Source organism: Miscanthus floridulus, chromosome 14 (genome assembly GCF_019320115.1).
Source record: "Miscanthus floridulus cultivar M001 chromosome 14, ASM1932011v1, whole genome shotgun sequence".
NCBI classification, from domain to species: Eukaryota; Viridiplantae; Streptophyta; class Magnoliopsida; order Poales; family Poaceae; genus Miscanthus; species Miscanthus floridulus.
In genome coordinates, this window is record NC_089593.1 from 68343929 (window position 1) to 68408823 (window position 64895).

Sequence of the window (64895 nt, forward strand, 5' to 3'; positions counted from 1 at the left end):
TCTGCGAATTTGGGCTCCCGCGCGGTGGGCCGCAGCTGGTTTCCGCTTCTGAATTTTGATTCCTGCGGACAGAAGGGGACTAACCAAGGCCCGAACCGGCAAAAACAGCCGCAGCGGCGGCGTGGGTGCGTGGCTTTGCTGAGCAGCGCGGGCAGTGAGCTGCTCAGCTGTACTAGCTTGTTCAATTGGTCAGAATCTTTGTGGTGACACATGTTATAGTTCAACCGGTCATGGTTTCTATGTACTTATTCATCGGACGTGTGCAGTTACATACATATAGTTGTCTGTGTTTATACCGATCTTTAAAAAACAACACGAACTAATGCAACTGTTTGGGCTCCGATTCTATGAACGAAGAGCTGAACCATGACCGGCAAAACCATGACTGGCACCGCAGCCGATGGAAATGAGCAACGCAACCGCAAAACCATGACCGGCAGAGCCGAACGACAAACGATGAAACGAGCCGCACCGCTGGGCACCGCAGCCGCGTGGAGTCGGCAGCATGAGTTCTCCGCCGTCCCGCACGTCGTGTTTTACAGAAACTCAAACACGCTCAATCATACAATGCTACTGATAGGCACATACAAGAGAAACTAATTACAAGGGAGCTCGGCCGCGCTCCGGTGAGGCAGCGCGTGCGGGGAAGCCTTGGGCGAGCTTCGGTGAGGCAGCGCGGGGAAGGCTCGGCTGCCCTCCGGTGAGGCAGCACACGCGGGGAAGGCTCGGGCGAGCTCCGGTGAGACAGCACGGTGAAGGCTCGACGTGCTCCGATGAGCACGAGCGAGGTGGGGGCCGGGGACGAGGATGGCGCACGCTCCAACGAGGACGAGCGAGGCGCGCTAGCCGGCTGGAGAAGAAGCGCGCTGGCCGGCCGGAGAAGAGGCACGCTGACGAGGCAAGGCTAGGGTGGTCGCCTGGGAGCGGCGGCACTGCTGGATCGATGTGGTGGAGAAGATGAGGCGACGACGTGGCGGAGACAGAGAGGAAGAGAACTAGGGTGTGGTTTATAAAGGGATACCTTTAGTCGCGGTTGGAGATACCAACCAGGACTAAAGAATATTTAGTCCCGGTCTATTATTAGAACCGGGACTAAAGGTCTGAGCTTTAGTCCTGGGTGTACCCACGACCCGGGAGTAAAGGGCATTTAGGCGGGCCGCGAAAACTGTAGCTCTACCTTTAGTCCCGGGTGGTTGATCCACCCGGGAGTAAAGGGGGATCTGTCCCGGCTAGTGGATACACCCGGGACTAAAGCTCCACCTTTAGTCCCGGGTGGTTGATCCACCCGGGAGTAAAGGGGGAGCTGCAGTTGGCTTTCTCCAATTACCATAAGTTTTTTCTTTTTTTATATATTTCTTTTATATAAATATGCAGAGAGTTATTAATTCCCTAATAAATAAAATATTATCCAAAAAATTATAAAAAAATTCTTGGACTTGGTTTCGCATTATTATACGCAACAAAAATTTGTAAACCAAACTCTTTTGTTTTACTGTATAAATATTTAATATAGTGTAAATAATAATTACAATTTACACCATGCAAAAATATACTACTTAATTAAAATTATTAAAACTATTGTTATTTGACAGGAAATTAGTTTTCACATCTTATTAACGTTCATCATTTGGTTTTTCATCACACATTATCCACGGGAAATCCATCGTCTAGCAGAAAATTCATTTAAACCGTAGAAAATATGAAAACACAACAATAAAATCTAAAGTCACAATTATTACATAATAGGTCCAATACATCACTATATATATATCAAGCGGGCACAGTAGTGAACTTCTTCTTAACATATATCCCTTGGTTATGATCGCGCCGTAACCATGGAGTGTCCTCATCATTTAGCTGGATGCTTGGGTCTTTGTTCACTGTGAAGGGTGGAATTCAGTCATCTTTTTCATAATCTTCTGATATGTCTGACTTGTCTTCAATTCCAACGATATTGCTTTTCCCTGAAAGAACTATGTGGCGCTTTGGCTCATTGATTGGGTCGTTGTTGTTTTTCCCTCTTTTCGGTTTTGTAGCCATGTCCTTGACATAGAACACCTGATTCACATCCTTGGCAAGGACGAACGGTTCGTCTTTGTACCCAATATTGTTGAGGTCCATGGTTGTCATTCCATACTGGTTGTCGACTGCTACCCCGCCTCCAGTCGCCTTTACCCATTGACACTTGAACAAAGGTACCTTAAAAGTTGGTGCATAGTTTAGTTCTCATATCTCCTCTATGCGGCCATAATATGTTTGCTTATTTCCATTAGGGTCGGTGGCATCTATGCGGACACCACTGTTTTGGTTGGTGCTCCTTTTATCTTGGGCTACTGTGTAAAATGTATTCCCATTTATCTCGTACCCTTTGTATGTGAGGATATACCACGATGGCTGCCTAGCCAACAAATAAAGTTGCTCATCAATACTCTCATCATCCTGACATTCTTTTCGCAACCAGTCACTGAAAGTTTCCATGTGCTGATGCGTAATCCAAGCTTCAGACTTCTCTTGAAACTTGGATCGGAGCAACTCTTTATGTGTCTTGATATACGGATCCACCAAAGAGAAGTTTTGTAGAACTGTGTAGTGTGCTTTATTAAAATAATTGTCCTACATACCAATATATGGTTTCTTCACTAGTGTCCCCTTTCCACTTAGTCTCCCCTCGTGTCGCAATTCAGGAACACCAATCGGGTCAAGGTCGGAAATAAAGTCAACACAAAACTCAATGACCTCCTTTGTTCCATAGCCCTTGGCGATGCTTCCTTCTGGTCAAGCATGGTTGTGAACATATTTCTTTAGGACTCTCATGAACCTCTCAAAGGGGAACATGTTGTGCAGGAATACAGGACCGAGAATGCTAATCTCCTTGACCAGATGAACTAGGAGGTGTGTCATGATATTAAAGAAGGAAGGAGGGAACACCAACTCAAAGTTGACAAGGCATTGAACCACATCATTCTGTAGTTTAGCTAGATCCATTGGATCGATTGCCTTCTGAGAAAATGCATTTAGGAATGCACATAGCTTCACGGTGGCTAGACGTACATTTGGAGGTAGAATTCCTCTTAATGCAACGGGAAGCAATTATGTCATGAGCACGTGGCAATCATGGGACTTTAAGTTTATGAATTTCTTCTCTGGCATATTTATTATACCCTTTATATTCGAGAAGAATCTAGATGGTACCTTGATGCTTGCTAGGCATTCAAACATGCTTTCCTTCTCTTCTTTGCTAAGAGTGTAGCTGGCAGGACTTAAGTAATGGCATCCATCATCTGTCTTCTCTGGATGCAGGTTGTCTCGTTCTTTCAAACACCGCAGGTCCTGTCGTGCTTCAAGTGTGTCCTTAGGCTTCCCATACACACCCATGAAGCCTAGCAGGTTCACATAAAGATTCTTCGTTAGGTGCATCACGTCGATCATGCTACGGACCTCTAGGACTTACCAATAGGGTAGCTCCCAAAATATGGACTTCTTTTTCCACATGGGTGCGTGACCGTCGGCGTCGTTCGGAACAGGTTCGCTGCCATATGCCTTTCCAGATACTACTTTCACATCCTTGACCATATTGAGTACATCCTCACCAGTTCGGTTGCCCGACTTAGTCTGGTGGTCTGCCTTACCTTTAAAATGCTTGCCTTTCTTTCTTAGGGGGTGATTCGCAGGAAGAAATCGATGATGGCTAAGGTACACGACCTTTCGACATTTTTTTAAGAATATACCTTTAATGTCATCGAAACAGTGTGTGCACGCATTATATCCCTTGTTTGATTGTCCTGAAAGATTACTTAGAGCAGGCCAATCATTGATTGTTATAAACAACAATGCTCGCAGGTCAAAGTGCTCCTATTTGTGCTCATCCCACACATGTACACCTGGTCTATTCCACAAAAGTAGAAGTTCTTCAACTAGTGGCCTTAGGTACACATCGATGTCGTTGCCAGGTTGCCATGGGCCTTGGATGAGCACTGGCATCATAATAAACTTACGCTTCATGCATAACCAGGGAGGAAGGTTGTAGATACATAGAGTAACAGGCCAAGTGCTATGACTACTGCTCTGCTCCCCAAAAGGATTCATACCATCCATACTTAAAGCAAACCTTAAGTTTCTTGCGTCATTTGCAAACTCTGAGAATTCTCTATCGATTGCTCTCCACTAGGACCCATCAGCAGGGTGTCTCAACATATTATCTACCTTACGGTCTTCTTTATGCCATCGCAATAACTTTGCATGGTCTTTGTTTTTGAACAGACGTTTCAAGCGTGATATTATAGGAGCATACCACATAATCTTGGCAGGGATTTTCTTCGTGGGACGTTCGCCATCAATATCACCAGGGTCATCTCGCCTGATCTTATATCACGATGCATGACTTACCGGGTATGCATCTAACTTCTCATACTCCTCGCCATGGTAGAGGATGCAGTCATTAGGACATGCATGTATCTTCTGGATTTCTAATCCCAAAGTGCAGACTACCTGTTTTGCTTCGTACATAGTGGCGGGCAATTCGTTATCCTTCGGAAGTATCTTCTTTTGGATTTTCAGTAACTCCCCAAATCCCTTGTCAGATACACCATTCTTTGCCTTCCATTGCAGCAATTCAAGTGTGGTACCCAACTTTTTCTGCCCGCATCACAAGTTGGGTATAGCAATTTCTTGTGATCCTCTAGCATGCGCTCGAACTTGATCTTCTCCTTTTCACTTTCGCATTCTCTTTGTGCGTCACGAATGGCCTGACCAAGATCATCAGCGGGCTCATCTTCTGCCCCGACCTCTTCTTCAGCTTCCCCCATTGCAGTATCATTGAAGGCCCCATATTCAGCAATAATGTCATCATCGTCCTATTGTTCTTCTTCACCTTCTTTCATTACAACCCCGGTTTCTTCGTGCTTCGTCCAACAAATATAGTTTGGCATGAAACCCGACTTCAACAAGTGTGAATGAAGACTCCTTGAGCTAGCATATTCCTTCAAATTCTTACATATGGCACATGGGCAGCACATGAAACCATCGCGTTTCTTTGCCTCGGCCACACGTAAGAAAGAATGCACGCCCTCAATGAACTCTTGAGAGCGGCGATCAGCATTGTACATTCAATGCCGGCTCATCTGCATTACATGACATACATACCATATTAAAACCTAGAACATAATTAGTTAATTATACGACATGCATGCCACCACACAAGGTATTAATTTATGAAAGTCTCGCTACAATGTAGACAATCCCAACTACCACTAAAAAAACTAAAACTAAAATGCACTTCAGCAGCATAAGGATTTTGCGATCAATCTTAACTAAAACAGACAGATTATGCGTTTGTTCAATATCTATGGGCTTCTTCCGCAGGATCACTGCCTTATCAGCCACCGTAGCCGCCTGTGCAAGAGAATTTTGCACGTGTTCAATATACTCTTCCTCCCAGTACCAGCCTGAACATCCAGTGCCATCCCACTGAAATTAAAACAAAAAATTAGAACTTTAATCACAATCATCATAAAAATAAGTATAAATTAACCATAATCATCAAATGCGACAAAATAACTCACATTGCGATCCGGACACTTGTAGAAGATACGGCCCTTGTTGGGACACTCCTTCCTCACCCGGTACTCCATCATAATCTTCTCCTCACCCTTGCCGCATGCAATGAGAGGGAGGTCCGGCATCAGTTGCTTTTGAACCCGATAAGAGGCCGAGGACCCGGAAGCAGTTGCCATCTACTCTCTATACTTATTTTTAATATAATATAAATTTATCATTTTATAAACAAATAAAATTAAAAAAACTCTAAAATTATCTATATCTCTAACGCATGAAGTGGGCTATGCATGCTAGAAATGAAAGCTCAATACTAGTTTTGAATAACTACTTTAACCTTCCTTCATCCAAATATGCAAACTTTAAAATGATTTTGAGCTTAAATGGCTTACAAATAAAAAAAATCTACCATAAAAAAAACCACATATATCTAGTCCACAAAATGAAATAAGCTACTGATGAAACAAGAGAGTATAAAGTTGGTAACCTTTAGAACCGAAGAATTGATGGAGGAATGGAAGAAATCTTGTGATCACCGGTGACGAGGAAGAATAGAGGCCGGCGATGAAGCAAGAACATTGAGCTCGAAGTGGCTCGGGCTCGGGAAGGAATAAGGGGTATATAGGAGGGGACCTGTAGTCCCGGTTGTAGACACAAACCGGGACTAAATGTCCCTTTCTAGTCCCGAACGGAGCCTCCAGCCGGGAGTAGACTTTTACTCCCGGTTGGAGGTACAAACCGGGAATAAAAGTGAACCTTTAGTCCCGGTTTGTAGCTCCAACCGGGACTAAAGGTCCCCTGCAGCAAAAGCCTGCCGCAGTAGCCGTTGGGCAAGGACCTTTAGTCCTGGTTGGAGCTACAAACCGAGACTAAAGGTCTCTCTATTCCCGGGCGCGAAAAATACCGGAACTAAAGCCAAATTTCGAGGTGGGATCAAAGGTCGTTTCTCTACTAGTGCTAGTTGGACCAAACTAGCTAATAGCAACTATATTAAATCTATTAGTTATGATCTACTAGTTAGTACAAAAACTATATTAGTTATGATCTACTAGCTGGCTAATGGATCCAACTAGGACCTAAGTAAGTTCGGCTTTAGCTTTCACACAAACGGATCATACATGCAAGATTTATAGGTTTAGCATACAACAGTGTGCATCTAACTGTCCATATGCTCATCTCAAAGGGAGAGAAAAAAATAAAGCAAGAACAATATCCACACGTACGCTCCAGCTGACAAGGCATGCTTACTTCTGAAATATTTTTATTATGATAAAGAATTATCTGTCGCCGGGAAGCCCTAGAATCTAGTGTGTGGAAAAGGCAGGCTGCAGGCTCTCTGTATAAAATATATGTATACAAAAGGATGGATTCGCTTGAGAGACCAATCCCAACTACCTCCCAGCATCATGTCCCAAAATTTCTTAATAACGCATCCAAAAAAATACCAAAAAAAAACAAACAAAATTGCAACGCTCCTCCTGCAGAAATGTACACGAGGTGAGACAAATCACCCGTTTTGGACACTAACCCGTGTGGGCCCGCCAGGCGGCCACAAATCCAGAAAGCAGAGCCATCTGAAAGCGAGCAGGGACATAATACAGACACAGCGTGGTATCTGCTCAGGAATCATGAGGCTAATCTATAGCATCTTGCCACACCACACAAAAACCCCATCACAAAATTCAGAAGCTTTATTATCTCAGCAACAGTTTTACATGTATACAGTTGCAGTCTAGTATTAAAGTTCAAACCTTGTGAAAATGAGCTGAATCATTTTAACCGAAAAATGGTGAAATACCGTGCCTTGCAGTAGGTATCCAAAATGTCCATTTGCATCATATAGGAGTATATATATTTCCATGCTCGTGAACTAGGGCAAGCTGTCTGCACAAGTCGCTGTCATACAACATCCACAAGTTTTATTAATAGTGGGGGCATGCATGAGATATATATAATCATATATAGATAAACAGATATATATATATATATATATATATATATATATATATATATATATATATATATATATATATATATATATATATATATATGTCATATATGTACAGTACATATATATGAGGTCACATGACAGGGGCTGAGGGTGCAAAAATGGTGGGCATGCAGCGAGCAAAATGCATGATTCAAGGGCAGTGTTTTGGACTAGCGAGCAGTGCCAGTTCTACACGCATATATCGTCCAAGATGCGGATTCATTCAGTGCCCACCCGATTGCTGCCATATATTCCAATACAAAATACGCTGAGGGAAGGTGCCAAGATTTGGCCAGAGCTCAGCTCACCGAGATCAAGGAGCCATGGATGGACCACCGCCCGGCGTTTGGTGATCGATTCAGGCAACAAGACGAGCGGGAATTCGCGCCTGAAAACGAAGGGTGCATGACATGAGGTTCATCAGGAGTTCTGAGACCTGACCTGAATCCTTTGCTTTGGCCGACGAACCCTGCAAAAACTAGAAACAATGAACAATTCAGAGGAGATGCATCAATTTGAATGCTTTGCAGTCAATTGAGACCATGAAGAATGAGGTGGTGTTTAAATCTACGGACAAAAGTTTAGGGATATCACGTCGGATGTTACATCGGGATGTTATATGAGAGTGTTTGGATAGTAATAATAAAACAAATTATAAAAGTCCTCAGTAATCTACGAGACGAATTTATTAAGCCTAATTAATCCTTCATTAGTACATGTTACTGTAGCACCACATTGTCAAATTATGGACTAATTAGGCTTAAAAAATTCGTCTCGCAAATTAGTCGCAATTTAATACTATAGGCCCCGTTCGCTTCGCTGAAAAAACAAGCCGAAACACTGTTCTGGCTGATTTGTTGTGGGAGAAAAATACTGTTTCAGCTGAAAAAACAAGCTGAAAAGTACGGATTATAAGAGAAACGAACAGGGTGCATGTATCTAAATATCCGTTGGATAAGGAGTAACCTTTGAGCGAAAAACTAAAAGAGCCCTCAATAGTATTTCATGCCGCAGCGCTGATCCACTCACTGTGACCGACGGTCCTGCATGTGGAACCAGCACCCAGCACGCTGCATTAAAGATTGTACAAGGCACCCTGCACAACAATGTCGCCAGTGACGGACAATTGTACATGAATGGTACAAACCTGCCACCGCTATTTGAATTCGATTTCATCGACACGCATTTATGGATCGCAAGCAAGCAGGTATGTGTCACGAATCGAGCAACCCAGGAAACATCTTGTCAAGTTTGCTACAGGGCCCTGCATAGCCCAGCCCTGAATTCAGGCTCCCCAGCCCCCACAGGGCCACACGAGAGAGAGAGAGAGAGGCGGGCAGCCGGCCATGTATGCATCCTACTATTCAGAAAACAAATCAAGGGTCAAGCCACAAGTGTTGACTCACGAGAACCTCATCAGTCTTCCAAATCACTTGTATTAGGCAAACCTAATGCAGATGGAACGATAATAGCAGCAACTAGCAGAGGTCTTCAATGTCAAGGTCACAAGGCGGGCCCTCAGCTTCTTGCCCCCACCCCCATATTTCAATGACAGCAGGGGGCTGTGTCAATCACTAGGGGACACAATGGGCCTTTGCTTGTTACAATGAAGTAAGCTAAAGTGGGCACTGTGTGGATGGAGGTCATGTCCACTAATAAACACACTAAAGTCACACAGTGCCTAAACTCTACAAGTGCCAAACTTGAACATGCTACTTGTAGCATTTGCTTAGATTAGCCTTTTGAGTCACCAAAACACCAATGATCATATAGTACGAACTGTTCGGGCCTTGTTTAGATTGCAAGTTTTTTCACTCTCTCTCCATCCCATCAAATCTTTGGACATATGCATGGAGTATTAAATATAGATAAAAAAATAACTAATTACACAGTTTGATTGTAAATTACGAGACGAATCTTTTGAGCCTAGTTAGGCCATGATTGGACAATAATTGTCAAATACAAACGAAAGTGCTATAGTGTCAAATACTGATTCCTAACCCAATCCAGTAGAAGGAGCAATATCTGGTAGCCCTATAGTTTACCTTTTATTTCCAGGCCTATTTGGGGCCGGTCAGTCTTGCTGGTTGCTGCCCAGACCCCGGAGACAAAACAATTGTTGATGATGCTATTGATGCTGGTACACGCAGTACCACTGCACTGCAATGTCACGGACAACAATACCTCAAGGATGGGTTGATTGGATAGCTCAGGACAGAGTGCCTGCCAGCCACCCATGCTGCATAGATCCAGAGATTTTAAAGCACGAGTTCAAAAGAAATTTGAATGGCAATTGCAACACAATGACCTCTTAAGCTGGTGAAAAGCAATACTAGAAACCAAAGCAAGCAGCATCCCTCAGAGATTTATGGACCATTTTCGTGGACTCTTAATCAGAGTATGAGGATAAACAATGCGAATATCGATTAAGAGTCCACGAAAAAAAGGACGTACCCCGTGCAGAGAGCTCCCGCTCTGTGCGGGGTCTGGGGAAGGGTGTCAGTGGCAAGCCTTACCCTCGCCTGTGCAATTCGAGTCGCGGTCTTCTCGTATTGCACAGGCGAGGGTAAGGCTTGCCACTGACACCTTTCCCCAGATCCCGCACAGAGCGGGAGCTCTCTGCATTGGGTACGCCTTTTTTTTTTCGTGGACTCTTAATCGATATTCGCATTGTTTATCCTCATACTCTGATGACTGAACAACGAAGAACATTTGAAAGTTTTGTCAAACTCTGCCAGAATCCATCAACATCAGCCATCAACCGGGTAGTCGGTTTTATAAATCCTGTTCCAACCCTTGGGGGGGCTTTGTATGCATTTGTGTTGCCATCATTGATGAAAAGCTGGATAAGCCCTTGCACGTTGGCTACGATTACTGGTCAGGCTTTATGCCAACCCAATCAGATTAAAGTGGTTAACCAAAAGGTCTAACCTTTACAAGCTTTAACCTAATTACTTATATGATACAGGTTCCCAATGTTTGACCAGTGTATGGGCTCAGCAACACTGAGCAGTGCACATGGACGCAAGCACGCATGCGATGCATTTAACAAGAAAGGCTCCAATACACTTGTAACGTGGTAGCTACTAGCCATTAGATGAGACAATGCACTAGAATGCAGGGGAAAAGACAGCCAAAGGTCTAGTATAAAATGACTTACTGCACTCACAGGGATGAAATATAAGTTACATGATTATACAGTGAAATGCAAGTTGATAAGATAGTTGCACAAAGCAAAATGCAAGGGACCACTTATCTGCAGTGTCATTACCACTTCATTTCCTGCAACTGCATAGGTATTATACATTTGTATGTGATATGCCATGTGCATATGCTTTGCATTGGGAATAGGATGTGCATCCCTTCAGGCCTACAAGGGACAAAGATGCAGCACTAGTCTGTACATCCCACAATGCCAAAAGTATCCTTCGAATCGTGTATAGATGGGGCTAATCGATTATAACCAAAGTACATACAGAATTTATTGAGAAAATGAATTGTTCAAATCACTGGATAAATTCAGCTTGTTACAATGTTTGCCTTGCAGAATAGCTGGCACAGCACGAGAGATGAGACCAATTGATATGAGATCACATGTAAGTGGGAAACATTCAGCTCTCCAACCTGCGCTGTCTTTATAAAATCAGTGGAAACTTGCTGGCAAGTGATGGTTTGCCTCATCACTATACAGATCCCAGATGAGTTTGAGAATATCAGGAGCTCAATAGAGCAGTGCCATACTAGTAACACTGGTTTCATCAAGGGAAAAAAAAAGAAACACTGCTATCTATAAGTTTGGCATATGCCTGTGTGAGGACCAATTAGAATTGGTATGTCTTCTTATACAACAAACGAAACATGTCAGTATAAACAAGCATTCGGACATTCCATACGAATTAAACATTATGCCTCCAACAAATTATGTCATGAAATCAGAGATTAATGTCAGTTTTCATCATCTTCATCCAGCAGGTAGTCCGCTATCTGATCTCTGAAATAAACACTTTACCGAATCAGTGCACTTGAAAGAATGAACAGGACATGATATTAGTAAATGAATAGAGAGCCCACAACAACAACAACAAAGCCTTTTAGTCCCAAGCAAGTTAGGGTAGGCTAGAATTCAAACCCAACATGAGCCCCTAGTCACGGTTCAGGCACGTCGATAGCTGCTTTCCAAGCACTCCTATCTAAACAAAGATCTTTAAGTATATCCCAACCCTTTAAATCTCTTTTTATTGCCTCCCCAATGTCAGCTTCGGTGAATAGAGAGCCCAACATACAGAATCCCCCATGTCAGCTTCAGTGAATAGAGAGCCCAACATACAGAAATACACCCAACATGTTTGCCTTAGTAAATCACTGATAACATGCACTAAAAATACCCAGACAATGAGGCAGCACGTAAAGAAAGATGTGTCAGCCTCACCTTACTGAGCTATGGCTGGCAGATGCAGTGTCCACTTTCTCAGTCCAAAACTTCGGTAGTAGTGAAAAGAAATGTCCATGCATATCTGTAGCTGCTGGGAGAATCTGGAAATGGCAGCTTTGACAACAATGAGCAGTATACAGATCAATTTTCTTCTGAGCCTTGTGCTTTGTGTTTTCCAAATTCTGGAGTTCTGATTCACTGAACGGGCTTCCACATATCAGGCAAAGAATCTCAGAGAAAGTAGACTCGTTGGCATCAATGTTCTGAAACTTGGGACGAAGCCGTGACGGCAGGAAATCATGGTAACCGTTTGCTGAGAACTTGTTAAAAGAGAATGGTTTAAGCTTTTGTGCAGTTCTTAAAATGGTATGCTCTCGGGAAGGGTTCTCTTCCTGTAAATAGAAACGAGAAAATGTTTAAAACTATGGCTTGTGCTGCCCCACAAGATATTCATAAAAGTAGTCATCAAACAAGAGTACAGCTTCAGCTCAATTACAGAATAGCTAAAATTTTAGGTCTGCAAGAAAGTGACATCCAAAGAACAAGAGGCCCTACCCTTAGCCGTGAAACAAAGGATGCAACTAAGCCATTGATGCCGCTGCAAGGCCTATTGAGAAGTTCCTGTGTCTTCAAACTGACCAGAGAACCCATTATTTATAATAAAAACCACTGCAAGAACAACAGACAACTAGGCTAATAAGCGAGCGTTTATCTTACCTATAAAGCTCACAGAGCAAGTTAAGCTCTTGGGCCAGGCAATCATGAAGTGGAAGAACCACAGGCACTTCCCACCGTGTATCAACATACTGGACATCAGCTGGTAAAGCGTAGCCTTGCCCCTGGGAAAATTAGTATTCCATTATGCTCTCAGAGCTCTCTGATGTTCTTTTCAAGAACGATCAAACATCACCAGATCAGCTATATACCTTCACGGTTGCAGATAGCACATGGCATGCTATTCCAGAAGCACACGTTCCCAGCATGATCTTGGTGTAGCCATTTTCCAGTGCAATCTGAGCAAAATATCAGACATGAAATGGTAAGTTCGACCTATATAAAGATAAAAACATGTGAAAGCATAGACAAGCACTGAAGGGAAGCACCTTCTGCAGTGAAAGCATGCGCAGGCACCGAATAAAGTCGTCCCTACCCGTCTCATCATTGATCACGCCGACCAGCTCCTTCAGCCTGGCCGCCTTGTCATCTGATCCAGACGAGATCACGTCCTCAAGAGGGGCGACGTGCAATTGCTTATCTCCTGGTGATAAACTCGACAAGATCAACTTGATATCTTCGATCGCCGTGTCAATTTCGTGTCCCGGCTTCACTGAAAGGACGCTCTCGTCGACGAATGCGACACCAAGGCTGAAGGCTGGCAGGGCCTGGGAGTTGCTCGTCTCCCAGCTTTGGATCGCCTTGGACTGCATCTCGTGTATGAATTGCAGAGCCACCCTATGTTTGTGCGGCAACACTTACACTCAGTGGATCATAACAAAACAATTCAAGTGAAGCAACATAAAAACAGCCAAACTGATTATCCTGCAACCCATGATTTTGTAAATTGTAATATAGCTCGAACCCAACGCTATATATGTTGGCCGTGTCCATTGATCCCTTTTCTTTTCGAGATGTTATGTATTGATCTTTCGTCACTGTGCACAGTTTACCCAAATTAGCCGCCCAAATTACCCGATAGAGAGAAGGCCTAGAAATAAGGAAGGGAAAAAATAGGGAGAACTGGGTACCTGTTGTGCATTGATCTCTCGTCACTGTGCACGGTTTTTCCCAAATTACCCGGTGGAGAGAAGGCATAGAAATAAATAATGAAGGGGAAGAAATAGGGATAACTGGGGACCTGGAGGCGGGACCGCCGGAGAAGGCGAGGAGGACGGCGTCTGTGGGGCGCACCATGGCGTTGCTCGTGACGGCGAGCTTGAACTTGCCGAAGAGGTGTGCCCGGAAGCAATCGGCGCACATGCCGACGCCCCCGGCCACCGCGACGGCCGCGCCGCCGCCGTCGCACTTGCCGCACGTGGCGGCGGCAGCGGAGATCGAAAGGCGTCCCATGCTGTCCGCCGGAGCATCCCCCTCGCCGCCTGCGGAGGAGGAGCACTGCGGCCCGCAGCCGGCGCCGCCGCAGGCTGAGGAGGCGGCTGCCATGGCGGGCGCGAGGAGAGGGAGACGTGGGTCTACTAGGGGTTTGGGGAATTGGGAATTTGGAACTGGAATTCCCTTCTCGCCTCACGTGCGTCCGTGCGTGTGCGAAACGTTTGTTGGGCTTCGTTTCGGGCCCATCTGGAGCTGGGATGGCCTAATAAGGGCCAAAGTAAGCCCACACTCATAGAAAAAAGTCTATTCTACCTCCCAGAATTATTAGCATAGCGTGATTTTTCTCCTTATAGACTCTAAATTTGGATTTTTACCTCTTTAAAACTGTTCAAATTGCTTCCCTGCCCTGGTTTGGCGTGGTTTTATCTTTTTCAGTTAATTTTTTTATAAATACTTGATAAAGTTTTTAAGTCAAAAAATATCTTTAAGCATTTAAAAATTCTAAAAACAATTGTGTAGATACATTAGGAGACGTCAAATCCCAATAAAATATTTAGAGATCATGAGTATATCTTTATATGCTTCAAAAATATATATTCAGCTTCAGTAAAATGGAAAAATAACGGAAAAAATTCTGGTTTTAGAGTTTAAGGAGTAAAATCAGACTACGACAATAGTTTAGGGAGGTCTAATAGACTTGGTCCATGATGATATGGTACTCAATTTCTAGGAAAAAGTCTATTATACTTCACTAAGCTATAATTGTAATCCGATTTTCCTTCTTGAACTCCAAATCAAACATCTTATCCCCTGAACTCTTGAGACTATTCAAATTAACCCAATGCTCTGGTTTGGAGTGGTTTTGTGTTTTTTAGTTAAAATTTTTGATAAATACTTGATAAGGTTTTAAAACCACAAAAATTTCTTAACGCTTTTAAACTGGAAAAAAATGGAAATAGATTGGGATATGGCAAATCCAAATGAAATATTTAAAGCTCATGAAAATATCTCTAAATGCTTCAAAAAAATATTTAGCTCTAGAAAAACAGAAAAAGTATCCAGGAAATATAGAAAATTCCCAAAACATTTTAATCGGTGTATCTCTAAATGAGATTAAACTAGCACGAATGCAACATACGTTAATGTTGAATGCATCCACGCTATGCATTTGTGTGGCTGCGTAATATGTTTTATATGCGATAGTTCAGCGAGGTAGAATGGATTTTTTTCTAATTTCTATGGTCCAAGCCCGTATCCCATCATGATGATTCATGGCCAATGAATTGTTGATAAATTGGGTGGAAATTTAGTATACAAAATCAAAGATGCATCTCGTATTGTCAAGTTCAACAAATTTTTAGAGTTCCAACAAGGTCAACAAATGCATATCCTTTTTATCTATCGTATGTATGATATGAGGACAAAAACAGACGGATCCACAGCATGGATGGGGCTATGTGGGCTCAAGCCCTCCAACCATACCCACTAGAGAGGGAGAACCTGTTGTTACGCTTCCTGTAGCCGCGCTTGGGCTTGCCTTTCCTCCATCTCGTGCCTTCACTTCTCCAGCCGGTTTCCCTCCATCGGCATCACCAGTGCTCACAGCCTCCCTCGCCCACTCCAACCGGAGCGAGCCGGCTTAGCACAGATTCAAGGTCATCGGTCACCCGGCCGGCTCTTCTTTTCCTCGTCATCAGACGCTCCCGTCCGAATCTCATCTGCATGCATGCAAAAGAGTAGCAATTAATTCAAATGTTAGTGGAAATCATAGTCATGGATCAAATCTGCGCAAGAGTAAAAAAGGCTGGTGCCAAACAGCAGCAGCAATGCGACTTGGAACAAGCCATTTCTGTGCATGCATGATTTGGATAGGCTAGCTGTTGGCTGTCATCTTCAGACTAGCTAATTGTATTCTATCATCTGTGCAGTTACAATATATAATCCGAGTTTATATAGTAGAATATGTAGTAATATCTTGGGATGACGACTTGGATCAGGATTTATATGAGCAATCTGCTTCAAACAACATCTACAGACGTACTGAGGATAGATATTTGTCAATGGTCAGGCAAAGGCAGTGAATCAAAGCAGCGCACACATGACTGAAGGATTCTTTTGTTATCTGGTCAGATTCTCAGACAGTGAGCATGTCAAGTTAAACTGAAACTCGGAATAAAGCAGAACATGCACATAGGCACAATTCACAATTTACAGTGCTGATTAAATTAATGCCGAGCATGCATGCAGACGACACACAGAGAGCATCGAGTCAACTGCTCCTCACCGCTATGAAGAATCAGTGAGCTTGTTCCTCATGTCAGATGTTTATCAGTAGCAAGGTCAATACTGAGTTTCTCTGACAAGCGAAAGAACTCGATCAATTTTCTTTTCTGAACTGCTCCTGCTTATCTACAGCTGGCATGCATGTTTCAGGTTACTCTCCTAATTCAACAAAGCTACCATTTCCTGAAGCACAAGTTAGTAGTTCCCAAGAAAATTAAGATTGTACATGCAGTAACTGTTTCACACGTATCTTTGAACAGCAACTTCATAAGTAAACAAGTACTCTGAATATCTATCTGAGCTCTATATGTTAGACAGAATGCAAGATTCGATCAGTATCTATTGTCATCAGCAAGTTTGACGATATTTATGGTCTACTGAACATGTGTCATGTAGCTGTTAGTGTTGATCTCTCCAGCTCGGTCCAACGGTCGAGTTGGACCTTGACCTCGCGCCCTGATCGGAGGCGCTCAACCCTACATGGTTGGTGGACCCCGTCGCACTGCGCTATAAAGAGAGGTGGGGGCCGCGGCTCTCAGTACGAGGTTCACCGTGAGCCGCCACACCCACCAACAAACCCAATCCGATCTAGTGAGGGGCGCAACCAGCGACGAGAAGCTCCACTGCCATCTTCACCGCCGCCTCTGCGCCACCACTGCACTGCGACTGACCTCAACACCGTCACCGCGACACCGCTGCCCCGGACCGCATCACCTTCGCCATGGCTACGTCGAGCTCTTTCTCCAAGCCCGCGGATGGTCAGTGACATCTCACCTCTCTTCCTCTCTCTCTGTCTCTAGATCATGTTCTAGGAAGTTTTTATCCCGTATGTAAGGTTGTACTCGCTAGATCTATGTCTAGGTGATCCACTATGCCTATCATTGGTATCAGAGACAGGTTGAGGCGTAGATCTAGGATTTGGGGTAGAATTAAGAAGGAGGTGATTCGATTTGATTTGATTCGGATGAAACCCTAACCCTAAAGAACATGGACGGATCAGGAGAGGGACTCACCAGGGCTCCTCCACCGCCGTCGCATTGCCGTCGCGCAGGAAGAAAGCCCCGCTGCCACGCGGGAGAACGAGCTGAGCCACGTGCCGTCGGGCAAAGAGTGCCGCCGCAGTGGCTCGAGCTCAGGGCACCGACGCAAGGCCGCTCGATTGCAGCGCGCTCACCCTTGGGAACGTGCGCGCCGGCGAGGGGGCCTGCGGCGGCGCCGCTATCTCTCCTCCGGCCGCCATGGACGGCCACCGCTGATGCTCTCCTCACTCGGTGCGGCGCTGAGAAGGAAGCAAGAGGAGGGAGAAAGCAAATGCTCTAGGGTTCGGGAGGAGCGATCGGGAATCGGGGTTTTGTCCCCGCGACATCACCGGGCGGTCGTCGAATCCAGATTACAGCCTGGGCGGGGAAGAACTTTCCTGGCCTAGGCCCAGGTTGCGGCGTAGGCACCGGGAGCTCGGCGTGCGCGGCTGGGCCACGGGCCAAAATCGTCGCCTGGCCGCTGAACAATATGAGAAAGTTTAGTCTAATCTATTTTTAGAAGCACATTTTGAATGATTTTTAGTTAAATTTGAAGGTTTAAATCTCTGTCCAAATTTGAACCAACGGGATAATTTTTCAGAGAGTAGATGAGTATAGAAAAATGCTTCTGAAAAGTAGATAAATTTCATTTTACATGTTTTCGCTGCTAAGTTAATGTTTCATCCCCTAATTAAATTGAAATCAACGGAAAAATTTAATTAGAGGACTAGTCATATTTGTTTAAATTAAATTATGGTATTGTTATTTTTCTGACCAATGTTGGTGATAACAATTTATAAGTGTATTTACGAGTTGTTTCCATGCATTAATTCCATTCCTGCCCAACGGTGTTATAGAATTAATGTAGAAAAATGTTATATTTATGATTTTGCTATTTTCTTACCAAATTGATGATAGCAATATTATAAATGTCTTATTTATGAGTTTATGCATTAATTCTATTTCTGCCCAACAGTGATGTAGACTTAATGTAGAAGAATATTGTATGTTTTAATTTTGACCAACGTTAAATTAAGCCATGCAATTATTATGTTATGTTTTCTCACTTTCTCTGATGATGTTTTCAGGACTCAATCCTATGGCAATCATCTCGCATATTCCACCTCTTGAAGGGGCAACTATCGCGTATGGCGAGAGAAGTATGAGTTGGCACTTGCGCTGTCCGAGAATGACCTAGCACTTACCTCTCCGTTTCCTACTGAGCCAGTGGACCCGGTGGGGGCAAAAAATGAAACTGATACTAATTTCACTGCTCGGCAGTGAGATCATGCAGAAGTGAGAATGAAATACGATCTTGATCGTAAGAAGTGGGACATTTCGAACCGCAAGTGCTTGATGGTGGCTAAGTCCATAATTTCATATGCAATAAGGGGATCAATCCCAAATTGTGACACCGCCACCGAGTATCTCAAGAAAGTGGAGAGTCAGTTTATTGGCTCTTCAAAGGCTTATGCAAGCACCCTGATCAAGAAGTTATTCAATGAGAAATACTTTGGTGGAGAGATAAGAGAGCACATATTGAAGATGAGCAACACGACATCCAAGCTCAAGCCAATGGATTTGGGGCTCAAAGATGAGTTTCTGATTCATTTGGTTTTTGCTTCTTTGCCCAAAGAGTATGAAACTTTTGTTGTTAATTACAACATGTAGCCCGATAAATGGGACATTGAGAAGCTCATTGCCATGTGTGTGCAAGAAGAGGAGAGGCTTAAAAGCTCACATGGTGACTCTGCTAACCTTGTGAATGACTATAAAAAGAAGAACTTTAACAAGAATGCCAAACCTCAAGAAAAAGCCCCTCAGAATGATCATCATCATCATAACAACAATATTCAAGTTGACAAGGATCAATGCAAATGGTGCAAGAAGCATGGACATTACCAGAAGGACTGCCCAAATTTCCTGAATATCATTTTGAAGAGAGGTGAGGACATTATTACATTCATAGATGAGTCCTTGTATTTAAGTTATGCAAAATCTACTTGGTGGATTAACTCAGGTGCAACTATTCATATTACAAATTCATTACAGGGATTCCATATGAGGAGGACCCTGCAAAGAGGAGAAAGAAGAATTAAAGTAGCAAATGGAGTTGAAGCCATTGGAGATCTCTCTCTAGAATTAGATGATGGTTTTGTACTTCAGCTTTCAGATGTCTTTGTGTAGAAATTTGATAAGTGTTTCATGTCTAGACGATGATGGATATGATTGCCATTTTGGTAATGGCAAATGTCAGATTGTGTTTAATAATAAGTGTATTGGTCTTGCCTTCCGACAAGACAAGCTTTATTTATTATCACTTTCTGAGAATGTGAATGATGTGAGCACTGAGAAGGAGAATGCCTCCTCGTCTATGAATGCAAGAAATAAGCGAAAGAGAGTTCATGATGTATCATCGAAATTATAGCACTGTCGTTTAGGCTATATTTCGAGAGGGAGAATAGAGCGATTGATTAAGAAATCAATTCTTCCGCCATTAGAATTTTTAGATTTAGAACAATGCATTGATTGCATAAAAGAAAAGTATGTTAAGAAAATAAAGAAAGATGTCAAACGAAGCGCAGAAATTTTAGAAATAATTCACACAGACATTTGTGGTCTTTTTTCCTATGAAGAGTGTGGATGGTTATGATTCATTTATAACATTCACAAATAATTATTCTCGTTATGGCTATATTTATCCAATTAAGGAAAGATTAGAAGCATTGGATAAATTTAAGATATTTAAGGCCAAAGTAGAAAATTAGCATAATTTAAAGATTAAGATAGTAAGATCCGACTGTGGGGGGGAGTACTACGGTCGACACACCCCATATGGCCAAGTTCCTGGACCTTTTGCAAGGTTCTTACAAGAAAATTGCATAGTTGTCCAATACTCTACACTGGGCGAGCCTCAGTAGAATGGAGTAGCTGAAAGACGCAACCGTACCTTAATGGATATGGTGAGAAGTATGATAAGTTACTCTACTCTACCGATAAGTTTATGGATGGAGACATTAAAAACTACCATTCATATTCTTAATCGAGTGCCAAGCAAGTCAGGTGCCCAAAACACCATATGAGTTTTAAACAGGAAAGGAACGCTCACTTAACTATTTACGTGTGTGGGGTTGTCCGGCTGAGGCTAAAGTCTTTAACCCAAACATAGGAAAGCTAGACTCCAAGACAATCAGTTGCCATTTCATTGGCTATCCAGAAAAGTCAAAATGTTATCGCTTCTATTGTCCTGACAGACATACGAAGTTTGTAGAAACAAGACATGCTGTGTTCTTAGAAGAAGAGTTGATCAAGGGGAGCATGGTAGCGTGAGAAATTAACCTAGAGGAGAAGTGGGTACATGTGCCTACTCCAATGGTTCAGGAGCCATTCTTCACACTACCTGTTGTTGCTGCACCAACAGTGCAAGACACTGTAGTAACATCACCTGTTGTTAGTTCTCCCGTGATGACAATGAATGAACATGAGAAACCTATCCTTCAGGATCCTGTAGAACCCATTGTCACACATGAGGAAGAGAAACAACAACCTCATATAGAACAAGCGTCAACTAACGAGGCCCCTAGAAGGTCTCAAAGAGTCAGAAAACCAGCCATTCCTAGTGCTACGAAGTCTATGAATGTGAAGAATTTCAAATGGAGGGTGATACCACCTTATTTGAAGAAGCCATGAGAAGCACTCACTCATCAAAGTAGCTTGAAGCCTTGCAAGATGAAATGAGATCAATGAATACCAACGGTGTTTGGGACTTAGAAACAATTCCTAAAGGAGCCAAGACAGTAGGTTGTAAATAGGTCTACAAAACTAAATATGACTCCAAAGAGAGTGTAGAAAGATTTAAAGCGCGACTTGTGGTGAAAGGCTTCACGCAAAGAGAAGGCATAGATTACAATGAGACATTTCTCCAGTCTCATGTAAGGATTCTTTTAGAATTATAATGACGCTTGTAGCACATTACGATTTAGAATTACATCAGATGGATGTAAAGATGGTGTTCCTAAACGGGGATTTGGAGGAAAATGTTTACATGGCACAACCAAAAGGTTTTGTTGTAGAAGGAAAAGAACGTATGGGATGCCACTTGAAGAAATCCATTTATGGATTAAAACAACCATCAAGACAGTGGTATTTAAAGTTTGATAGTACAATAAGGAAGTTTGGGTTTCAAGAAAATGTAGAGGACAATTGCGTTTATGCAAAGTTGAAGAATGGGAAATACATTTTCCTAATCTTGTATGTCGATGACATCTTACTTGCTAGTAGTGATATTAATCTACTACTAGAAACGAATAAGTTCTTGTCCTTGAATTTTGATATGAAGAATCTCAGTGAAGCTTTGTTCGTTCTAGGAATAGAGATTCACCGAGATAGAAGAAATGTGGTTTTAGGATTATCACAAAAGGCATACTTAGAAAAGGTTCTAAAGAAATATAGTATGCAAAATTGTAAGCCTTCATCTGCTCCCATAGTCAAGGGCGATAGATTTGGGGAATTCCAATATCCTAGGAACCAATATGAGATCGATCAAATGAAAGTGGTTCCATATGCTTCAGCTATTGGAAGTTTATAGTATGCTCAAGTGTGTACACGCCCTGATTTAGCGTTTGTTACTGGGTTACTTGGCAGATATCAAAGTAATCTAGGAATAGAACACTGGAATTGGTAAAGAAAGTTTTGCGTTACTTGCAAGGCATAAAAGGCCTCATGCTAACGTACAGAAGATCTGATTCCCTACACATAGACGTGTATTCAGATTCAGATTATGCGGGAGATGATAGAAAGTCCACGTCAGGATATATATTTACTCTCACAGGAGGAACTATATCGTGGAAAAGCTCCAAGCAAACCGTCACTAAATCGTCTATGAGTATGCCGAGTTTGTAGCGTGTTATGAGGCCACATGGCAGGTGAATTGGCTGAAGAAGTTCATGTCGGGGTTGAAAGTGGTAGACGACATACATAAGCCACTTAAGTTATACTGCGATAATAATCCAGTTGTATGTTATGCTCACAACAATAAGTCAAGTGGTGCTGTCAAACACATTGACATAATATATTATGTTGTGAAAGACAAAGTCTAGGATCATATAATTAGTCTTGAGCACATAAGTACAGAAAAGATGCTCGCGGATCCGCTTACAAAAGGCTTACCACCTAACGTGTTCAGAGAACACTTAGCCGGCATGAGTTTAAGGGAAAACCTATGATTCCTGGACAATAAGGGCCTAGTGGACAATCTGTTTCAAAACAGAGAGGTGCATTATAGCTGTTAATCTAATGGCACTGACCGTGACGATGAGGCACGCTCTATGCACTGATCTGTGGTAAAAAAGAAAAAGATAAATTAAGTTAAGTTTAAGTAATAAGATGAGATCAAGGCGGAGATTGTTAGTGTTGATCTCTTCAGCTCGACCCAACGGCCAAGTTGGGCCTTGATCTCGCGTCCTGATCGGGGGCGCTCAACCCTACATGATTGGTGCCCCTGTCGCACTGCGCTATAAAGAGGGTGGGGGCCGCCGGCTCTCAGTACGAGGTTCACCGTGAGCCACCACACCCACCAACAAACCAAATCCAATCTAGTGACGGGCGCAGCCAGCGACGGGAAGCTCCACTGCCGTCTTCACCGCCGCCTCTGCGCCACCACTACACTGCGACTGACCTCAACACCGTGACACCACCGATCCGGACCGCATCACCTTCGCCATGGCTACGTCGAGCTCTTCCTCCAAGCCAGCGGATGATTGGTGACATCTCACCTCCGTTTCTCTCTCTCTATAGATCATGTTCTAGGAAGTTTTTTATTCCGTATATAAGGTTGTACCCGCTAGATCTATGTTTAGGTGATCCACTATGTCTATCAGTAGCAACTATTTTACTGGTCTCTTGCAGAAAACTCAGAACTGTTATGAGAACACTAATTATGCTACACTACAGTATACAGATGAGTTTGCAGTCCCTTCAGCATGATATATCAACTGAAAATGATTAATCAGAATTCATAAGAGAATCCTATCAAATAGCAATATATAGGTGCACAGATCAATAGCAAGTAGTACTTGACGCGGAAGCAGCATACAATAATCAAGGAAAAGAATGTACATAAAGCATATAATTTGGCTGTAAATTGGGACATCCAACGGTGAACAGTATATATATACACACAAGTAAGTTCAGTAAAACGGTGCTCAGTTTTCATGTATGTAAGTTTGAGCAGTAAGTTTGAGTCAAAAAATTGAGACCATCCAAGTTCAGTAAATTAAAACGGACTGCATCTGTGCTTCTGATCACCCAGCAGAGATTGTGGTAACCAAACCACAACTATTGTCACTGTGCAAAATCGCTCAAACTCCATCCAAACTACAACAGGGATGGAGCAGCTGGCCTCACAGCAGGGCTGTAGCTGTAGGGGTGCTCAACATTAACTGTCTGTTTATTCATTCAATCAATCTACCTCTCTTTATCTGTAGCTTGTTTCATATTAGTCCTAGCTCCTATAACCAAACAAAGCATAACATTTTCCTCAAGCACTTGTAGAAACCCAAAAACGATATACATGTTGGAGACTAAATGACTAAAATAACTATTAAGAACCCATTGAAAAAAAATCCGAGAAGAAGATATTAGATGTAGTAACTAGCCAACAATGTCTTCAAAACTACAGAAAAGTATATAAACATCTGAGCTAAAGTAAATGGTAGACAGGTTACAATTTCTACTGTCATCGGTATAACACTATGATCCATCTCATATTTTGCAGAGGGGAACATTTATTCTTGTTATCACCTATTTGGGATGAAAATGCCAATTACAACCACTGAAACTTTGCAGCATTGTTCAAGCATTATTTCCACATAACGCTCTCACCCATTGTAGTCTTGATACGCCGATTCAAACCACATCAAGTTAGCATAACACATCAAACCAAAAAACAAGAGGTGTTCCTGAGTTTTTTAAAGCGACAGAACAACAGAAGTGTCGCCTATTCTCATATCCCAGTGCTGTTGTTAGTAGTCTTGCTCCCGCATTCCGCTACGGTGCATCAACATTTGGGTGCCGCAACACCATTGCCGCTGAATTTGAAAGGAACAAGTAAAATCAGGGATACAGTTATGCACAATGCAACATATTGTGGTTCTGCAAGTGCTGAAATATTTATAACAAGATCAGCGTATTGGTAGTAGACAGCAGAAAAAACTGTAATGTCTGGAATGTGAACCAAAGTTTCACAACTGAATGTTTTGAATGGACAGTTTAGAGCCAAGACATTCCATCGTTTAGGAAAACATTGCTCACCTGCTGACCTGGTGGTCAGGACAACGATGTCCATCGTTTCCTCGCTGAGAGGAAGATCGACGACTAGAGGTGTGACTCGCCCAAGAGCGCCGGCCCTCACGCACAGCGTGATGTTGTTGTAGTTATCATTGAGTTGGTTCGCCAGGTCGCCTATCAGGTAATGCAAGGACCGGCCATCGAACTGGAGCGTTCCCCAGCTGGGCAAGATAAAGATACCGGAGTTGTCTGCCCGGATGTACAGTACCATCCGGCTCAGCACCACGGGAGCAACAACACCGTTCTGTTGTAATAGAGCACTTGCGTTTAGCATAACAAGAGTAGAGATGCACTGGTAGCTGAATGAAGAAGCTCTTGACAAATGGTGTGATAACAATGCAAGAACCAGCAGTAGCGAAAAAGTACATCAAGAAGTACATAGCAGAATCCCCTGACTCACCGGAATTTGATCGGGAATTGCTGGCGGCGCAAGTCTTGGGGGGATCGGCTCGACAGTCCAAGGCAAGTTGTTCAAGTGGTTCTAGTTCCCGACTAGGTGGCGCAGGAACACGCCCCCATTCCCGTCCTCCGTGACCTCCCACATGATGTCGGCCTGCATCGGCGTGTTGTACAGGCACTGGACCATGCGGAGGAAGCCGACGGCCGGGGTGGGCTTGCGGCGGCGCGTAGTCGGGCCTGACTCCGAGGTACCGGCCGTAGGCGGCGCTGTGGAGGAGGACGTCGTCGGTGGTGCCCAGGTGCGCGCGCGGTACGAGGTGCACCGCCCACGCCGTGTTCAACGACGCGCGGTGAGGGCTCAGCGAGACTCTCCACCCGTCCTCGTCGGCGTGGAGGTACGTGCCGTCCTCGCGGCTCCGCAGGCGGACGTGTTCCCCGTCGGGGAAGAACTCCATCGCCGCTACCTCTGCTGCCGGCCGGGGAGGAGGCGGACGGTGGCGAGGGTGGGTTTCTCGCGCGGCAGTCGGTGGTGCTCCGATGGCGAGCGGAGAGAGGCCGGAGAGGAGAGGGGAGCAGGTATTCGTTGCGTTGCGACGGTTAGTTTTTCATTGGGCGCCGAGCTAGGCCGGGCGGGGTATTTCAACAAGAAAGAAGAGGCAATGCGCAAGTCGGTTAGTTGCTGATGTTTGATGCATAGAATCGATCTAGAGTAGAACCGAGGGACTTCTAGGTAACTAGTCAATCTAGATAAGCCCTAGTATGTCTTGACCGAGAGGTGGAGACGGAGAGATAAAGAGAGAGGTGTTGGTGTTGAACCTGAGCCCTCGAAGGGAGTCGTGGATGAACAGGAGCCGGCCATCTCAGGTTCGGTGATGAAGGTCTGCGCATGGGCAGCGGCGGGTGGAGTAGAGGTGGCACAGACGTCGATGCAGTGCAGACGGACGGTGTGGCAGTGGCGACGGCGAAGTCAGTGGAGCTTCCCGTCGCTGGCTGCGCGCCCTTTCAGATCGGTCTAGGGTTTGTCGGTGGGGTTTGCGGCTCACGGTGAACCTCGTACCTCGAGCAGCCGGCCCCCACCACTTTATATAGCGCAGTGCGACAGGGTCCACCAACCATGTAGGGTTGGGCGCCCTCGATCAGGGCGCGTGACCAAGGCCCAATAGGCCGTTGGGCTTATTGGCTGGGAGATCAATCTAACATTCTCCCCTTTGATCTCACTATTACTTTTATCTTTAAACTTTATCCTTCAATCATTTTATCCTTACTCATTTCTTCACAGATGATGCATAGAGTATGTTTCATCGTCACGGTCAATCGCCGATAGATTTAACAGCTACAATGCACGTCTCTGATCTGAAATAGTTACTTTAACTTTTGGGCCCTTTATAGTCCAGGAATCATAGGCTTTCCCTTAAACCCTTGCCGGCTACATGTTCTCTGAACACGTTGGGTGGTAAGCCTTTTGTAAGCGGATCCACGAGCATCTTTTCGGTACTTATATGCTCAAGACTTATCATTTGATCCCGGACTTTATCCTTCACAACATAATACTTTATGTCAATGTGTTTGGCAGCACCACTTGACCTATTGTTGTGAGCATACTGTACTGCTGGATTATTATCGCAGTATAACTTCAGTGGTCTATTGATGTCGTCAACCATCTTCAAACCGGGTATGAACTTCTTTAGCCAGTTCACCTGCCCCGTTGCCTCATAACACGCTACAAACTCGGCATACATTGTGGACGATGTAGTAATGGTTTGCTTTGAGCTTTTCCATGAAATAGCTCCCCCTGTGAGAGTGAACACATATCCAGACGTGGATTTTCTATTATCTCCCGCATAATCAGAATCTGAATATCCCACTATATGGAGTGAATCAGATCTTCTATACGTCATCATGAGGCCTTTCGTTCCTTGCAAATAACGCAAGACTTTCTTTACCAATTTCCAGTGTTCTATTCTAGGATTGCCCTGGAATCTGCCAAGTAACTCGGTAACAAATGCCAAGTTAGGGCGCGTACACACTTGAGCATATTGCAAGCTTCCGACAGCTGAAGCATATGGAACTACTTTCATTTGATCGATCTCATATTGGTTCCTGGGGCATTGAAAATCTCCATATCTGTTGCCCTTGACTATAGGAGCAGGTGAGGGACTACATTTGTGCATACTGAATTTCTTTAAGACTTTTTCTATGTATGCTTTTTGTGACAGTCCTAATACCCCTTTACTTCTATCTCGGTGAATCTCGATCCCTAGAATGAACGAAGCTTCACCAAGATCTTTCATATCAAATTTTGAGGACAAAAACTTTTTTGTCTCCAGTAGTAGACTGACATCACTACTAGCAAGTAAGATATCATCCGCATACAAGACAAGAAAGATATACTTCCCATTCTTAAACTTTGCGTAGACACAATTGTCCTCAACATTATCTTTAAACCCAAAATTCTTTATTGTCTGATCAAACTTCAAGTACCACTGTCTTGAAGCTTGTTTTAATCCATAAATGGATTTCTTTAGGCGGCATCTCAAACGTTCTTTTCCTTCCATGACAAAACCTTTCAGTTGTGCCATGTAAACATTTTTTTCTAAGTCTCCGTTGAGAAATGCCATCTTTACATCCATCTGATGTAATTCTAAATCGTAATGTGCCACTAATGCCATTATGATTCTGAAGGAATCCTTACATGAGACTGGAGAAAAGGTCTCATTGTAATCAATCTCTTCTCTTTGTGTAAAGCCTTTTGCCATAAGTCGGGCTTTATATCTCTCTATATTCCCTTAAGAGTCAAGTTTTGTTTTGTAGACCCATTTATAGCCTACTGTTTTGGCTCCTTTAGGAATTATCTCCAAATCCCAAACTTTATTTGCATTCATTGATCTCATTTCATCTTCCATGGCCTCAAGCCACTTTGATGAATGATCACTTTTCATGGCTTCTTCAAATGAGGTGGGATCATCCTTCATTTGAAATTCTTTAGTGTTGTACACTTCATAATCAGTAGGAATATCTGATTTTCTAACTCTTTAAGACCTTCTAGGGGCCTCCTCATATGGCACATTTTCTGTTTGAGGCTGTTGTTGCTACCCCTCATATGTGGCAATAGTTTCTATAGGATCCTGAGGAACAGGTTCCTCATCATCATTCATTGTTGCCACAGGCGGGATAACAACAGGTGCTGGCACCACAATGTCTTGTACTGTCGGTGCAGCAACAGCAGGTAGTGAGAAAAATGGCTCATGAATTATCGGAGTGGGTGCATACACCCGCTTCTCTTCAAGGTCAATTTCTCGAGCTACCATGCTCCCCCTAATCATTTCATCTTCTAGGAAGACAGCGTGTCTCGTTTCCACAAACTTTGTATGTCTGTTAGGACAGTAGAAACAAAAACCTTTTGACTTTTCTGGGTAGCCAATGAAATGGCAACTCACTGTTTTGGGATCTAGCTTCCCAATGTTTGGGTTAAAAACTTTAGCCTCAGCAGGGCTCCCCCACACACGCAAGTGGTTAAGTGAGGGTACTCTTCCTGTCCACAACTCATACGGTGTTTTGGGCACCGACTTACTTGGTACTCTTTTGAGAATATGAATGGCGGTTTTTAACGCCTCTATCCACAGACTCATCGGTAAAGTGGAGTAACTTATCATACTACGCACCATATCCATCAGGGTACGGTTATGCCTTTCAGCTACTCCATTCTGCTGAGGTTCACCCGGTGTTGAATACTGGGCAACTATACCATTCTCCTGTAAGAACCTTGCAAAAGGTCCAGGAACTTGTCCATATGGGGTATGCCGACCATAGTACTCCCCCCACGGTCAGACCTGACTATCTTAATCTTTAAATTATGCTGATTTTCAACTTCTGCTTTAAATATTTTGAATTTATCCAACGCTTCTGTTCTTTCTTTAATTGGATAAATGTAGCCATAATGGGAGTAATCATCTGTGAATGTTATGAATGAATCAAAACCATCCACACTCTTTACAGGAAAAGGACCACAGATATCTGTGTGAATAATCTGTAGAATTTCTGCGCTTCGTTTGGCATCTTTCTTAATTTTCTTTACATACTTTTCTTTTATGCAATCTCTACATTGTTCTAAATCTGAGAGCTCTAATGGAGGAAGAATATCATTCTTAACTAGTCTTTCTATTCTCCTCCTCGAAATATGGCCTAAACGACAGTGCCATAATTTCGACAACGCATCGTGAGCTCTCTTTTATTTTCTGTTTGCATTGTTCGATGAGGATACATTGTCATTCACATCACATACGGAATTCACATTTTCACGAAGTGATAACAAATAAAGCTCGTCTTGTCGGAAGGCAAGACCAATACATCTATTATTAAACAATATCTGACATTTGCCATTTCTAAAATGACAATCATAACCATCATGGTCCAACTTTGATACACTAATCAAGTTTCTTTGCAAAGAAGGTACATAAAGAACATCTCTAAGAAAAAGTATGAAGCCATCAGCAAGCTCTAGCGGAAGATCGCCAACGGCCTCAACATCTGCTTGTTCTCCATTTGCGACTTTAATGAAACTTTCGCTTCTTTGCAAAGTTCTCATCGAACGGAATCCCTGTAATGAATTAGCAACATGAATAATTGCACCTGAATCAATCCACCAAGTAGATTTTGAAAACTTGACATACAAGGATTCATTTACGAACGTAATAATGTTCTCACCTTTATTTTTCATAATCATCTTTAAGAAATCGGGACAATTCTTCTTATAATGTCCCGTCTTCTTACAGTAGAGACACTGGTCTTTATCCACTGGGAATTGCTTGTTCTGAGACTGTTGCATGGGACCCTTTCCAGATGACTTGGAGGAAGAGCTGTTATTATAGTTCTTTTTCTTATCTTTTAGGTAGTTGACAGTACCACCCTGTGAAACTTTTATTCTTTCCTCCTCCTACACACATATGGCTATGAGCTTTTCTAAATCTCATTTCTCGGGCTGTATGTTGTAATTAACAACAAAGGTGTCAAATTCTTTTGGCAAAGAAGCAAAAATCAAATAAATAAGAAACTCATCCTTGAGTGCCAAATCCATTGATTTGAGCTTAGATGCCAAATTGCTCATTCTCAGTATGTGCTCTCTAATGCCACTGCCGCCACCAGAGTACCTTTATGTGACCAGCTGCTTGATCAGCTGGGTTGCATATGTCTTTGAAGGGCCAGTGAACTGACTCTTTATTCTTTCTAGGTACTCTGTGACCGTGTCACAGTCTAGAATTGAGTCCACTATTGCAGGCTCAATTGTATTCTTTATCACAGCCAAACATTTCTTATTGGTTGTGACCCACTTTCTATTTTCAAGGTCAAAAGACATCTTTACGGGAGCAAAGTCCCGCTCTCTGTTCTGCCATGCAGCATCAGTCTCATCTGTCTCCCTCACCGGTGCTACAGGTTCTTTGGGACACGGTGTGGTGATTACCCAGTCCACCTCAGCCAATATGAAGGCCAGATCGATCTTTTTCTTCCACTCAATATAGTTATCACCTTTTAGAGTGGGGATCTCTTTAATACAACTCATCAAGTTGTATCCGCCTGAAAACACAATTCAAATAGTGTGAGAACACAAATAATAACAACAACAATTGCATGCCTTAGTTTAACGTTGGTCAAAATTAAAACATACAATTGTTTTATACATTAAATCTACATCACCGATGGGCAGAAATAGAAATAATGCATAACACAAAACAATAATAACATTAATATTATAATATTGCTATTAATCAACGTTGGTTAGAATAATAACAACATTATAATAACTATAAAAATTTTCTATATTTCAAAATTAAATTCTCCCGTTGGTTCGAATTTAATAATGAAAACAACAATTTTTAAGTACGCAGCGGAAACTTTAATAAATCTTTTAATTCTATTTTCCAGAAGCAACTTTACTATTTACTGAACAAAAAATATCGTTGGATAAATTTTGTATAGAAATTTGCATCAAAATGCAATTCAGATTCATCTAATATGCATCAAAAGTTTCTGGAAAAATAAAACAAATTCTATTTCACTGTGTTCGGCCATTTCGGCCCATAGCAGCGCAAAACGGCCCAAAAACCGGCAAAACCGGCTCGGCCTAGCACTGTACTCGCGCGTAGGCCGCACCCAGGCCACAACCTGGGCCTAGGCCGGCAAAGCTCACGCGTCCGCGCACCCGCCTGGGCCGCGAGTTGGCCCAATTGATCTCAGCCGCTCGCGCCGATCCGACGGCCATCCGCGTGCATCGCAGGAACAAAAACGGCGACCGCAGCGGCGCCCTTGAACCCTAGCGCCATTCGGCATTCTCCACTCTCTGTCTTCGCCGCTCTCTTTCTCTCTTTCCTCAGCGCAGTCGCAGAGCGGGCGAGCAATCCATGGCGAGAGCAAGCAGCGAGCCTCGGCGCCGTCGCCGGCCCCCTCGCCGGCGTGCGCGCTCCCTAGCGGGTGAGCATGCCGCCATCGAGCGGCCTGGCCGCAGCGCCCCTGTGGCCTGTTCTGGCGAGGAGTGCCCCAGCCAGCCTTTCTCTTCCCCACACGCCGGCGTGACAGCAGTTTCGCGCAATGGCGAGGTAGGCCACCCCCTTTTCTTTTGATTCATTTGTTCGGATTTCATCCGATTTCCCGATTAGGGTTAGGGTTAGGGGATGGCCACTGTTTTTCTTTTTCCCCGATTTGATTTCTTCTCGGGTTTGAAGTTCGGTTTCCAGTTGAAACCTTGTTATCATCTCTGTCCCAAAACCCCATCTAGGGTTTGGATGTTTCTTTTCTTTTCTTTTCCCGAACCCGATCTAGAGTTAGGGTTAGGTTTTCTTCATCTGAACCTTCATCTTTTCTCAGATCCTAAGGGATCGAGGTTAGGGTTCAACTGAACACTTTGTCGGTCGAATCCCCTTTCTACATTCTAGATCCGCACTAGATTTCTGTTTGCTAAGCCAGATCTATACCTAAACCGTGGCTCTGGTACCAATGTTTGATCCATAGAATCGATCTAGAGTAGAACCGAGGGACTTCTAGGTAACCAGTCAATCTAGATAAGCCCTAGTATGTCTAGACCGAGAGGTGGAGACGAAGAGATAAAGAGAGAGGTGTTGGTGTTGAACCTGAGCCCTCGGAGGGAGTCGCGGATGAACAGGAGCCGACCATCTTAGGTTCGGTGATGAAGGTCTATGCATGGGCAGCGACAGGTGGAGTAGAGGTGGCACAGACGTCGATGCAGTGCAGACGGACGGTGTGGCGGTGGCGACGGCGAAGTCAGTGGAGCTTCCCGTCGCTGGCTGCGCGCCCTCTCAGATCGGTCTAGGGTTTGTCGGTGGGGTTTGCGGCTCACGGTGAACCTCGTACCTCGAGCCGCCGGCCCCCACCACTTTATATAGCGCAGTGCGACGGGGGCCCACCAACCATGTAGGGTTGGGCACCCCCGATCAGGGCGCGTGACCAAGGCCCAATAGGCCATTGGGCTTATTGGCTAGGAGATCAATCTAACAGCTGAATATGCCAGCTTTCCATTGGCAGGCAGGGCCAGACGAGGATCGATTTGGGTGCGCAAGGAAGAAGGCCAGCATACATGTTCCTGAGAGAGAGCAAAACCCACTCATGTCACACTTTCATTATTCGTTTGAGATGAACTTCGTTGTATTTACATTTTATCTTGCACATATCAGTACTTTTGTATATGCTAAAAATAATAGAATATAGAAATAAATGGATTTGGTTGTTACGTTGCCAATTTCAGAAGAAAAAAATACACTACTTTGGAACTGTTGCTTCACCATTTTACTTGTTCCTGGCGGTGAGGAGAACGCAAGAGAGAGAACAGAGAAACATGAGAATTGGGATTAGAGTGGAGGGAATATCGACCGAACAACCTCTAAAGATCCAGGGCATGTTGATCAAAGGAGAACCCCCACTCTAGGAAAGAAGTTCTTCTCTCGATAAGTTCTCCCTAATACAAACTATAAAGCCTTTATAGATGAAGCTTTCCTAGAATTGTAAAACGACTCAATCTAACTTAATCTAAACATATCTCCTATTTTCAAAATAATCCCTAACGTGCCTGACATCCTACGCCTATATGTGTGGCCCACAAAGCAGTCCACGACATTCCCCCCTCCCCACGAACAAGTCGTTCGTGAGCTAGAAGGTCGGGTAAGAAGCAGTGAAGTCCGACAATGGTGTCCAAGTAGAATCCATAGAAGCTTGTCCCTTCTAGTGAACCAAGAGCTCCCAAGTGCCTCAATTAAGTCATGTATTCAAAATAGGCTCCGGTTTCAGAACAACACGACCTCATCACACAATTGGTGGCAACAACATAGGAGCCACGGGAGGAGCTCCCTCATATTTCTTTAGGAGGGCGACATGAAAGACATTTTGGATGCGAGCCCCAGAAGGTAATTCCAACCTGTAGGAGACAGTGCCAATACGCTCAAGAATGTGAAATGCCCATAGCATCGTGGAGAAAGCTTGCTCGGAGATTGTGGAGTAATGCCAATAGCAGAGCGGTACTGAAGACGCAGCCAAACCTAGTCCCCCATAACAAACTCCAAGTCACGGCGCTAGGAGTCATGATGAGCTTTCATAGTGCCTTGGGCTTGGAGGAGCGGCTCTCTGATGTCGGCGAGAAATTCATCCTGCACATCTAATTGTTGCTCGACAACAGGAACACGGGCAACACCGGCCTGATAATCATCATAGGTGGGGGATCCCAACCGTAGACCACCCAAAAGGGGTTGTGCGGATAGGAGTATAGCAGTATTCATGCCATGGAAGGCACCGCAACCATAGGAGCGAGGTTTGTCACAAGCCAAACAACGCAAGTACATGGTGATAGTCATGTTCGTAACCTATGACCAGCCATCTGTTCGAGGATGAAATGCTGAACTTATGTGAAGTTTGACACCCACAAGATTGAATAGATCCGACCAGAAGGTACTTTTGAATATTGGATCTTGACCACTGATGATGGAACATGGGAACCCATGAAGGCCGACAATGTTGTCGAAGAACGCATGGGCCACTGAAGTAGTGGAGTAGGGATGGCCACATGCGATGAAGTGCACAAATTTGGAAAAACGATCAACCATTGTCAGGATGATAGACTTTTCACCAACCTTCGGAAAACCTTCAACAAAATCCATGGCAATATCACTCCAAACCTCCTAAGGAACCAACAGGGGTTGTAAAAGACTAGCTGCATGGAGATGCTCATGCTTGTTGCATTAGCAGATTATGCAGTTGCGGATGAAGTCATGAACAAGGTGACCTATGCTGGGACAATAGAAGGCAACACAAAGGCGATGGTGGGTCTTCTAATCGCCTTCATGACCGGTATCATGAGATTGGGTGAGCACCAAGGGAAACACAAGGAGTCAATAGGAATAAATGCATGACCATTGAACACTAATAGACCATCATGGTCCTCCTAGCCGACCAGTTGGTCGCGTAGAGCCTGTGTTGCTGGATGGTTGACAAGCTCTGCCCAAAAATGATGGGCTGGAGGCGATGCAAAAGCTGGAGGAGTCCTCATCATGGCGAGAGAGAGAGAGAGCATCAGCCGTAATGTTCTGTTTCATTGGTGAGTACTCCACTGACAAGTCATATCCAAACAGCTTAGATACACATGTGTTTTGTGGAATTGTAGCGAGTCTCTGGTCAAGGATGTACTTATGCGGGTAATGATCTGTACAAATAGTAAACTCCCATCCTCAAAGATAAGCATGGCAGGGCTTGACAGCCTTCACCAAGGTGATAAGTTCTCGCTCATAGGTTGGCAGCTTTGCATGTTCGATAGCCACTGCACGGCTAAAGAAAGCCAGGGGTCTATCACCTTGATGGAGAATAGTTCCAAACCACAAGGTTGAGGCATCACAGTCGATGTAGACATGATACTCAAAATCCAGTAGGTGGAGAAGGGTCGCAGATGTCAAGGCCCTTTCAAGGCCTAGAAAGCATCATCAGTGGCAGTGGACCACTAAAAGGCTCATACTTGAGCACGTCTGTTAGCGGTGAAAGGTCCTTGTTTGGTTTTGATAACTGAGTGACAACCTAGGTGGACTAATATGTGTTTATGTGAGATACATAGAAAATTAGTCCACAGGTACACATGTGATGAATGAGCTTATTACATATGATACATGATATAGAGTCATGTGGCTAGGTGGAGAAGATCAAGACATAGCTTGGCTTGATGGACCGGTTGCAAGTGTGAAGGGCGAGTCGGAGGCTTTGGAGCGATGCACCGCACATGGCGGAGAAGCTTGAGCAGGGACTTGTCGCCAATGGACAAAGCCAATGGTGAAGAGCAAGTGATGTTGAGATCGATGAATCATGGGTACATGATGATATGAAGTGGATCATATCACTTGTGATGAAGGTTGGTGCTTGTGTGGCATTAAATTGGAGGAGATGAAATGGAATGCGCAAGGCAAAGGTATATTTGTAGGGTATTTCATTTCACCGGTCAAAGGTTGTGTAGAGAAGTGCATGAACGTGTTTAGGATAGATGGACATACTATCAAGAGGGGCAAACTTGTTTGCATATCGGTTGTCTAGTGCCACTCGAGTGATCTAATGTTGCATGCGTACTAGGATCGAGTGGCGTGGTGAAAAGAGAGAAAAGTCATTTTAACAACATTTGTAAAAAGCTAACACACATGCACAAGGCGGTGTACACTTGGTGGTGTTGGCACATTTGTAAAAGGAGATAAAGAAAAAAAGTAAGGGCGGTGAATTTCCATGGGTCGGACCCTAGAATTTCTGGGTCGGACTAGTTTCCTCTGGTCCGGCTAGCTTCCTGCTGAGGGCGCGAGTGGGCTCAAGACGAGTCAAACCATGGCCTGAGGCGAGTCGATCAGTCCAACTGGATCCTAGGGGCGTGTGGCAGAGAGAGGACCGGTGAGTTGGACTCCGCGTGGTGGAATCATGCGCCTACATCGAAGGGAGTCAGACCTGTTCGCTAGGGCTTGGCGCTTCATGCTCTGTCGCTAAGTTGGACCCGTTCAATGAAGGAGTTAGACAGGATGGGAACACTATTCCCTCTTGGGCCCCACCTATCAGTGCAAGAAGCAGAGAGAAGAGCGCGCCTTGCAAGGGAGTCAGACCACACCAAGTAGTCTGACACCCAGGAGTCGGACTTGGTCCGACCAAGTTCTATGCTCTCTGGAGGTTCCTATTGTGGCTCAGACCCAAGGAGTCAGACTAGTCCAACCAGTCCCAAAGTGGTCTGACTGAGGCGCAACAACTAGCTGTTTGGTATGATAACGGCTACATTTAAACGGCTAGTACATGTGGCAAAAATCCATGGATCGGACCATGAGTCATACTAGTCCGATGGTCTCGACAAACTGGTCCTACAGTCGGTTTGATAGTTGTTTTGGTTGCCAATGGCTCTATTTGTCTTGGGAGCTATAAATAGAGATGTTGGCCGGCCATTTGAGGAGTTGAGCATCTTGGGGATGTGTTGCCCTTGTGTTGTGCTCACACTAAGGCCTCTAACTCACTTGTGATTGATACGGTTCATCTCTGATAGTGAGTGTGCGATACCTAGTGCGCTGAATTGGGTAATTGCATCGAGTGACACTAGGTGATCGAGATGCAAGTTGGTGGTGCTTATTACTCTTGGAGGTTGCCATCTCCTAGATAGCTTGGTGGCATGTTCTCCATCGTGAAGAAGATGACACAATGAAGATTGCTTATGGAGAACACAAGCATCTTCTTCCCGTTGGTTTGCAATCATAAAAAACACAAGCACAAACCAACACAAGCATCTTCTTCCCATTGGTTTGCAATCATAAAAAACACAGGCACAAACCAACACACAACATCTTCTACTAGTGAGTACGACTTCAAGATGGCATTCATCAATGCCTGGAAGGCCAGTGAAGCATCGGTGAGGTCGAATGGCATCACTAAGAACTCGAAGTGGCTATGGTGGGTGCAGAACGTCATCTTCTCCACATCCTCAGGCACCATGCACACCTGGTGATAGCCGTTGTGCAAGTTGAGCTTGGTAAAGAACTTGGCATCGTGAAGCTCATCTAGGAGTTTGTCAACAAGGGGAATTAGGAACTTGTCCATGACTGTGCATGCATTGAGGGCATGGTAGTTGACGCAAAATCACCATGTGGAGTCAACCTTGCACACCAGCAAGACTAGGGAGGAGAAGGATGATGTTGACTCACGTTTAATGCCTTGCTCCAGCATATCGGTGCGCTATAGTCCAATTTTGTCCTTTTGTAACTAAGGGTATCAGTAACGATGAATGACAATGGGAGGCGTCTCAAGAAGGAGGTGGATCCTATAGTCCTAATGGCGAGAAGGTAGGAGGCCACGAGTCTCAGCGAAGATGTTAGTGTAGTCATCTAGCAGTGCTGCCAATAGGTCCTGCTCGGCAATGGTGTTAGATAAAGCTACATCCGAGCGGCTACCAATGTCGTGCCAGCAGACGGCATGATTGGCCCGCCAGAAGTCCATTGTGGGTATGTTGAAGTCCCAAGTCACCTGCCCCAAGGTGCGCAACTAGTAGACTCCAAGGATGATGTTGAAGCCATCGAGGGGTAGAATGTAGCAGTTGATGGTAAAGAGTTCGCCATGAATGTTGATGATGGTGTCTGGGCAAACCCCTACATAGGGAAGACAATCGTCATTGGCCACTTTGACAGACATGTCTAGACGAGGATGTACCAGCAAGTCCAGGTTGTGGGGGATTTTGTTGCTAATGAACATATGTGTGGACCTCGAGTCAACCAGTGTCATGACTGAGCGTCTGACGATGATGACCTAAAGATGCAGCGTTGAAGAGGGGCAGAGACCAGTAAGGGCATGGATGCATATGCCCAAGTCGTCCATCTCCTCCTCCGTATCCCCTCCTTTGCCTTGAGCAAGAAGACCCCCTTGCCAAGGCACTTGTAGTCAAGTGTATACTTCTAAGGGTAGAAGAAGCACTCCCCGTTGCGGTGCTTGGCCAAGAGCTCCTCTAGTGTGAGGCACCAAAAGCGAGGTTTGGTGGGTGCAACTGTATTACAGGTTCAGCACTGGCGAGTGCTTTGGTGGTGAGCGGCCTTGAACTAGAGACTTGTGGCACTGAGTTTTTAGTGGAGGGCAGCGCGCCAAGGGCGTCTAGGCTTGGTGAAAGGTCCTTGTTTGATTTTGGTAATTGAGTGATAACCTTAGGTGGACTAATATGTGTTTGAGTGAGATACACAGGTGATTAGTCCACAAGTACATCATGTGTGAGCAACCTATGCCATGGAGGTGAAATAGCTTGGATATGTTGTAAGGCTCACACATGTGATGAAGAAGCTCATTATTGCATATGAGACATGACATGGAGTCATGTGACTAAGGTGGAGAAGATCAAGACAAGACTTGGCTTGATGGATCGGTTGCAAGCGTGAAGGGCAAGTTGGAGGCTTTAGAGCGATGGACCGCATGGCGGTGAAGCTCGAGCAAGACTTGGCACTGATGGACGAAGGCAATGGTGAAAAGCAAGTGAGGTCAAGATCGATGAACCAACAAGGTCATGTGTTGATATGAAGTGGATCATATCATTTGTTGATCAAGGTTGGTGCATGTGTTGCATCAACATTAGAGGAGATGGAATGGAATGCGCAAGGCAAAGGTATAACCTATAGGGCATTTCATTTCACCGGTCATAGGTGTGTAGAGAAGTTTATGACCGGGTTTAGGATAGATGGCCGTACTATCAAGAGGGGCAAACTTGTTTGCATATTGGTCATCTAATGCCACTCGAGTGATCTAACTTTGCATCGTTGCTAGGATCGAGTGGCGTGGTGATTTGAGTGACTAATCCTTTGGAAAACATTTGTGAAGCTAACACACATACACAAGATGGTGAACACATAGTGGCGTTGGCACATTTGCAAAGGAGTTGTTGGAGGTGATTTGGATCAAGTTGGAGATAAAAAGAGCAAGTTTGGGTTGTCCAAGGGTTAGAAAACGCAACCAAACTTGTACCCAACGCACAGCCCTTCCTAGGGGGGTGGCACCACCCTTTTCGGTGTGCACTGGACAGCCTAGGGCAGTGGCACCGCCACCCCAGGTAAGGTGCACCGCCCCCCCTGCAACGTGACCAAATCAACACTACCACCCTTTCGTATTTTGGGCATAACTCTTAGCTCTGAACTCTAATTTCGATGATCTAGGACTTTTTGGAAAGCTAATGAAATGCTCTATAGGCTTGAGGTGGTGAAAATTGATTTGGAGAAAGTTTTGGTCACCAGACTGTCCAGTGACCATGGCGGTGTGGCACCGCCCCTTTTTTCCAGAAAGGGGGGAAACTCATCGGGGGGCACCACCACCCCTAGGGCAGTGTGCCGCCCCTATGTCCAGTGCTAGGGTCCCAACGGCTAGTTTGAAATAGACATTCCAATTTGACCGTTGGGCACCACCACCCTATGTCTGGTGCCCGCATGTTGCTGTCCGATGACCAACTTCAGAAATGTGCTACTTGGCTCCAACGGCTCTATTTGGCTTGGGGGCTATAAATAGAGGTAGAGCTTAGGCTTAGCTAAGGTTGAGCACATTGGGGATGTATTTCCCTTGTGTGTTCTTGGTTTGAGAGCCCTCTAACTCACTTGTGCTTGCAAGAGTGCGATCTAATTGCGAAGTGAGTGATTTCTAGTGCATTGCATTGAGTGATTGCATTGAGTGGCACTAGGTGCTCGAGTTGCAAGCCGGTGGTGCTTGTTACTCTTGGAGGTTGTCACCTCCTAGACAGCTTGGTGGTGGTGTCCGTCGACGCACACAAGGAAGATTGTACGGTGCTCCGAAGAAGTGATTGTGAGGGGTGTTGTGCTCACCCCGCGGGAGCCGCGAATAGCAACTCTAGTTGAGCATGTCATTAAGCTACCTTGACTTGGTTTGTGGGGTTCTTGCGGCGCCCAACGTGTGGGATTGGTGTGGTGCCAATTAGCCACCGAACCACCAAGTGAATAGTCAACACAATGGGACTAGCGTGTTGGCAAGCACATGAACCTCGGGATAAAAATCATCGTGGCATCCTTGTCTTCCCGTTGGTTTGCAATCCCCTTACACAAGTTTGTAATTACTTTCAGATACATTATGCTTGTGTAGTTGCTCTTGTAATTAGTTGGCTTCTGTAGCTTGCTAGTTACCTTATTGCTTGTGTAGCATAGAAGTAGCTCCCTTGCGTGACTAATTTGGTTTGAGTAACCTTGTTAGTCACATGGCTTAGTTTGTGTAGCTAAGTAATTTGCGCTCTATAATTTGGCTTGTGTAGCCTTGTTATTAAGCTTTGCTAGTGAGCTTAGGAGCTTTGTGCTTTTGCTTACTAGATTGTGTAGGAGCTCCCCCGTTGCTTGAAGTGCTAGTGGCATAGGTTTGTGTGACCTTGCTCCTAGAATTGGTTAGGTGAACTCTAGCTAGCCCGGCACCTTAGTTGCTAGTTTAGGATCTTTTTAAGGTGCTTGAGAACATAGATAGAGGGGTGTAGTCTTGGCTAGACCGATAGTTTTAATTCCACATTTTTTTGTTAGCCGGTGCGTTTATTTTTTGAAAGGACTATTCAACCCTCCCTCTAGTCCGTCATCTTGACCCTACACTAGGACTCGCTGGCTGCCATCCTGCATTCATAGGCGCGAGCTAGATTCATTGCCATCTGCAGGTTGGAAGGGCGTTGGAGTTCAACGTCAGAGCACAAAGGCTGCCCCAAGCCTATGGTGAACAAATCAATCTGGTGCTGTGGCGTGAGGTGTTCACAACGCCACAATGTGCAAGCGGAACTAGCGGTGGTAGTCCTCCATGGACCCGGTGCGGTGGAGGGCTTTGATCTCACCCAAGGCATTGGAGCGGATGGTAGGACCGAAGCGAAGATTGACGTATTCAGCAAAGCGAGGCTAGGACATGATGCCGAAGCCGCATTCCATCTAGATGTACCACTTGTTCGCAAACCCATTGAGATGAAGAGTTGCCATCCAGACCTTCTCCTCCCCCAATGTCTGATGCCCCCGGAAGTAATTGTCGCATTTGTTGAGCCAAGAGAGGGGATCAGACTCGTCGTCATAGTGGAGAAATTTCAGGTTGGGCTGGCACGGGCGATGGTGGTACTAGTCGTCGTCGTAGTAGCGACGGTTGCCGTGGCCACCCGAGCCGGCCGCCCCCTGCGGCCTCGCTCGCGACCGCACGGAGGGGACTCTAGAGGGGTCTTCACAGTTTCCCCTTGCTGGAAGTTCTCCATGTGAGCAATTCGGTGATCAGGGAGTCGAGGCGAGTGTTCATGGTGGTCGGCTGGCCGAGAATCCGGTCGAGCTTTTCCATCACCTCTGTAGGATCGTTGCTAGGGTCGGCGGTTGCCGATGCTCCAGTGGTGGTGGTCTATGATACTAGATTGGTATGGGCGTTGGCTGTGGGGAGAACGCAGGGGAGACAATAGAGAAGCACGAGAATTGGGATTAGAGCGGAGGGGGTATTGACCGAACAACCTCTCGAGATCCAGGGCATGTCAATCAAAGGAAACCCCCCCCCCCCCCCCCCCCCCCCCCCCCCCCCCCGCACCCTAGGAAAGTTCTTCTCTAGATAAGTTCTCCCTAATACAAACTTTAAAGCTTTTATAGATGAGGCTTTCCTAGAATTGTAAAACAACTCAATCTAATTGAATCTAAACATACCTCCTATTTCCAAAATAGTCCCTAACATGCCTGAGAAGGCCTCTTCCTGCGCCAGTACATATGTGATCCACAAAGGAGTCCACAATAGTTCCCTTATGAGTTCAGTTGCCGAGGCGCTAGTGTACTCCACTGTTGGTTCACTATAGAGGAACACAAGAGCAAGACTTCAGACAACAAGATCATAGTTTATCTGTTGAAATCAAGAGTATCACTGTTTAGGATACAATGAGATCGATGAAAACTATTTGTACTTCTTTTGTTCTGATAGGCTTAGAAAACTCAAAAAGCCCCTCTATTTGGTACTAGTACCTAGTATAAGATCTTAGTTCTGAAAAGTTTTTTGATTTTAGATCAGCGGAGATCAACGTTCACACCCTCATCTGTTTTTTTTTGTTTAAATTTTTTTTTTCCTTCTTTGTAACCTATTATCTCTGGCAATCTTGCCGTTCTTTTGGGAAAAAACATAAATCTATCACAAACCAAAGCAAAGTTAGTTAAGTGAGACATAACAAACCGAATGAAAATAAAATGAGTCAAAGTAAGACCTTGTTTGGATGTTGTCGGATTCACATCAATCTACATGTGTAGCGGTGGATTGAGGTATAATTTAGTTTAAGTTCCACTCCAATTCACCTCAATACATGTGGATTGATGCGAATCCGACTATATCCAAACAAGTCAGTGAGACCACGTTTCTGAGTGGCCCGCAATAGTCCAATATAGAAAATGTCTTTACCATAATTGAAAAGGATATCGAGACATTTGAATATATAATGCAAAAACAAAATTGCATTACTTTTTTATTTCAACAAAAGTTTTATGAAGTTTTTATTCCACCACGTATTTACAAATTCATGCATGCATGAAGCATAAACGCGTCAGGGTGGGAAGTCTGCATTCCTTCATCAAGTAGCATACGCTTAAACGCATCCATCTTGCCCTGATGTTGCCAACACTTTGGGTTGAAACTTATAGCCACTGTACGGAGTCCTTTGGCACTTGTGAGCACGGCTTTCATGAACCAGAGCTCACAGTCTCACTGGTACAGAAACAAGCTGTACTTTCGGTTGGGAAACCCCTTTAGTCCCGGTTTTCTAACCGAGAGCACGAATTCGGGACTAAAGGGCCCCTCCTTTAGTCCCGGTTTCTCGTCCGGGACTACCAATCAGGGCTAAAGAGGCCTCCCGGCCTGGCCACGTGGGCCGGCCCTTTAGTCCCGGTTGATATTACCAACCGGGACTAAATGTTTTCTTTTTTTTTGTTTCTATTTTCAATTGATGATTCGTTTTCGTTTTGCTGCTAATAATATTCGTATTATCCGTTTGTATCCAATCCAGTTTCGAAAACAACAGTGGTACATTTCGGCCATGGCGGTGCTCCACAACCAGCGTACCCATATACACAAAGAAAGAAGATGGATTTGCGGCACAGTGGAGCAGCACGCCACGGCCATGGCGCAGCAGGCACAAGAGCCGGCTCGATGGCTCAACGCAAAATCGCGTAACAAAAATCGAAGAGCCATATCCCATTACAAGATTGTCGGCACGAGGGCTCGGCACACGCATCCATCCGATTACAAAAGGGGTAATAAGAAGAAAAGGCGGTCACCGTGGCGGCTTAGTGTAGATGTACGGGGCTCAACCGTCGGGGACGTCGGGGCAGTTGTCGAGGGGGTAGCTGACAGCTTGTGGACAGGGCGCCGTGTGGCCGAACTCGGGGTCCGGATCGACGCAGACGTGCTCGTGCTCCTCAGCGGCGGCGCTGGACTCGGGTCCGCCGGTCTCGGGGAAGATGAGACCCGCGGGATGGGAGGGCGTCTCGTCGCTGGCTCCGGGGCTCCTCGTCCTCGGCGGTGCGTCGGCTCGGGCGGCTCCTCCGCTGTGGCGTCGAGCTCGGGCGCGGGGAAGGTACGGCAGCGCTTCCACTGGCGTGCTGCAGTGGCGATGGGCGACGAAGACGAAGAGTGAGAAGGAAGAAGAAACGGCCGCCTTATATAGGGAAGGGATCTTTAGTCCCGGCTCCTGTAAACGCCCGGAACTAAAAGACCTTTAGTCCCGGCTGGTACCAGCCGGGACTAAAGGTCCCGAGACTAAAGGTCTTGGTGCAGACGTAGCGTTATCTGCAAGGACGTTTTCCTGTCGCGCGACAGTGACTCTTCGGTACGGTTTGTTTTCATGTGTGCTCTCGGCTAGCCTAGCCACCTGTTAGTGTCAGATACAGTGTATATTAGGAGTAGTAAACGCAAATGATGAAGTCATGTACCATGCATACCTAGAGTAAATCTGCGGGTTCAACTACAGATGTGCTCGACGATGTTACCAGGAGTGCTAAACATTTATGATTTTTTTACCGTAGTAGTAAGTACGTGTACAAGAGTGTACAACTAGTTACCAGGACACCCACCCTATCATTATACTCCTACGGTCTACGGTGTAGTACGTCGAACAGACGAGCACTACTACTCTCCACTGTTGACGATAGTGATCTCCGATCCGGACACGCACCCACTATTGCATTGCAGGCCGTCCGGACAAGCTAGCCTTTTTGAGCTTTAGTCCCGGTTAGAGACAGCAACCGGGACTAAAGGTCCATTTTTAGTTCTGGACGGAGCATCCAGCCGGGAGTAGACTTTTACTTCCGATTGGAGAGACCAACCGGGAGTAAAAGTTAACCTTTAGTCCTGGTTAGTAGCTCCAACCGGGACTAAAAGTGCCCTGCAGCAAAAGCCTGCCGCAGTAGCCGTTGGACAGGGACCTTTAGTCCCGGTTGGAGCTACCAACCGGGACTAAAGGTTTCTCTAGTCCCGAGCGCGAAAAATACCGGGACTAAAGCCAAATTTCGAAGTGGATCAAAAGTCGTTTCTCTACTAGTGTCTGTTCCTGTCAATCCGCTAAGCTCTACTTCCTGTAGGTGATCCTTGGAGATTTCATGTGATGTCCAATAGTCTTGGTGATCGCATTCGAGACCTAATCCAGCTTTTAAGTCATAGTGCTGCAGCACGGATATATTTTGGTTTAATGCGATGAGATTGGAGAGAGGAACCATCTACAAAAAGAGAACTGAATAAGACCAATGTGTTTAGGATGAGTAGGTGCTCACCAGGGTGAGGAAGAAGGGCAAATGTAGACTGAGGTGCCTAAGATTGCTGAATCGCGTGAGTAGGCTTGCCACGCCCACTCCAAAGTCATGTCGCTCAAATGAAATAGAAACATTAACGGTCAAAGATGTGATATGAGGTAGGTGTGGGATCCTACTTTGAATCAAGTCCACGTCGTCCTCGAATACCTTGATCAAAGTTAAAAGAAAGTAAAGTGTTAACAAGACAATAGATAAATTAAATATTGTTAAAGGAGGATAACAAATTTATGCAAATCAAGCACGTAGAACCAAAATGCAAGTCTAAACTAAGAAAGAAAACATACGTAGGAGATAAAGCGAAGACATTTGAAGCGATAGAGTATTGCATTTCATATGAAAAATGATCGTAAATTTGCTAATTTTAAACTCACAAATGATATAAAATCTGATATATCAATTGAAAGTTCAAGATGATAAATGTAGTATATATGTGTCACTTGTCATACATGTGTTTCATGGATTTGGCGATTATTAGTACCATGCATATTTGCGAGATATATAGATATGATCCTGAGAGATGAGATGTACCTTTCGACCATAAAGAGTCACCTCAAAGCATGTGATGGAGCTATAGTGATTGAGGAGTAGTGTGTTACTATGGTTCTCGGCCTCGCCGTAGTGAAAGTTGTCGGCCTCGCCATAGTGGGAGTCATGACAGCGATGTGACCACAGACCTAGCTTGAGTCTCCGCATGCACGGCGAGTCCCCGTCGATCTCAAGACATCCAGGCGGCCAGCCTAGCTGAAAGAAGAGTGCAAGTTGTTCAAGCCTCGGCACGGAGATCCTAATCGCCTTGTGGAAGCACTTGTCTATGTGTAGAACCCGGAGGCTAGGCGTCATCAGCTCCAGCGTCACCGAATAGACCTCCTCCACCCACAGCTCCGAGAGCACCTTGGCTTCGAGCCGCATCTCTTCTTTGAAATCATCAGAAAGCCAAACCTTGTTCAAGCGCAGCTTCAGGCACGGGCAGCTCGCCGACGACACGAGGCGGGCAAGGAGGTGAGCTCCGCCGTTAGTGATCCTGATCCTTTCGAGCGAAAGATCCCTGAGCGATGCGAATTCCATGGTGGTGGCGGCGGGGAGCCGGAGCCTTACTCCACCTAGTGCCAGACGCATGGTCTCCAGCAGCCTGCTTGGAGGGCTACTACTACTAGCAAGCTCGTCAAGAACGAGCTCCTTTTTTTTCCAGACCATTCCGTCGTACTCGTTGCGGTCATGGCAATCTAGATCCAGGACGAAGCGCTTCAGACCGTGCTGCTGAGAAACGGCGTACCGGATCCACCCTTGCGCGGCATCGATCAACGCCGGCATCAGTTGTTCCAGGTGCTCCTCGGAGCCCGTGGCCGTACACGAGATCGGCAGGCTCTCGATGGCGGCGCAGCCGGATTGTTGAGTACTAGGACGCCGCCGGGCAAGGACGTCGTTGACGAAGGAGACGTACCGCTCCAAGGCGGCGCACCGCTCGGCGCCGCTGGTGGACACCGCCGCCGGGCCCTGGCGAGAGGCGAAGCGGAGCGCGGGAACGCGCGCCCAGAGCCCGAGCCACCGCCGCGAGAGCGCGCCCATGCGCGCCTCGTCCGTCGCGTCGGCCACCAGCTCGAGGATGTAGAGGAGCACGTCGTCGTCCAGGCCGCTGATCAGGTCGTCGTCGACGACGTCACCGGCCCGATCCGCGTTGCGCGAGTCCACCGCGGAATCCATGCTTCTGCCAAAAGGCTCGATCGCCCGGCGGCGAGGGCTTAGTTTCCGTTGACCCAGGAACTAGATGCGTTTAACACACACACGACCACCATATATATCCACCCTGACACGTACGCTATTTTCCCACTTGACACGTACGCTATTTTTTTTTTTGAGGGAAACACGTACGCTAATCGCTATTCACGACGTGAACAATCCAACACCAACGTCGTACTTACTCTAAAACCATGGACTAGGGGAGCCTGCCCGGATCGAAATCGAAACGGAACTGCTACCGCCCAGTCTGGCGCACGCCAGAACGCCTCCGCCAGCTTGCCCATGCTGCTCTGTTTCCATGCATGCGCGCCCATGCTAGGCTACGTCTCGATCTGCGCACGCTTTCTCAAATCCCGCACCTGTTGCTCGCGTCCCTCCGCTCCCACACGTATGCACGCGGGCCCAGCAGATACAAACAAGTGGCTATGATAGGTGGGTCCAACTACAACATTCAAACACAGGATCTGCTTTTGCAATATATAGATGAGACCTTAGCAGCATACGTCTAAAATAGATGAAACATTTGAGACATATAGTTGAAACATTATTACAACATGTGCAACATCCCGATCTACTTTTGAAACATCCAAATGCAACACTTGCAACATACAAAACAAGATAGATGAAACACCTGAGACATACGTCTGAAACACTTGCAACATACATGCACAAAAAACAGTGAAACATTGAGGATAGACGCTTGCAACATACGTGTATAACCATTGCAACATATGCAACATCCTAATATACTTTTGCAATATCCGCATGAAACAATTGAAACACACATATGAAACAACTGAAACACTTGAAACATAGGCTAGCAACATGTCTCAAAAACGTCTAGAAATACTTGAAACACAACATCGTCGCGCGTCCATGACCTACCTAATGGTGAACTGCAGTAGATCGACGAGGAGGACATAGAGCGGATGGAGGCCGCCCTGGCTGAGGCGCTAGAATACGTGGCAACGGCGAGGCCCAGCCGAGCAGGGGGCTGAGGAGGGCCGCCGCCCAGAGGGGGCCCCGCAAGGAGCGCCGTTTCCTAGGCCACCCCTGACGTCGTGGGCTACTCTAGCACCCTCGCCACCGCTGATGGCACGTACCCCATCAGAGTCGGCTGGCCAGGCTACGACAGGGTGGGGGTAGTGTGGGTGGGTGGGTGGGTGGAGGAGGAGATGAGGCGCGTGGCGTAGGATGGAGCATGGCCCGGGAATAGGGAGCCAAGCGTTGCGGGCGGCCGTGCAAGGGTGGATCCAATATGCTTTTCAGCACGGTGTGAAGTCTTTCGTCCTGGACCTATGCCTGCCTCTGGAATGTGACGATGCCGACAAGGAGGAAGAGAGGACGACTGCAGTGATTGTATACGCAGATGACCTTGCATCATTGTATTATGATGAAGAGCACTGTGGTATTTGGCATTGAAAAGTTGGACTTGGCATTGGGCGGCGCAAGTCTCCGGCTCCCCACCACCACCACCACCATGAAATTCACATCGCTCGTGGATCGAGATGGCAGCCGGCGGCGACGCTCGCCTCCTCGCCCACCTTGTGTCTCCGGTGAGCTGCCTATGTCGCTGGAGAATGTTCTTTCTCTTAATCCACGCTTGTTAGTGTGGGGTACCGTGCACCTCCCTCCTAATTAACCGGGCATCTTTGTTGGTGAAATGGTGAGGGCTTGTTTGGATCAGTTTTAGATTTGTAAAAACCAACTATTACCTCTAATTTTTAAAATCTGGTTTATGAGCAAAATCTTAGTTTTTAGAAGCTGGTTTCATTTTTTATTAGTGTAATAGACTATTGTACCCTTCATTTATTGCTCTTAAACAGCCATGGCGTGATCTTTAATGAGGGCAAATGGGTACTTGTGCAAAAAAAAAAACTGGCAATAGCTGGGTCTCATCATCTTATGGGTTTTTAAGAATCTAGGTAGATAGATTTTAAAAACTGCACCAGAATCTAGCCTGTTTGAAATCCAGATTCTTAAAATCTGGGTGGATCCAATCATGCCCTGAGTACACATTCGTGGTCCTTGCACTAGGTGTGTCTTATGTTCCATCTCTCGAAGCTCGAGGTTCTTGTGACTAGTGCAAAAGTCTTACTTGTTATCCATCAACCTTTGCCTCCACAGTTTATGTCATGATGGTCTCTTCTCTGTTGGACGACCACCGGTTTATTTGTTTTGTTCATTCATGGTCTATTCTGCCGGGGCTGTTCTTCTCTATTATGTATATAGGGTCGGGTGGGCAAGGCACTGGTGTAAGGATGGGAGCCTTGAGAAACTCGATGGACTCTTTGGGTAACGTTTGAGTTGGAAGGACACAGCGTTTAAACCAGTCTTCTAAAATGTCTTACTCATTTTTGAAATTGGTTTTCACAACCCTTTTTCAAATATTTTAATAAACTTTTGGAAAACTTAAAACTTTTGGTACAATTAACTTTGCTTAACCTTAATGCTAGTTATGGGGTTAATGTTTAAGTTTAATAAAGGTTTTATACTTAATTAATTAAGGCAAGTTAATTAATTAAAAATCATGTTTATGTTTAATACCCAGTTATTTACCCACTTAAGGTTAATCCAATATTAATCCATAATTAACCGATAATGACGAACGAACGCTCATTTCCGGACCTGCTCGTTCCTCCCTCGCCCTTTCCCCCACCGCAGCATCTTCGCACCCGCCGCACCCACGCCACAACGCTCCTCTACTGAGCCGCTCCCCCGTGCCCCGCTGCTCCCCTCTTTCTCCTCTTGCTCCGGCGCGGCGGCGGCCCCAGCGCAAGCACGAGCTCTAATCCATGCGGCAATCCCCGGCGACCCCCTTCCTCTTCTCCGGCCAGCCACCCCCGGCCTCAACTCCGGTGCGGGGATGAAAGGTCCTAAATGGCTCGAGGAGGTGAATAGCCTATAAAAATCTCTACAAATTCACTAGAATAATTTGTTAGTAAACTAAATGGCAAATTGCAGTTTTGCTCTAGTTCTACAAGGGTTGCAAGCAACCTATACCACATTTCTAGTTATCTATGATCTCTATGTCAAGCAAAGGCTAAGTCAATACAAGCTAAGTTAGTGAGCTCTCAAAGACTAGACTAAAGAGGCTCACTAACCAAACTACTCAACAAACAAGCTAACTCTTAAAACTAATTACACTAAAGAGCTTAGCTACACTAGAATATAAATACAAGAGAGTAGGTGAGATGATTATACCGTCGTGGCAAGAGAAATGAACCAATCAATGAATAACAAGCGAATCACCATTGTGTCGACCAACACTTGGTGGTTTGGCGACACAAGATTTTTCTTCCGAGGTTCACGTGCTTGTCAGCACGCTAGTCCCCGTTGTGTCGACCAACACTTGGTGGTTTGGCGTCTAATAGGTATCACACACCTAGCCCAACACTTGGGCGCTGCAAGAACCTACCTACAAGTGAGGTAACTCAATGACACGAGCAATATACTAGAGTTACCGTTCGGCTCTCCGTCGGGAAAGGTACAAGACCCCTCACAATCACCAGGAGATGGCCACGAACTATCATCAACTCATACCAAAGCTCCTCCGCTGCTAGGTGTCGATAAACACCAAGAGTAACAAGAAATCCACAGCCACAACGATTCCCAAGTGCCACTAGATGCAATCACTCAAGCAAATGCACTAGAAATCACTCCCAAGCTCACTATGATGATGAATCAATGACGGATATGAGTGGGAGGTGTTTGCTTAGGCTCACAAGTATGTATCACTGATGAAATTGTGCAAGAGTTGGAGCCCAAACTAAGCCAAGTCTATTTATAGAGACCCAAGTCTCAAATAGCCGTTGGTGCCCCGGGGGGCGACTGGACTCTGGCCAGGGTCTGGTCACTAGGGTCTTGTCCACCGATGGAAGCCACGTGTCCCCCTTTTGAATCCCTCGTGTTGGATCTCAACGATCAAATATGTTAGCGTGAAGTCAAGCCCTCTGGACCGGACTCACAGCCCCAGGGTCCGGTCGTTATTTCGCGTGAGTCCAAATGTTTCCAGAGAGTTCCCGAGCGCCTAACATGTGATCAGACTCTTGCTAGGGTCCGGTCTTCACAAACCACGACAATGCCCCTTTATGAGTCATGACTAGACTTAGGTAGCATCGGGTCTAGTCCCGTCGTGATGCCAGAGTCTAGTCGGCGTCAAATTCACAACGAGAGCTCCCAGACCCCTCGGACTAGGTCTGGTCATACATGACCAGACTCACCCACTGGGTCCGGTCGCTCTACGCGCGCCATGTTGCCTCTGCGCCACTGAGCAACACAACAGGACTCTAAGATCAGGGTTTGGTCCTATCCCAATGCTGGGTCTGGTCTAGACCTAGCCTATCAGCCTCAGCCCAAGCACTGACCGGACTCTAGCAGACAGGGTCCGGTCCTGGCCGAGCCAGGGTCCGGTCACAGTTCGATACCTCCTTTTCTTTTTTTATCTCCTCAACCGCTTCACTCTTGCTTGCAAGTTGCTAACCACAAAGTATATAACTTATGTGCCCATGTGTTAGCATTTTTAAAGCATTTTCAAGGGTTAATTGTTAGCACACTAGGTCCCTAAATGCATATGCATGAGTCACTTCACCGAGTGGCACTCGATAACCGCTTAGCCAAAGATTTTCCCTCTTTATAGTACAGCTATTGATCCTAAATGTGATCACACTCTCTATAGTGTCTTGATCACCAAAACAAAAACCTATTTGATACATTTGCCTTGATCAACACTTGGTTTTGTTTTTCTCTTTCTTCTTTTCCAAGTTGGTGCACTTGATCTTTAAGTTTGGTCACCACCATCACCATGACCATCATCTAGCTCCACCACATGGCTTTGGACCATCCTCTCTTGCCTACACACTTAACTCAAGTATTAGTCCATAGGTTTCATCAATTATCCAAAACCAAACTAGGGCTTTCAGGGGATGAGTGCGACCTCGACGCGGGCGTAGATCTAGAACGGGCGTGCGACCTTACTCCGGCACGGGACACATAGCTCTAGCATGGGTGACCGACACAACCTGCCCCTCCTCTACATTCCTTGACCCTCGGTGGCTCCTTCCCCCACCTCGGCATCCTCCTCCCCTACCCCGACAGGGCCCCTCCCCTAACACCGGCGTCCTCCCTCACATGGAGCTTCCAACGCCCTCAGATCCAGCGGTCATGGCGCTCCCCGCGCTAGGCTCTCCCCCCTATGTTACAATTATATCTCTCAATTGTTTTAGATGCTTCAGAGGTATGTTGCAATTGAATCATATGGATGTTGCATAAGTAGATCGGGGGATGTTGCATATGTTGCAATTGTTTCAGAGTATGTTTGATAAGGGCATGAGCTACATGCATACGACCATGCTAGGAGATAGAGGACGAGGAGATCAGTGAGGGTGTCCTAACCAAGAAGGAGGCCCGAAGCTCATCCAGTTCGAGTCACCAAGGTGGAGGCCCAAATCAAGTTCGAGCCCATCTCGTGTTCCAGGACCAGTCTGTCATAAAACTGGTCACACGGGCGCGTCTAGGCTCCGTTTTTTATGATCCACATATGGATGGAAAGCTAATTAGATAAGGAATCCAATGCAAGTGGTCTCCTATCAAAAGCCCTTTGGAATCAACGGGAATCATCAAAACAAGTCAATGTCCAGAATCTATCAGGGTGCTGCCACACCGTCTTTTGGTCCGTTGGACCGTGTATCGTGTTTGGGCCCATTAGGGGCGCATCCAGGGGGTGACGCCCAAGACTCTATATTATACCACCATCGCTCTCGTTAGGGTTTGAGTTTTTGTTTAGTTCTTGATTTCCTCGTAAAACGGACATCGCTTTGCTACAACTGTGCTGCCAAGGCCGCTTGCTGTGAACCAGGGCCCCTGTTCTGGTGTGACCAGACGCTGGCACAAAGTCCGATCAGTTCATTTGATCAAGGTGAAGTCATCTGGTTGCGACCGGACACTGAGAGGTGAGTGACTGAACATTGGGTGCCAGAGTCCGGTCAACTCCAGTAAGGTCCCAGAGAAGGAGAATCTTGATCAGACACGTCCAATCAGTGCTGACTGGATGCTGGTCATGTTCTGGCTACTGACCAGACGCTGAGCAGCAAAGTGACTGGACGCTGGATTCCAAAGTCCGGTCAACATCAGTAAGGTTCCAGATGGCAGTTTTTGTGACCAGACTCGTCTGGTCAGTGCTGATCGGACACTGGCCAGTGTCCGGTCATAACTTAAACTGCTTAGTGGTGGGTGAACTGACCAGAGCGTCCGGTCACCTTGACCGGAGTGTCCAGTCACCCCACAGAGGCACATAACAGTTTGTTTTGAACAAGGGTGTATAAATACTTCCTCTATTCATGTGAGGGATCACTTTTGCTCATTCTAACAACTGAAAACACCCTTGAGTGTGCCAAGAAGAGTAAGGTCCTAGTGAGGTGATTGTGATTTGAGAATCCAAGAGAGAGGCCTCATTAGTGAAAGCAAGAGTAGCAAAGTGTGCATCCACCCTTCTCATTAGGCTTGTCGTGGTCAAGTGAGAGTTCGTGCTTGTTACTCTTGGTGATCGCCATCACCTAGATGGCTTGGTAGTGATTGGGAGCTTAGTGATCATCCGGCGGAGCTTGTGGATGACCCAACTCAAGTTGTGAGCGGTTGTGGGTGATTCACCGTGATAGAGTGTTAAAGAATCAACCCGTAGAGAGCACTTGATCCTTACATGGATCAAGGGGGAGCTACACCCTTGTGTAGGTGCTCCAATGAGGACTAGTGGGGAGTGGCGACTCTCTGATATCTCGGCAAAACATCGCCGTGTTCCTCCTTCTCTCTTTACTTTGAGCATTTACTTTGAGCAATTCAATTCTTGTCTTTACATTCATAGAATTGCCATGCTAGAGTAGGATTGGAACATAGGTTGCTAAACTTTTGTGCGGTAGAACAATAGAAACACCTTCTAAGCATAAGGGGTGAAGTGGGCTAACCGTAGGGTTTAATTATTGCAAAGAATTTTAGAATTAGCCCAATTCACCCCCCCTCCTCTTGGGCATCTTGATCCTTTCACCCTTCTCAATGAAGAAATCCCAAAGATGCTCATACCAAGCTCTTGGGGCTTGCTTTAGCCCATATAGCGCCTTGGGCAACCTATAAACATGATTAGGATATCTAGGATCTTTGAACACGAGAGGTTGATCAACATAAACTAGTTCATTTATGAAGCCATTTAAAAATACACTTTTAATATCCATTTGATATAATTTCATTTCATGATGAGATGCATATGCAAGAAGGATACGAATGGCTTCAAGTCTTGCAACCAGTGCAAAGGTCTCTCCAAAATCCAAACCTTCAACTTGAGAGAACCCCTTTGCAACTAGCCTTGCCTTCTTCCTCACAACAATGCCTTGATCATCTTGCTTGTTGCGGAACACCCACTTTGTTCTAATGACTCTTGCATCTTGTGGTCGTTCTTCAAGTGTACAAACTTCATTGTAGGTGAAGTTGTTCAATTCTTCATGTATGGCATTTATCCAATCCGGATCTTGAAGAGCTTCTTCTACATTCTTAGGCTCAATGCAAGAAACAAACGAGTGATATTCAATAAATGAAGCAAGTTTTTGAGAGCGAGTCATTACACTCTTTGAAGGACTCCCTATGATGAGATCTTATGGATGTGCTTGAAGTAGAGGCAAATTTCTTCTATAAACCACTTGGGGAGGAGGTTGTGGAGCATCAACATCTTGAGCTTATGCCACCATTTGATAATGGAAAACATGAGTATCTTTATTTTCTACTCTCCCATCTTTGTCATCATCTTGTGGCACGTTTGATGAAGAAGGTGGATCAATCACTTGTACTTCACCTTCATCATCTTTAGGCTTGATGTCTCCAACCGAAATGTTCTTCATGGCCTCCCTCAATGGTTCATCACCTACATCATCAAGATTCTCATGTGCTCCTTGGGAGCCATTAGATTCATCAAATTCCACATCATATGTTTCTTCAACCAAGCCAGTGGCATGATTAAATACTTGATATGCTTTAGACTTTGATGAGTAACCAACAAGAAAACCAATATCACAATATCTTTGGAACTTCCCTAGATGTTGCCGCTTCTTATAGATGTAGCATTTTCAGCCAAACAACTAGAAGAATGAGACATTCGGCTTCTTTCCATTGAGCAACTCATAAGAGGTCTTGCCAAGAAACTTTTGAAGAAATAGGTGGTAGGATGCATAGCATGCAGTGTTGATAGCTTCTGCCCATAAATCTTGAGGTGTATTGTACTCATCAAGCATTGTTCTTGCAAGAGTGATAAGTGTCTGGTTCTTTCTCTCAACTACACCATTTTGTCAAGGAGTATAGGTTGTAGAGACCTCATGCTTGATCCCAACTTCATCATAATATGCTTCAATATTTGTGTTGTCAAATACTTTCCCATTGTCACTTCTTATCTTCTTGAGCTTCACTTCAAATTTATTTTGTGCTCTCTTGGCAAACTTTTTAAAACATGCCACAACTTCGGTCTTGTCATGAAGGAAGAACACCCAAGTATATCTAGAGTAGTCATCAACTATCACAAGACAATAGAGGTTGCCTCCCAAACTCTTATAAGTTGTTGGTCCAAATAGATCCATGTGGAGAAGCTCTAGCACTCTTGTTGTTGACATGTAAGCTTTGGTTGGATGTGTGTTAGCAACTTGCTTGCTGGCTTGACATGCACTACAAAGCTTGTCCTTCACAAATTTCACATCCTTTAAACCTCTCACCAGTTCATTCTTCATTAACTTCTTAAGTGAGCTCATCCCAACATGTGCAAGTCTTCTATGCCAAAGCCATCCAAGTGATGTTTTGGTGAATAAGCATGTCTTCAAGTTTGCATATTTGGAGGTGAAATCCACTAGATATAGGTTGTTGTATCTAAAGCCTTTGAATATAACTTGATCATCATCTTTCTTTGACACAACCACTTCCTTCTCGGTGAATAAGCATTGAAAGTCAAGATCACATAATTGTCCAACAGATAGCAAGTTGAAGCTCAATGAAGCAACATATAGCACATTTGAAATTGAGTGGTCATTTGATATTGCAACTTTGCCCAACCCTTGTACTTTGCCCTTTGAATTATCACCAAATGTAATCTTTTCTTGACAATCCACTTCTTCATCTAGTGAGGTGAATATACGAGGAGCACCGGTCATATGTTGAGTGCAACCACTATCAATATCCCAATGACTTCCACCGATCTTGTAGTTAACCTACACACACAAGAGATCAAGCTTGATGTTTAGGGAGCCAAACTTGATGAGGGCCCTTGACTTTCTCAACTAGTGACTTAGCAACCCAAATTCACTTAGGCCTATTCTTGTTTGGTGGACCTAAGAACGTGACCTTCATCTTTCCACTAGAATCCCTTCTAAGCATGTAGTGAGCATTGAAAGCAAAGGATCTAGCATGCTTGGGTAATGGTTGTGGTGGTGAAGTTTCACACTCATGAGCAAAGTGACCTTCTTGTCCACACTCAAAGCATCTCTTTGGCTTAGGCTTTGACTTGTATTATTGTTGATGTTGAGCTTGAGCTTTCTTCTCTTGATTTTCCAAGAATCCAATACCACTTCTATCCATCTTCATCATGGTGTTCATAAGTAGCTCACTTTGGAGATGTTGGCCTCTTGTGAACTTGCTCAAACCGGTCTTGAGATGCTCTTTCTCTAACTTGAATTTCTTATTTTCTTCTCTAAGTTCATCATGAGTTGATAGCTTTTCAAGATCCTTCTCAATCTTGAGTCTCTTGTTCTCTTCTCTAAGCATCTCATTCTCAAGAGCCATGTCATGATCATTGTCAAGTGTCTCCAAGACAACTGTGTTGGTGGTTGCTAGTTTCTCAAGATCTTTCTTAAGCTTCTCATTCTCATTCTTGACCTTGATGTAATCATCATAGTTGTCGGACTCAACCACTTTCTTGCCTTTTCTACTAGAACCTTGCTCAATGCTCTCAACAATCAAGTCATCACATGATGTAGCTATATCAATCTTAACAACTTGGTTAGTAGCATCATGTGGTTCATTGGATAAATACTCATGAGAAAACACAAGATTATCATGGTTAACTTTGAGAGTGGTGTATTCTTCTTTTAGCAAGTTGTATCTAGTAGTGAGCTCATTGTGTATCCCCTCAAGTTTATCATGTTTTCTCTAAGCTCCTTTTTAGAAGTTTTGAGCTTCTTGAGCTTGGATGACACAATTTCATTTTTCTTCTCTAAGCTCACAACTAGCTTTTTCGGCTATGTCATATTTTGCTAAAAGAGACTCATTCTCAAGTTTTAGCTTTTCATTTTTAGCTCTTGTCTTTCTTATTATTTTAGTGTAGTCATTTAGCAAGACAACTACATCGTCATATGAAGGTGATTCAAATTCTTCATCACTATCACTATCATTTTCATCACCACTACTATCATCATCACTTTGTACCTTTCGATCACCCTTGGCCATAAGGCATAGGTGTGTAGAGGATGATGGCAGCGAAGGCGGTGGAGGTAGTGAAGTCCCAATCACAAGAGCGACCACCTTCTCCTTCTCATTACCACTTTCATCACCGGATGAACAACTTGATAATTCAATGTCCGTGAGCCAATCACCAACGATGTAAACCTTGCCATTCTTCTTGTGATATTCTTTCTTCTTATCATCCTTCTTCTTATATGGCTTGTTTTTCTTCTTCTTCTCATCATCATCATCACTTGAGTTATCTTTCTTGTCCTTATACTTCTTCTTGTACTTATCTTTCTTAGGCTTGGGGCATTGATGAGCTAGATGACCAAGTTGTCCACAATTGTTCTTTCCATCAAACTTGACCCCATTCTTGTTGAGCTTTTTGAGCATCTTGAGGGTTCTTCTCACCATGAGGGCAAGGCTTACATCATCGATCTCATCATCACTTGAGCTATCATGATCAACTTTTGCTTTGCCCTTCTTCTCTTGGCTAGCCTTGAATGTCAAATCTTTCTTCTTGGTGGAAGAAGAGCCATCTTGTGGAGTGATGTGCATGTACATCTCATGTGCATTGATATTCCCTAATATTTGAGTTGGCGTAACGGTGGAAAGATCACTATGATGAAGCACCGTCACAATATGCCCATACTTGTCAATGGGGAGGACACTCAAGATCTTTCTCACAACATCGGATGGTTGTATTTGAGTGAGTCTAAGCCCATTGACCTCCTCTACAAGAACATTCAAGTGAGAATATATTTCATTAGCACTTTCACTAGGAAGCATTTCAAATGAATTAAGTTTCTTCATCATAAGGTGATAGCGTTCCTCACGCTCACTCTTGGTTCCCTCGTGGAGCGCACAAATGTCCGACCATAGTGAATGGGCGTCTTTGTGGTTGCGCACATGGTTAAAGACATCCTTGCAAAGGCCTCTAAAAAGGGTGTTTCTAGCCTTTGCATTTCACTTCTCGTAGTGAACCTCATCACCTTGAAGGTTGGCGGGATCCTTAGGTTTTGAGAAGCCTTGTGAGGCGGCTCTAAGCACTCCAACATCTAAAGCTTCTAGGTATGCCTCCATGCGAATTTTCTAATAAGGAAAATCATCTCCCTCAAAGATGGAAAGGGGTCCATCCTAGTGGGACATCTTGCTCTAGGCAGTTAAGCCTAATTTAAGGAGCACGAGGCTCTAATACTAATTGAAAGGATCAAGATGCCCAAGAGGGGGGATGAATTGGGCTAATTCTAAATTTCTTGCAATAATTAAACCCTACACTTAGCCTATTTTACTCCCTTATGCCTAAAAGTGTTCGCTATGATCAACCTCACAAAAGTTTTGCACCCTAGGTTCCAATCCTACTCTAGCATGGTAATTCTAAGAATGTAAAGACATGAATTGAATTTCTCAAATATAAATGCTCAAAGTAAAGAGAGGGAGAGGAACACGACGATGTTTTTCTGAGGTATCAGAGAGTCGCCACTCCCCACTAGTCCTCATTGGAGCAAACGCACAAGGGTGTAGCTCCTCCTTGATCCGTGCAAGGATCAACTACTCTCTATGGGCTAATTCTTCGACACTCCGTCATGGTGAATCGCCCACAACCGCTCACACCATGACCTGGGTCATCCACAAGCTCCGGATGATCACCAAGCTTCCAATCACCACCGAGTCGTCTAGGTGATGACTGAAAGGATCAAGATGCCCAAGAGGGGGGGTGAATTGGGCTAATTCGAAATTCTCTTGCAATAAACAAATCCTATGGATAGCCCAATTAACCCTTGTGCCTAGAAAAGTGTTTCTATCAAACTAATGCACAACAAACTCACAACCTACGTTCCAACCTTTCTCTAGCAAGCAATTCTATGGATGTAAAACAAGTATTGAATTGCTCAAAGTAAATACTCAAAGTAAGTGCTCAAAGTAAATAGGGAGAGAAAGGAACGCGGCGATGTTTTGCCGAGGTATCGGAGAGTCGCCACTCCCTACTAGTCCTCGTTGGAGCACCCGCGTAAGGGTGTAGCTCCCCCTTGATCCGCGCAAGGATCAAGTGCTCTTTACGGGTTGATTCTTCGACACTCCGTCGCGGCGAATCACCCAAAGCCGCTCACAACTTGAGTTGGGTCACCCACAAGCTCCGTCGGGTGAACACCAAACTCCCAATCACCACCAAGCCGTCTAGGTGATGGCGATCACCAAGAGTAACAAGCACGAACTCTCACTTGACCACGCGAAGCCTAATGAGAAGATGGATGCACACTTTGCTACTCTTGATTTGCTAGTGAGGCTACTCTCTTGGATTGTCAAATCACAAACACCTCACTAGGACCTTGCTCTTCTTGGCACTCACAAACGTGTTTCTCAGCTGTTGGAATGAGCAAAAGTTACTCCACACACGAGTGGAGCTTCTATTTATAAGGCAGCCTGAAAAACTAACCGTTATGAGCTTCTGCGGGACGACCGGACGCTCCGATCGTGATGACCAGACGCTCCGGTCAGTTCAACCTGCAAACCAGTTTTCAAGTGATGACCGGACGCTGTCAGGGTCCGGTCAGTACCGACCGGACGCGTCCGGTCGCTCTTGGATGCTTACTGTAAACGACCGGACGCTGGATACTCAGGGTCCGGTCACTCTGACCGGACGCGTTCGGTCACTCTTTCCCAAGTCAGGACCCTTACTGGAGTCGACCGTACACTGGCCCTTAGCGTCCGGTCACATGACCTTCTAGCGTCCGGTCACACCAGACTTAATCACCTTAGTCAAACGAGCTGACCGGACCCTGCGGCCAGCGTCCGGTCGCACCGGAGCCAGCGTCCGGTCAGTGTTTGACCCTCCATTCACTTCCAACTTTCGAACATATGTGAATGAAGTTTGCTCCAAAGGATCTTAGGCATTCATAGGAGCTACCTAGAGCTAGTTTTAACAAGTGTGCACCACACCTAACTCACTAGACTCAACTAGGTCAAGCTACCCATTCATACCCCCCTTCATAGTACGGCCAAAGGAAAAAACAAAGTCCTAAACTACTCTAAGTGTCTCTCCAACTCCAATCGACACTTAGAACTAGTTATCCTTAACCTTGTCGTCCGTCCTTTGAAAACCGAAACGATTTCCATCGTAGGGGCATGACAACCTTGATTGCCCAATCGATCTCCATTACCATGACCTAACTTAGTTGCCTCTGCAAAACACACGTTAGTCATAGTAATCTTGTATTGACATTAATCACCGAAATCCAACTAGGGGCCTAGATGCTTTCAATCTCCCCCTTTTTGGTGATTGATGACAATACCACCTCGAGTATGTTATGGAGTGAGGTTTTTGACGGGCTTGGTTCATATAAGCTTTTGTCAATAAGAACAAAAGAGTTAGTCACGCTTATATGACCCAAGCCAACACAATATACTCAAAGGATATGAATTAAGCATGAGTACAAATAACAATGCTCATTTGCTTCGAAGTATAAACGCGGAAGCAAACACAAATGAGCATAAATGATATGACATAGAGAAAATGCAAGGTAGAAATCACATATGTCAAATATCACAACCACGTAGATAGCACTATCACATATATATAATAGTATGCATGAAAGTAAACACACGAATGCATAAGTAATAGTGTATCACACAAATAAAACTCCAAATGTATATAATAAGCTAATACTAGATAACTAGCTCCCCCTAAAGCTCGCTCCCCCTGAGTCTACATACTCAAACCCTCTCCCCCTTTGGCGTCAAACACCAAAACCTAAGGGTTGGTCGGCGGGGCTGCAGCGGACGAGTCGGGCGCTGAAGTACGTGGAGCAAGATGGAACTGGGCGCCATCATCATCTGACCCGGAGCTCTGAACTGACTGACCCTCTGAAGCAGGAAGTGTCGCTGAAACGGTCTGGGTCTGAGCTGGGGCTGGTGCTGCCTGTGAAGCTGCAAGTATGTCTGTCGTAGGATCTGACGAGGCGACAGACGAGGGGAGCCTCTGAGTAGTCATGATAGCTGGAGCTGCTGTAGACGGACCGGCAGTATGCATGTGAGGCGGAGTAGGCATGCCGGTCAACTTGCTGAATGATGCTCCAAGACTCCTGGAGACTGACGACTCAGGCACGAATAGGGAGGATGACTGCTCTGGTGAGAAACCCGTGTGATAAGGAGTGAACTGCGGGGCTACACTAGGTGAAGCTAACCACTGGGACACCTGTACTGGAGGTGACGTGAACTGAGCTGGAGGCTGTCCCTGACTCTGAAGCCCGATGGGCTGTACTGCTGGAGTCGCCGAAGTGGTAGGAGGCTGTGCAAGCTGGGGCGAAGTCTGTGGCAGTGGAACCCCAATAGCTGTCACTACATGCTGCATGAATCCCATGAGCTGCTGCTGCATAAGTAACTGCTGGTGCTGAAGGAGCTGCTACTGACGCTGGAACTCGTCCTGACGAGCCTAAAACTGAGCGAAGTTGGCAGCTGTCTCCTGTGCCTGTCGTGTCTGATCCTGCTGCATCCGCTCAAGAATAGCTATGAGAGCGGGGTCTGTCTGTGGAGCAGGTGGAGCAGAACTAGAGCTACCGGCCTCTGCATCGTGTCTGCGTGGAGGCATCTGAGGTATAGGCTGGTAGTCGTCGTCGGAACTGTCACTGTACTCGCTCACCTCCTGCTGTGCCTCTAGCTCCTCCTCCTCAGTAGCTGCAATCCCTCTGATGATCTCATCCTGCTGAGCTGCAGACTCTGGCACGTTGGGGTGACGGCTAGGCTGACTGGGTGCCTGAGGAGTGGCGTATCTGATCCTTTGTGACAGGTTGTAGGCCGGGAATTCTGTAGTGGCACCTGTATACTCATCCATCATGCCAGGGGGCTTATCAATCACAACTCTTCGGATGAGGAACGTGATCCAGTGAGCATAGGGAAGCTGCCTGCGACCCTTGAATCCCTCAGCTATAGTATCCTCCATCTCTGAAAGAAGGAGGTCCCAGATGTCAAACACTGTCATCTGCATAATGGCATTGAGAAGCCAGAGCTGTAAGCGAGTCAGGCCCTCCCTGTATCCCAACCTGGGAAGCAGTGTCCTCCTGATGATGGCCTCTAGTATTCTCGCTGTAGGAGTCAAGTCACTGGGGTTCCTGCTCGACCCCTCACCGAAAGGCTCCTTGAAGCAATGCCGCACTAGATCTGTAGGGGGCACCTGCCCTCCATGAGGACGCCTAGGAGGCTCCTGATGTCCATAGCAAACCTCATGCATCTTTATAGGCTGCTCCTGCAGTCTCAGTATCTCCCTGGCTCTGCCACTAGTCACTCTGTGGTCTTTGCCGTTGAAAGCAAAGTGAATGTATCTGTGATGAGGATCAATGTAGAGCGAGGCATAAAACTGACGGACCCAAGAAGGTACGTATATCCCTGTCCGTCCAATCAGATCTGACAGTCCTGGCAAATATGACAAGTATTGCCGAATGCCCTCTCCGGCTGCTTGCCACAATGGACTCTATCTGACAGACCCTCTGTGATCTGAACACTGCCCCACTGTTAAGATATGCATTGTAGAAATCCTCCTGCAGTGGCGTGTAGAACCCCTCAGCTGCTCTCTCATCCCTCCTCGGAGGAAACCAAACCTCAAACTCAACAAACCGCAGCTGCTGAACCTGCCTGGCTATAGCGGCCCTCAAGTCGAGGTGAACCACTGGAGGCGGACCCTGAGGTCTGGGCGGAGGGCGTGAACCCCTGCGCCGTGTAACTGGCCTCGGTGGAACTGCAGCACTGGTACGACTCGAGCGGCGTAGCTGAGGTGCCGGCTCGGTCCTCCTGACTCTCCTGAGTCTCCTGGGCTGGCTGAGGCTCTGCTGGTGGAGGCTGCTGCTGTGCTGACGGACCCTCCTCAATGGCGACCCGTCGTCCTGCAAACGTGGCAGTCCCAGCTGGACTACCATGACGACGCTCAACCTCCTCAATCGCAGCTCTGACTGCGGGTGAAACTGGCTGATCTGCAATGACAACTCCGCTGCGGGTACCACCTCTCTCGGCACGGTCTGCGGCCTCTGCAACAGCTGCTGCTCTCGCTGTCTCGGTGTCGGGGTACTTGCGCTTCTTGGATGTCAGCTGCTTGGTTGACTTGCCTTTGGATCCGGCTGGCTGGCGAGGCGGGGGGCCTCCGATCATCATCACCTGGGCCACCACCAACATTCTTGGTGCGAGCCATCTGAACTGACAAAATGGTGAACTGTCGCTGATGAAGATCAACTGTCAAACTGCCGCTTTCGAGGCTTGGCCTCGATCCTTACTCGTGAGCTTGGCTCCGAGTTGACTGTCAGCTGCCAGACGAAACACAACGGAACCGACCTCGCTGCACGATAGAATAGATGGATATACAAATAAATACCATATATCTACTAGATGCGAAATCCTAATAGAGAAAGCAATGTAGATGCGAAATTGAATCGAGTGGCTTTCTACCTGACAAACGGCGATCCGAGAAGAGATAAGATATCACGTGGGGGATACTCGGAACCGGGCTAGGGTTAGGTCAAATGCCCTGAATGCAATGGGGAATCAGTGACTTCAAATCGATCTAGGTCACAATTTGAGATCAAGAGTGAAGCACAAGACTTGCCTTACCAATCAATGGGAGGATAGGGCAATAGCGGCGAAGATTGGCAGCCTCGGCAACGATGAAGCAACGAGCTAGGGCGCGAGGAGGCCGGCGAGGCACTGAGCAGAGGCAAGGCAAGGCCGGAGCTCGGCGGCGTTTGGCTGCGACGGGCCGGTGGTGGCGCGGGACAGCGGTGAGGGGCTCGGTGGCGTGCTAGGCCGGGGCGCGAGGCTCGGCTGCGGGCTCGGGGAGGCTGCGGCGGTGCGGCTAGGCAGGGGCACGACGGCGCGGACGCGAAGTGACCGGCGCAGGTGGCTACGGCGGAGATGCGGCGGCGGCTCGAGCTAGGGTTCGACGGAGGCGCTGGTTAGGTCAAGGCAGAGGACGCGGGGTTAAGTAATCCCCCAAGAACGTGACAGAAAGGAAAACGGGGAAAAGAGACTGAAGTCGCGCGAGATCCATTGACCGGACGCTCCGGTGGTAGCGACCGGACGCTATCACTCAGCGTCCGGCGATTCCAGAGAGGGTCCAAATCCTCTGGAATCGCGACCGGACGCGTCCGGTGATCCATGACCGGACGCAGGCAGGGTCCGGTCAGTACAACTTGACCTTCCTCCATTGACCGGACGCAGAACCCTTTCTGACCGGACGCACAGAACGCAGCGTCCGGTCACTCCTTCAACATCAGTTCACCTCCTGTGAACTGACCGGACGCTGGACAGCAGCGTCCGGTGCAGCGTCCGGTGCAACCTTTTCCAGCAATCTTCAACCTTCCTTCGCGCTGCCTGTTCCCAATCAAGTCCCAACTTGAATAAGATCCAAATAAACACCAATTGGGACTGATGTGAGTGACCTCTCTCAAACCCTCATATTTTTCAAAATATTTTGCCTTAGGCTATAATTCTTTTTAAGAAAATAGGCAACAAGAGGGCAAATGGAACAAAACGACAAAACAACATTCATGCATATGTAATGCTTGTAAGTAAATCTAGTTGCTTGTCAAGTTTGATCCAAGGTTAAGCTTCTTCACACGCTTTTCGGCGGTTATCTTAACCATGTTAGACAAGCCCTATATGCATTGCCACAAATTAAACATGTTGTATATTACAATGAATGCAAGGGACAACACAAGCTCAATTTTTAGTGAAGTTACTAAAATCAAGTACATTGAGCTCGTTCCGCAATCTACAAAATGTAGCTCATCTAGCGGTTTAGTGAAGATATCCGCTAATTGATCTTCGGATCTTACACC

The 64895-nt window shown here is 45.7% G+C and overlaps 2 protein-coding genes and 1 pseudogene across 2 annotated transcripts; all 3 read right to left on the reverse strand.

The window, feature by feature from the left end:
* Positions 1-11035: 11035 nt before the first annotated feature.
* On the reverse strand, positions 11036-14174 carry LOC136504892 (cytoplasmic tRNA 2-thiolation protein 2-like). The gene is made up of 7 exons (XM_066499931.1): positions 13831-14174; positions 13079-13427; positions 12902-12988; positions 12693-12814; positions 12531-12609; positions 11973-12367; positions 11036-11534 (listed from the first exon to the last, which is right to left on the reverse strand). The coding sequence occupies exons 1-7, from the start codon at positions 14133-14135 to the stop codon at positions 11489-11491; spliced, it is 1383 nt and encodes a 460-aa protein (XP_066356028.1). The 5' UTR covers positions 14136-14174; the 3' UTR covers positions 11036-11488.
* A 10199-nt stretch (positions 14175-24373) lies between these two features.
* On the reverse strand, positions 24374-25527 carry LOC136503648 (uncharacterized; annotated as a pseudogene).
* A 17846-nt stretch (positions 25528-43373) lies between these two features.
* On the reverse strand, positions 43374-46575 carry LOC136503649 (uncharacterized). Its single transcript, XM_066498655.1, has 4 exons — positions 45403-46575; positions 44836-45021; positions 44557-44727; positions 43374-43757 (listed from the first exon to the last, which is right to left on the reverse strand). Exons 1-4 carry the CDS (start codon positions 46573-46575, stop codon positions 43374-43376), a joined length of 1914 nt encoding a protein of 637 aa, XP_066354752.1.
* Positions 46576-64895: the final 18320 nt, after the last annotated feature.

Excerpts from the sequence above, each read along its gene's own strand:
- LOC136504892 (XM_066499931.1), bottom strand. The coding sequence starts at position 14,135 with ATGGCAGCCGCCTCCTCAGCCTGCGGCGGCGCCGGCTGCGGGCCGCAG. Across the intron at positions 12,610-12,692 it reads TTGCTCTGTGAGCTTTATAG|TTTGAAGACACAGGAACTTC; the intron begins GTAAGATAAACG and ends TTCTCTGGTCAG. Across the intron at positions 12,368-12,530 it reads CCTTTGTTTCACGGCTAAGG|GAAGAGAACCCTTCCCGAGA; the intron begins GTAGGGCCTCTT and ends TTCTATTTACAG.
- LOC136503649 (XM_066498655.1), bottom strand. The coding sequence starts at position 46,575 with ATGGATTCCGCGGTGGACTCGCGCAACGCGGATCGGGCCGGTGACGTC. Across the intron at positions 44,728-44,835 it reads TGCCCTTCTTCCTCACCCTG|CACTATGACTTAAAAGCTGG; the intron begins GTGAGCACCTAC and ends TCCGTGCTGCAG. Across the intron at positions 43,758-44,556 it reads GAAATTTGGCTTTAGTCCCG|GAGCCGGGACTAAAGATCCC; the intron begins GTATTTTTCGCG and ends GGGCGTTTACAG.